The sequence below is a fragment of the Hydra vulgaris genome, chromosome 02 (assembly GCF_038396675.1).
Source record: "Hydra vulgaris chromosome 02, alternate assembly HydraT2T_AEP".
NCBI classification, from domain to species: Eukaryota; Metazoa; Cnidaria; class Hydrozoa; order Anthoathecata; family Hydridae; genus Hydra; species Hydra vulgaris.
Window position 1 is genome coordinate 11,352,262 of NC_088921.1, and position 72,089 is coordinate 11,424,350.

General features: G+C 27.0%; 1 protein-coding gene across 2 annotated transcripts; it reads left to right on the forward strand.

Annotated features, from left to right (window-relative positions):
* Positions 1-17,932: 17,932 nt before the first annotated feature.
* LOC136076738 (NACHT, LRR and PYD domains-containing protein 3-like) lies at positions 17,933-57,040 on the forward strand. 2 transcript variants are annotated; one of them, XM_065790139.1, is made up of 6 exons: positions 17,933-18,251; positions 24,056-24,363; positions 28,422-28,469; positions 28,643-28,690; positions 51,783-53,126; positions 56,407-57,040. In XM_065790139.1, the coding sequence occupies exons 1-6, from the start codon at positions 18,241-18,243 to the stop codon at positions 57,024-57,026; spliced, it is 2,379 nt and encodes a 792-aa protein (XP_065646211.1). In that variant the 5' UTR covers positions 17,933-18,240; the 3' UTR covers positions 57,027-57,040. The 2 variants fall into 2 exon arrangements, with proteins under 2 accessions (XP_065646211.1, XP_065646212.1); XM_065790140.1 differs by lacking the exon at positions 56,407-57,040 and adding an exon at positions 55,307-56,119.
* Positions 57,041-72,089: the final 15,049 nt, after the last annotated feature.

A 72,089-nucleotide genomic window follows, 5' to 3' on the forward strand; every position in this document is an offset into this window, starting at 1 on the left:
ATATAGATTAAAATTCATATTTAATTGAGACAGTATTTTCGATATAATATTTCAGTTTACTAAAAATGTTTTGTATTTCATGCTTTTATCTTTTAATTATTTTTATTTTTATTTTTTTTGTTACTTAAAAAAGTAAAAAATATTCATAAGATCTTTTTCTTCCACTTTATAAGCTAAAAGAAAAAAATAATAATAAATTTTGTTGTTTTTATTTCTCCTTTTATAGTGAAATTTCTCCGTATTTTGAAGCAAAAACAGCAAAAGTTTAAATCTTTTGGAAAAACCTCAAATGTCACTAACTTTTTAATCAATATTTAATTACGCATACTTAAATAATAATATTAGTTATACTTATTTAGTGCGCAAAATGTGGTTCTATGATTTGACATTTAAAAGATAGTCATATATATTAGTGGAACCATGAAATTCAGTTTAAATGCTCTCCTGAAAAAAAGATCATTTGTGACATTTGAGGTTTTCATTCCAAGGTCATCAATTTTACATAGATAATAATTTTACATAGATAATATTTTACATAGATAATAATTTTATATAGATAACATTTCATTTTAACTTTTGATTTTTTTACAATGGAAGTTTTTAATATAATTAATTCCCAACATCCAAATGCATTATAATTAATTTGATCATTTATGCAAATTATTTGTTTGCGGAATTTATGAAAATCCTCAAAAAACCTTACAGTTTTGCACAAAAACACATTATTAAAATTACAAAAATAAAATGCTTCCATGGTTACCAGGCCTCCATTCTGTCTTTATTGCATTTTTTATGATTGGCTATATGTTATGTAAAATATGTTATGTAGAATCGCTATTTTTTATTTATAAACTTTGGCATATATATAATTCTGACATATATAAAATTTGCCGAATGGTCACACACGAGCAGTAAACGCCTGAGGGAAGAAATGAAGTACACTAGAATAAAGGAGAAAAATAAAATGTTATATAAATACTAATATAAACTAAGATAAACAAAAAATATATCACCAAACATAAAATAAATAAAACAAAAAATACATTAAAAATAAAAAGTATGCAAACAATAATGAAAGGCCTCAGAATGGAAAAAAAACATTCATGCCAATGTGTAAACATAATTTGTGTAGTGATTAAGTAATAAACATTTTCTCAGAGTCGCGTCTATTATTACTGGCGTTTCGATGAGGATCAGCACTTATAACTAGTTTATCCCGTCAGACAAACGTCATCGCCACTTATGCTTTACCCCGCGACTTATGCCTATTCCATACTGCAGTAAAAAAGGATTCACTACAAATAGCCAAAACCCAACCATACCCAAATTTGTAAAACACTAATAATTTTTTGATGATATGATATAAAAAGTGTTGATCTACTGCACAATATAAATAGTTAAATAAATCACTTACCATACCACTGGTAGAAAAAACTAAGCACTATAAATTAAAATTCAAATAAAAACACCAGAAACAAAACTAAAACAACTAAAGTGTGCAAACAGAAAATACTATTAAATTTTCCCCTAAGACCATGCAATATGTCAACGATTTAAACCACAAAGGTACTTCCAGCACAAATAAACCAAAAACAATCAAATGGCAACATACCCTATTAAAAACTCTTTTAAAATAAAATAAAACATAGAAGAGTCTTCTAAAACTCTAACGCTGTCATAGATACTTCATTCGAATTTTGTTAACCAATCTAAAGTGTAAGAAAATGAAACAACCCGCGCATCTTAAAATCATAACTAAAAATCAAGTAATATTTGAAAGTAGAAAAAAACATATATTTATATCGACTGCAAAAATGTAAAGATTAAAACATGTAGTGAAGGATATAAGAAATTCTCCGAATAATAATAAAAGACGAAAATTGCGCCTGTGAAAATTAAAACAAAGCTGAGTAATGAATGTAAGATAATATAGCATAAAAGTTCCTTGATACTAGTAATAATATGAAAATCAGCGGATAAATCATATATTGAAAAATATTGCAAAAAGATTAACTAAATACTAAAATAAGACCAGATAAATTTAAGCCAAATGAGTGGTTAAAAAATTATTTTGGGTGATAAAGCAATAATAATAGTCGTGATATAAAAACGATGTACGAAGCGGGAAAAATATTGTTTAGAAGTAAAGTCTTCTCTACGGTCCAAATTTAAGGTAACTTTGAGACCATATCTAAATCGAAGTTTCCGAAATATGTTATGTAGAATCGCTATTTTTATTTTAGCTCAAATTATTTTTATAGCAAGTAAATATCATATTTTGATTCCTAGTTCTTAAAGCTGTATTTGGTGCTTTTCATCACATTAATAGTTAACAGTAACTCTTAAAACAAAATTGTACTGGTGCTTTTCATCACATTAATAATTGAACAATAACTCTTAAAACAAATCTGTACTGGTGCTTTTCACCACATTAATAGTTCAACAGTAACTCTTAAAACAAAAACTTTCGAAAATAAAAATGATTTAAATAAAAATTTTAGTAAAAAATAAGACTTTTAAGAGCTAGCAAGTAAAAAATTTTTAGAAATAAAAATTATTAAAAAGGACTTTATTAAATTAGAAATAAATTATAAAAAAAAGCTATTTTACCCTTAAAACTGTAAATTTTATTAATTTATTAAATTAAAATCATTTATTTTATTTACATTATCAACAAATCGAAGTTGAATGATTAATTTTTTTGGTTTAAAATAAATTAGTATAACAGATATATTGTTTTTATTTATATTAAATTTTATTTTACAAAGTTTATACTTTTAATGATTTCTGGTAAATAATTGCAATAAACATTATTCTTTGTTATGGAATATGTTCGTAACTGTACAAACATGTTCTATTGTTTGTACAGTTTAGAACGTTGGTTTACAAGAGATATAGTGGTATGCAAGAGGTATAGTGGTATACAAGAGATGTAGTGGTATATAAAAAAAAGATGTAGTGGTTTATAAGAGATGCAGTGGTTTACAAGAGGTGTAGTGGTTTACAAGAGATGTAGTGGTTCACAAGGTGACTTTGTTATTTAAAGTACCCTTCATTGCAACTTGGGTTTGATAAGCAGGAATGATGCAACCTTTATTAAATAATACGCTTACTGTTTATTGAATAATACACATATTAAATACACCTCACACACACACACAAAATTTGAATGAAATTGGAGGTCAAAAGTGAAGTGGAGGCGGAAGCATATAAAAGAATAGTTAGAGGGTTCAAACTTGAATTTGTGACTAGTAATTGAATTGGTAATTGAAACTGGTGACAATTAAATTTGTTTGTAAGTATAGTTTGTGACATATGGAGTCACATACCATACTTACAGTGGTAATATTTTTTTTTTTTTTGTATTTTTGCATTTTTTGATATGTGATATACAAATTCACACACAAAAAAACAATAACATTACCACTTAATTGTTTTATCCTTTTCAAATATTTGTGATCTTAAAAGTATCTTTTCATAAGTTTAATATTTCTTTTTGCAAAATTTACCAGATCTATTTGCTCTTTGTGAATTTAGTTTGAATTGGATTTGTTTCATCTTTGTGACTAAGAAAGGATTGGTTTTTTTTTGGAATGACTCTATAATTCCATACTATACTTACAAACAAGTTCAATTATTTTTCACAAGTTCCAAAAACCTATTGAATTATTTGTCACAAATTCCAATTACCACTTGAATTATTTGTAACAAGTTCAAAAGACCTATTGAATCATTTGTCACGAATTCCAATTACTGATTGAATTATTAGTCACAAGTTCCAAAAACCTATTGAATTATTTATATTGAGCTCAAGTTTGAATCCTGTGACTATTCTTTTATATGCTTTTGCCTCCACTTCACTTTTGACCTCCAATTTCATTCAATTCACCTCTTTGGTAAATGATGTTTTCATTATTTCTTTTCATTATTGTTTTCCTTCTTCCTAAGACTGCACTCTTTTTGATGTTGTTTCTTACCAAATGGACCAAGCCCTTTTTTTCCTTTGTCATTATTGTTGTACTGTTGTACCAATGACCTTGTTATCTCTAAAGCTCATAACTTTTTACATTCTTAATCTCTTCCTCAATTAGTCAACTTTGTGACTTGTTTTCCAGGCAACCCTAATCACTCAGCGTTACTCCTTAGCCCTTCTTATAAAAGTGATCATTTTAGTTTTGGTTACTATGGATACCTAAGTTTGCATACCAACAACCTATATTTGGTAGTTGCAGATTTATTAAGTGTAATATATACACTATATTTAGTGTGTGCATTAATATGAGATTCACACTTATTATAAAGGTGAAATATTTTATATTTGGTTGCTATGGATTCCTAAATTTGTATAACATTAACCTATTTTTAGTAGTTGCACACATTTTATGTGTGCTATACTCACTATCATTAGCTTGTGCATTAATATGAGATTCGCACTTCTTATGAAGTTGAAATATTTTATATTTGGTTGCTATGGATACCTAATTTTGCTTAGCAACAACCTATTTTACTAGTTGCAGATTTTTTATGAGTTCTATATACACTAAATTTGGCATGAGTACCAATATGAAGCTGCAAAATTGATAATTTATTTTATTTATTTGTTATGGGTAATTATATTGCTTTACAACCAGATACTTTTATTAGTTACAGAGAGTTCGATAAAATTTTATTCTAAAATTCATGTAATTTTTAGAATAAATTTTTATCGAACTTTCAACCATCTTTTTTAAAAAACAGTTAAGTATTAAAGTAATTAGTTTTAGGTAATTATTTAGGTGATAAATTATAAAAACAAAAAATAGTGCAAGAAAACATTGACTATTCAAAGTACATCTACAGTTTATAAAACATGCATGCTAGGCCTATTCTAGTATTAATTTATTACAGCTTAGAATAGCATTAAAATTTATAGCTGTGGCTAAGAATTACCTTTTAAATGTTAAATTATTTAAATAAAATGTCTATAGCAACCAATCAAAAATATCACCTTCATAAGTCAATTTCATTTCAAAAAGTCTGAATTTCATGGTAATACACACGCTTATTATTAAGACAATTCTAATTACTCCTTGATTTGTGTCTTGTCTTTGAACCTAGTTTGTGTTCAGTTTCTTCTTGTTCTCCTTAGGGTGTTTTAAACCATGCTATGATCTCACTAATACTTGATAGTTCCAACATAATGGTAGTTCATGTTCTCCTTTAGGTCTATTATTTTTAGATTACTATATTTTTAATTTTACCTTATAAGCTAGATTCCAGAGACTTTTCAAAAATGTAATATCTAATTTTATGAAAATTTAAAATTAACAATGACATTAATAAAGGCTAGCATTTTGCATCTTGTGTATGGGTCTGATCTTATTGATTCTCCCAAAGTAAAACTATTTGCAAACAACTTTTTCTTTAACCTATCTATTGAATCTAATACTCTTCCATGTCATCTTAAAAAACTGGTTGATACACTATTAGAAAAATTTTGAAACTACTTCAAAATTAATTTTGCTTCTGCTAAAGTTATTTTCTACTTGAAATTTTTTACATCTTTTTCAAATTCCTGTCAGATAGATCTGTTGTGATTGAGTTGAAAGGTTGCAGTATTGAAAAGTAATACGTAATTGTAAAACATATAAAGTTATCTGGAACAATTAAGGTTACTGAAATATAGGGTTAATGAAATAAATTCAGCTAAGGCACAGTAACACCTTACTTTTAACTTATTTCCTTTCTTGTAATATTTTTTAGCTACAAACATTGTTTGTAAATCCATTTGCACTTTGTTGTGCACTTGTAATATTATTTAGTAAAAATTAAAAAAAGTTTTATAATACAATGTTAACAATTGAGTTACAAGGTTGAAGTACAAATCTGTTAAAATAAATAATGCAAAAATTTTTAAATGTTGTGCAATTGTAAGAACTTGCACAGAAGTTACATGAAAAGTCTTTTATTTAATCAAAGTATTTTATTTACTATATTAAGTTTCAAAATCATCGCATTTCAAAAGTTTTTTTCATTCATGTCATAATTTTACATTCCAATTTACTTTTGTTGTCATTTTTAGCCCATCAAACCCTGACCCGTTTTGCTTCTATCACATTTGTACAGCGTATCTTTTGTGTGATAAAAACATAACATCATGTAAACGCATATTTTATACCCATTTTATTTTTATCATTTTAAGATTTTACTTTTTTATTTATTATTATTTATTTTTGTTGTATACTTTATTTATTTTGCTTCTATTGTTATTATTTTTTTAAACATCTTCACTTCCAACAAGGCTGCAAGCTTAGTGTTGGAAGTTACTGGAAGAGAAAAGATGAAGTTTATAAAGGATTAACAATTAGCAGTCAACTTAAAAGATTGCAAATTATATGAAACAGAAAAATATATAAAAGTTGCAAATTGAAAAGAAAAACGACTAGGAAAATAAGAATTTTAACTGCACTTAGGAACAGACACAGTAAAAGGATGAGATTCAATAGCATGACAAGTTACACAAGAATGAATTTAAGTAGATGCCACAAGAGACGCTAGCTCTTAAGAGCAGCTCTTGTTATAGCTCTCCTATAAACACTAGTTTATACGAAATATAAAGAAAAGCAACATCATGATGATGTAAAAATGGTTGAATCTTGGCTGCAAGAGCAGGTCCTTCTATGTTTAAAATGTGTTTTTACACCTTATTTAAAAGAGAAAAGGTATCATTTTAAGATTCGCTCCAGCTATAGCAACAGTTTTTTATCTCCCTGATTGGTATAATTTAGGGATTTAAAGTTTTTTCTCATTTTCTCTTCAACTTTTCCTTAACTCTAATTTTCGATTTAATAGGTGCTTACAGTCATGTTGGAAACGATATTTTTAAAAAGTTACATCAAAGATTTGACAATATATAAGATATACATATATAAATATATCTTTTTATTTTTTTAATTTTTTATTATCTTATGTATTATGTACTTTTATTTAACTTTTTCTTAATCAGTTTATTCTAGCATTTTTACATTATCTTGTTCGATGACAAATATAAAATATTATAATTGCAAAAAGTTGATGTTGTCTGTTGGGAAAACTTTGGATCTTTTTTGTTTTGCATATTTGTGAAATTTAGCGTTGCGTAATTTATAGACAATATTTTAGCAGAGTTGATAAAAGGTTTTTTTTTCAAAATTTTTTAATGTTTGAAATGTAAACAGTATGAACATACATCTGTTTGCGTTTTTGTTTTAAGTTTATTAGTTGTGTTTAGAAACATAGTTAACTTTTTTTTGAAAACATTATTTAAAGAATTTTTTTATAAAACTATTAGTTAATTTTAGTGCCAAGTGCTCCCACAAAGTTTTGTGTTCTTTTTTCTACCACATAAAAATTGAAACTTAGCTAAGATGAACCTTTGGAAAAAATGGTGTAATTATAGGGTATACCATTATAACTTTCCATTCTCTGTTGAAGCTATGATGGCATTTTTTTCTTTTTATGCTAAATTTTTTTTTTTTTGTTGATAAATAAGAATAATAATATAACTATATTGAAAAAATAATCTATTCTTTAAATAATAAATAATTTCTCATGATTTTGCATTTAGTAAGTGACCGAGGTTGATATTTGATTAGGGCCGATAATGATGGTCATCATGATGGTGATGATCTTGATAAATCATCATCATCATCATGAGAAAAAATACAGGTTGTTGATCGTGATAATCATTATCATCATGATCAACAACACGTGTTGTTTCTAATCTACCTCTTGTGTTGTTTCTTATCTAAAACAACAATCTTAATGAAATCTAAAGTAGTTGACGACTCAACTTTATACTCTTATCTTATCAAATAATCTTCACTTTTTTGTCGCTAAGGATAAGCAGCTGATTTTAAATCTGTTCTCTTTTATAAATCCAGTTTTTTTCCTTGCACATCAAAAAAATCTTATAACTCTTACCCATCTTCATATTTTCCTTTTTTATACAACTTACAACTTTTTAAGTCTTCAGTTATACGTTTTCTAGTATTTTAACTTATTCTCTATTTTAGAGTAACTCAACTTATTAGTGGTTGCTTGCAATCTTGTTGAAAATAAATTAGAGTTTAAAAATATATAAATGTATCCCAGCATTAAATTATAATAAATTAAGTACAATAAATTTTTTTTCTGGCCATGGCTGGAGCTGGGACAGGGTTTGCAAAAAGTCTCATTTTTAGTTAGAGCTGTGCACCTTTCAACAAATGCAACCTTTCAACAATGAACAAAAAACTTTGCATCTAGAAAAATGCTTGGCATCTAGAGTTATCTGAATAAATTTTCTTTGTGATTTTAGACCTTGTTTATAAAAGAAAGTGCGTTGTTAGAAGTACTTGTCTTTATGACACCAGCATTACGCACTAGGATGGATAAAAGATTTATAGATGTAGAGAATGGGATCAGAAGTACTAAAATGACAAACAAAGCAAATGATGAACTAATTATATAAATATTATTATGGTCGCTGCTCTTTGAGCAGAGCGTCATTATAGTATTTGTAAAAAAGAGAAAGAAATGCATCTTTACGACAATGGGAGAGAGGCACACGCTCGGCAGATAGATCATTTCTAACTGCATCTACAATGCACTTTTGAACCTTGTCTAGAAGAGAAAGAGGATTATTAGAAAAACTAGCCAAAATATGACAGCAGAGATTTGTAGAGGTAAAGAATGGAATCAAGAGTAAGGAAATAACAAGCACGATAAAGAAAAGCAATTTTAGCAGATGCTACATTAGCAATCGATTGTACATAGTTTTCATGAGAGGTCATTAGTGAACAACAATCCATGAAAATGTAAAGTAGAGGACTCAGTGAGAGAGTTGCCATTCATCAATATAGGAATATTGACAGTATTGCGATAATAGTTTGCAGTGAATAACTGAGTTTTGTTGAATATAAATGGAATTTTAAAACTCTCAAGCCACTGCAAGCCCTACTTTGTTACAGTAGTGAGATCAAATTCAATATCAACTGCCTGTTCTTAGTGATTGAAAAGAGAAGACTTTTTGTCAAGACAGAAGTATAAAGTTGATCAGCAAATATAGGCACTTTAGATATAAGGTTGTCAGGACAGACAGTGCCAGTGTAGATAATCTAGATAAGATACAAAACAAGAGCAAGGATAGAGGTTTGACCTTTAAAGTTACTGGAAATGAAGAAGAGTTCATGTTGGTCATTAAGGATTACTTTAATAAAGCGGTTAGAAAGAAATGATTTAATAATCTCAAAAACTTTCCCAGATACTTCACATGAAGCCAGCTTATGGAGTCCTTCATGCCAAACTTTATTGAAAGCTTTAGATATATTAAGAGCAATGGGCTATTGCCTTGCATTACTGCCTTCATCTAATGTGCAATAGAATCTTTCAATCATTGCAGTTAGCAAGTCAGCCATAGAGGGAGAAAATTGAAAACCGTATTGATTGTCTGACAATAAGCTATCTGACTCAAGATGGGATGTTAAAAATTTGTTGATCAATGACTCAAAGACCTTGCCAATAACAGATAGAAGACTGATCGGACTGTAGTTAGAGAGGTTATGATGTTGTCCAGAGTTTTTAAAAATTTTATGTTACTGATTGATTAGTTAAAAACCTTGCTTTTTAACTTATTTCTAAAGATCGTGTAGACTAATTTCTACTTTTTGACAACATTTAAATAGAATTAAAAATATTTATATATTAGACTGTTTCATTTTGGGGTCATGAAAAAATTTAAAGTACCATGACGTCTTACCTGCTGCGCAGACCCTTATTTTATTGATAGAATTTTTTTTTTTTAACTTTGACCATTTTTAGGGGTTGCTTAAGTGCCCCAACTGCCTGAATTTAGACTTTTTTAAGCCTATTTTTGGCATATTTGAACAAGTTATAAAACCTAAAATAATTAAATTTTTTTTCTTTCCGGAGTTTCTTCTAAGTTAGAAGAAACAAATAAAAATGCGTGGTGTTTTTATTTATCTGAAATATTTCATGCAAATCTATTTATAAAATTGCAAATTTATGCAATTTTTTCCGATTTTTACGCAACATAGTAACTATGTTAAGTTATTTGGAAAAAACACCAGGTATGTTGCATAAAACGTCTAGCAATTTCATTTTAAAAATTTTTTAATAATAGTTTATTTTTTACAAATATTATGTTTTATTTTTATATTGTTTTTTTTTGTTTTTCTTGGAGGTATTGCTCTTTCCTACATACTTCATTTTGTAATTGTGCAAGAATAAAAGTGAATCTTGTCTTTTTTCTTCCTTTCAGGCAATATCAATGTTGTCCTTTATGAGTTTAACAGTTCTTTCAGAGCAATCATTAACAACTGCAAGATTAAAAGCAGTATCTTTAAATTTTAGGTAGAAATTGTTACAAGTCCAATATTCTGGCGGGGTTTTCATCCATTGACAGTCACTTTTACTCTGCCCTATCATAAGGAATAAAAGCCACGAGTTATCTGTGATCAATTCAACTAAGCTTGGCGGCTTCGGTCCACTGAAGTCTAAAGAATTGAGGACCACTATGTTAGCTTTTATTCGGGCTAACGAATATTTATCTAAGCTACGAAATTCAAAGCTGTATAGTTTTTGAGCAATTTCACCCCTTTCTTCACAGTTTTCATCAGCTAAGGCTAGAACAATAAGGTAAGGGTCCAGAAACCATGTGTGCCGTTTGATTGATTCAATGACTGATTCTGCCCAAATCAGATTGTACTCCTTAAACATATTCATTTGCAAAAGAGCTCTCATATCCTGAATAAACAAAAAATTGTTAAACAATCATACTTGTTAACTTGGTACCAACCTGACGAGAAGCCACAACAGGTAGTTCAGCTTTGAGAAACTAGGTAGTATAGAAAACAGCCACAAAAGTTGCCACTTCAGTAATTTCATTTTCCAGTCAATTTGTCAGACTGGGTATTGCATCCATCATAATCTGGAGCTTTAGTTAGTAGATATCTATAAAAATATACATTTTTATTTTTTTGAAAAGCTAAATATTTGATCATGTATAACAAATTCATTTTTTTTTTGCTATAAAGCTATAATTTTTTAACTATGGACTTTTTCCTATCATAAACCTACAACTCCATATGCCATAAAACGGGGACGATGGATTGTTCCGGGTGTACGAAGCTTGTACTTTTCATCAGAAAGCGCCATAAGTGTAAGCTCTGTCAGCTCAATGTAGTCCTTCCTTGTAGCCCCATCCTAAAAGTTAAATTAAATCAGAAGTATATTGGTATAATGCAATAAACAAAAGTATGCATATTTTTGTTTTATAAAGAATTAAATAAGAAAAATTATATATTACTACTTCATAGATATATTACTACTTCATAGTACATATTGTATACATAACTACATATTAAAATATCTAGTCATCGGGCTACTATTTTTAGAGACCCATGGGTGATAATATTTCTGCAGAACGTAATAGTTTCATGCTTTTGATGACCAAGCCATGTTTTATCTGGAATAGCCAATCTTCTCAACACCTTTATATTTAAAATGTCAAAAAAAAATCAAAGATCTCAAAATTGAAAAAATACTAGGGTACAATAATATTTTACAAAAATGTTAACCAATTTTGTAAAACCCTACCCGGTTCTCTACATCAAGATCATTCCATGCTAATTTTAATATTTTAAACAGCATATTATTTGGTCCAGAAGTAACACTACTTGGATAATTTTACCACAAATGTGTTACGTGTAGCTCGTTTACATGATGTCAGCATGCAAATGATAAAATTGCTCGCTGAAAAACTTCATTTACCAGTAAAGATACAGCTCCATTTTTGTTTCCATTGTTGATTCTGGTTGTATCAAATGTAACAGCTTGTATGTTGTTTGTAAGGTTAAAGAAATTCAAGATCTGAAATTCAAAAAAATGCGATCTCTGATCGCATTTTTTTGAATTTCACCAGTTCCAGAAGAAATTGCTGGAATTCCCAACAGGTGCGTTTTCATGTTACCCTTTATTAATATTGCTATTCGATCTTTTTCCAATTTTTTTCCATCAGTATATTCATGACATACTTTTCCATCAAAATGGAGTTGAACTAAATGTACTTATTATTATTTCTGAAGTTTCTCAAATGGTCATTGATCCTCTTTGATTCATCATAAATGACTTTATCTGCTGCTCTTAATGCTGTAGTGGTCGAACATTTAAATTCATCTATATTTCCACCTTTAGCAATTATACATTTTAGCAATTATACTATTAACCATGGCAGTATGCTGCCTGTGACTTATTCCTTCCCCAACAGCAGTATCATCAGTTCTCTTGAGAATATCTTTTGAAAGTAGAACAATATCTGCTTTTTTGACTTTCTTCTTTAACTCTGGATCTGGATATGGGAAATCATCATTATCTTCATTTTATTGGATCCATTTGAACTGAATTCACTCTCTGACATGGTTTCATTCAAACTTGATCTCATTTCAAACTTGGATAAACTCCTGTTAACAGAGAAAATATACCTTGTGTCTAATCCACCTGTTTTTGTTTTTCTATCTCCTAATTAGTCTAATAAAAAAGCAATATCTTCAGTCTTGTCTCGACAACTTCTTTTCTTATCAGCTTTAATGATTGCAACCAGAGTATTGAGCTCAGGTGCAATCCAAAAGATCCTTTTCATCTGAGTTAAAAATTTCCTCATTTTTTCAATTTCTGATAAAGTTTGTCTTGATTTGTTTTTTTTAAACAGTTTCCAGGTTTGGATCAGCTTCTCCATCTTTTTATTAAAAAATGTGATTTGTAGATTCTGAATATTTTAAAACACATCTATTTCTGTTAATTAATTTATTTAACAGCAGACATTTGTTATATTAATTGTTATCCTCTGATAAATAATAATATGCAAATAAAAGAAAAACATATACAGTGTGGTACCTACCTATTTGTTTGTAATTGCATAATCTGAAATCCACCCTGCAACCAAGGTACAAATAACTTTGAAAGAGTGCAGCATAAAGAGTTTTTATTATGGCATCTGATTTCAAAGTGTTTTGTCAAAGGACAGTGGATAGTTCTACTTTCTTTTTGTTTTGGATGCTTCTCCTTTAAGTGCAAGAAGTATTGCAAAACCGCTTGCTCTGTAGAAAATTTGTCTTTTAGTAAGGATGACCTGGATTTCCCAACCAAAAAATTTTCATTTTTCTTACTTTTTCCTGACATGAATAAAATTGTAGTAAATAGCTCTAATAAGCATATGAAGCAAGTATATCATGAAAGTTATCAATAATTAGTTCCCGCTTTTTTAAATGAAAATTATATATCGTCTTCGCTAAAAAGTAATTTGCATAACGTGTTTAAGCAAGTACGCAAAAGTATTAAAGTAAACGCGAGGCGTAAAAATTGGTATAAATTCGCATAATTATGCAATTTTTTAGTTAATTTTATACAAAATATTTTAGCAAATTAAATTACCATGCATTTTTATTTTTTTTTTACTAACTTAAAAAAAACTCTGAAAAGAAAAAAAATAGAATTATTTTGAGTTTTAGAACTCGCTTAAATGTGTTGAAAATAAGCTTTAAAAAGGGTAAAAAAGTCTAAAAATTAGACAATTGGGGCACTTGAGCAACCCCTAAAAGTGGTTAAAACTAAAAAAAAAAAAAATCTAATAAAATAGGAGTCTTCGCAGCAGATAAAACTCCATGGTACTTTAAATCATTTCATGACATCAAAATGAAGCAGTCTAATATATATATATATATATATATATATATATATATATATATATATATATATATATATATATATATATATATATATATATATATATATATATATATATATATATATATATATATACAATCAGGGTTGCTACAGGTCATGGAAATCATGGATATATCACGGAATTTTATTTGGTCATGGTTTAGGAACTTTTTAAAATAATCTTCATTTTATTCTACTTGTGATATTTTTAAGATATTTGTGAAAAGAATTCGCATTTTGAAAAAAATTCTTCTTTTTTGGATTGGTTAGAACAGGCAACCAGACTTAAATCTGATCTTCCTTTTGTAACAGCTTGAGGCTTGCAGTGGTTTAAGGATTTTAACCCCTAAAAAAATCAGCAATTAACTTTTTCTCTCAGATCGTATTTGCTTTGGTATTTGATATTTATTCACTTTGGGATTTGTTATACATACTCATATAAGACTTTGTATTGTATTTGATTTTAAAATTTCTTAAAGATTTGTATTTGCATTTGATTTCAATGTATTTGGTTACAGTGTTTTTCCCCAAAAAAATAAAAAACCCACCGTAAACGAGGTGAAAACCACCGTAAACGAGGTTGACCGGTGTTAAATAAGTTGAAATTTAGTTTTTCAAGGACATTTAATAAAGAGTTGTTTTCATTTCTCTATTTAGCATACCATTTCATCAAAATTGTATTAAAAATAAATCTATGTATTTTTTTTTAAATTTAAAAATGCCAACTAGATATATTTGTATTTTTGAATTATTATTTGGAAATCTGAAATTAAAGTATTTGTATTTGACTCCAACCCTGTCTGCTATTATTATTTTGGTGTTAATTGTTGATATCTTCATTCCCAGATTTTCAATTTTGAAATCTGCAAAGTCATTGTCATATAATTGCAAAATTTTCAAAATGGCGACTTTTTTTACAACTCTTTATTAAATTTTCTACCGCTAAAATAGGGAAAGTTATTTTTTTCGTTATTGTTGTTGTTATGCTTGTTATTTCGTTATGCGTCGTGTATTAATAAAAAATGATATATTGCAATGCTAACTTTATTGATTTCTCTATCTAGTTCTAACCAGGTTTAGATTTTCTATCTACCGGTTAAAATTCTCGATCTACTTTTTTAACTCGGATTAAATTCGTACTTGTTACTAAAGAGTTAACATCTTAACTCTTTAGTAACAAGTTCGAGTCGTCAAAAATCCAAAATCCCTTTCAACCTCCCCCCCCCCCTTCCCCTCTCCCCTAAAGCATGACGAAGTTTATGGAAGACCCCTAAGGTGAAAATACGTTGTTTAGTTGTTTTTTTTTCTAATCAAAATAACTGTAAGAACAAATTTTCTGGTAATTATTCATATCTTACGTCATATCTTACCTCGAGTTTGTAAAAGAATGATAATCTTATGTTTCAATTGGAAATTGTAATCATTTAACTTAACTTTTTATTAGTTAATAAATCCTTATTAGTTATTATATTTTATGCCGGATTTACTATTAGTTTATAAACCCGACATATTATGTCGGATTTATTATTTCATAAATTCGACATATTATGTCGAATTTATTAATGACTTGTTAAAATTTTGTTATTAAAAAAGTACTGGAAATGAGATAATAAAAAATAAAATTTTGACATTGTTTTTTTATTGTAGCTACGTCATCGTCTATTTTAAAAAGAAGAATCTCTCTCAAAGAGTATTTTAAATCGAACGAAGTCAACGAAGTGTTAGTATGTGACTATATGCAACTTGTAAAGGTTAAAAATTTAAACCTAAAATTATTAGTAAAAATAAGAAGACAAAAGTGCAAAATAAAAATGTATGCAAATAATGTTTACAGTTATTTATATAAAGTTTATGTTTTCACAAAAGTTTTTTTCGCAAGATGGTATATTGCAAACTTAAAATGTTTTAAAGATGGAGATGAAATTCCGGAAAAAAAGCAGAGTGAAATAAAGAGGTTCGTTCCAAAAAGTTCATAAACCTTATTCGCGATAGACGCAATCCAGCTAAATCAGGAAGATCAGTTGCAAAATAATTTAAAACCAACTCAAAATCCATCAGAAATTTGATTTAAACAAACTTAATGATGAAAGCTAATAACAAAAGAGTTATCTCTGGGCTAACGACACGGGTTTCGAAGCGGAGGGGCACAATCGTCTTTTTCTTTATAAAAAAAAAAGATCCCACATTATGTAAGAGCTTTTCCGAAATGCATAAGGGATTATGTTTTTCGGTGCATTTTCCAAGGACAAAAAACTCGCACTAAACTTTTTAATTTATATAATAATTTATTGATAAAGAAGTTGATTCTTTGCAAGATCATCGTAGATAGCAGTCGTGTTTTTTAAACCGTTGAAAAAAAAAAAGGGAAATAAAGAAAAATGTAGAAGTTTTTGTGTTTGCATTTTCGTTTTGTAGTTTTTGCTTTCATTTTGTAGTTTTTGTGTTTTGCTTTTTCCTTATTTAATATTATTTGTGCTGTTGTTACTAATTATTTTTATTGTTTTTCGCTGTTTTTCAATTTTACTAATTTTTCTACACCTTTTTTTTTCGCACAAGTAACAAAATATTGTTTTTATTATTAATCTAATTTTGTAGAAGTTTTTGTGTTTGCATTTTCATTTTGTAGTTTTTGTTTTTGCCTTTTCGTATGCGTAAAGTTTGTTTTTATTTGTGCTGTTTTGCTAATTGCTTTTATTTTTCTTTGTTTTTGTTATTAACTGAGTTTTTTCATATTTTTTGTCTTATTATTTAATTTATTATAGATTTATCGTTATTATTATTATCTTTAAATCAATTTAATTTACAAATGCTTTTTTTTTTGTTTTTTGTTTGTTTGTTTATTTTATTTAGGTGTCACTCCAATAACTAGTTTTCAACTATATGAGTGACACCTTACCTAGTTTTGTAAAACTATATAAACCATGAATTTTTTCAATATTTGGTTGAATAAATAGATTAAAAAGAAGTTAAATTTAACTTGGAGATTTTTATGGCAAAAGTAAAACCTCATACGATTAGAATGTTTGGCGTTTATTTACTTTCCAACAGGATTTAGCCTCCAAAATAATGCAAAAACTGTTGAAAAGAAAAATTTCCCTTGATTCATTCCTGTGTCAGAATGGCCTGCCTACAGACCGGATTCGAGCCTAATGGTTTTTTTAAATTTAAAGGAGGAAAAAAAAAGGATATTCTTTTATGTTAATTTTTTGTAATTTTTTTTATACAATCATATTTACAATATGATTGTATAAAAAACTTTTTTGTGATTTTAGAGCTTCACAACTTAATTTTGCCCCAGGGTCCCGAGCCAGCTTTAAGCGGCCCTGTATGAAAATCAAAAGCATCGAGTAAACAAAAAAATTAATGAAATACATAACCGATCGTTTAACTACGTATAATTGTTTTCCCTTATTATTTTATGTAGTTATTAAGGAGCTTTTATAAGTCCGTACAGCCTTATTACAGATCACCGGAAAAAGCCAAAACAATGCTAATATGCGATGAATTCGATAAAACTTTATAAGAGTAAACAAAAAATAAGTAATAGTTATAATTAGAGATGTTATACTTCCTAAAATAGCCATTCGCTATGTACACTGCCGCCGGCAAATAATAAAATTATCTAAGCAAGTTCTGTAAGGATATTTTTTCGCATTTGTTGACGAACACTTGTAAGAGTTTGCTGTCCAATTTAAGCGAACGATTTGATTTAAAAACTAATATCATTTGCAATTAGAGTTAATCTTTCTCACATCTTCATATGTACGCATTTTTTCCTAGAAATTAATTTGATCGTTTTCATTTACATTCCTTTTTCTTTCGAAGTAGAGCTGAATCATCTAGTAATCTGAATCATAATAATTCATTAATGTCTTATGTTAGTACTGGGCCAACGACAAAGGACAACGAAAAAGGAGAGGGGGGGCGGTACAATCGTCAATTCTTAAAAAATGTCTTTTTTATCTTAATTTTTTTAAAAAAAAATAAAAAATAAAATAATCCTTTAGAAAAAAAGTGGGCTGGGTAAGGCCCAGCGCCCCCCTGTCTTCCGGTGTCGTCGGCCCTGTAGTATACCCACGATACACACTTCAATTAACCAGGTCGGAACCCTCAACATAGGAAAGTGTCATCAAATATTCGGCAGCTTCGCCAGAGCGTCTGGCCGATTATTATGTATTTTGGCAAAACCACTATTTTCACTTTAGACGATTTAGTCGATGTTGATAACAACACTATTTAAAACGTGATTTGACATGTTTAGCTATAAACTTATGTATACGCAACTCATACGCAATTGTGTATGCAATATTTATTATACTGGTATAAATCTTGCGTGAAGCAGGAAAAGCCTCACCCGAATGTTTCTTTGGGATGACCCACATGTTTGAAATGCAACCAAAAGTTAGTAATGCACCATTGCCTCGAACGTATAATACAAGTTATAAACATTCTGTTAACGCAAATAAAAAAAAGAAGGGGTGTTGAATGAGTGTTATATGAATGATGCGAATGTAAGTTTATTGTTATTGATGTTTAGCCATGCATATTTATGTTGCATGCATGATGTTTAGCCATGCATATTATTGTTTAGCCATGCATATTTATAATATCTTATATATAATAATATATAATAATAAAATATAATATTTTAATTAATTTTCAAATAAAAATATTATTTAACATTTTTATTTGTCTCAAACAGCTTTAAATTTATAATAGATTTTTTTTTTTTTTATAACCTTTATCCGACTTGATATCTCTCAAATTTTGGCTTTCAGAATAATAAAAAACTTTTAAATAGTTTTTATTATCTTAGTAACTTGATCAAAATATATCATGTTGAAATTAACAAAAATATAGTTTTTTATGTAACCTTAAACAGATAAAGAAGAAATACATAAACATATCATTTTCAAATTTAAATAAATAAATGATAAATAAAAATAAAAAAATGTTAGCTTTATCAATTCCAAACTTATCTAAACATTTTTCAATAATCTATTTAGTGTGGTCCGCAGTTTGTTTTCCTTTTGTATCAAGGACAATCCTTTTGTATCAATTTCCTTTTGTATCAATTGACAACAATAATTTGATTGTCTATAGAGTATAGGGCATTAATACCAAGGTATTGACGTATATATCTTGTTGTCCAATTAACCTTTAAATAGATCAATAGTTTTGATATTACATTTTTAATTTCTTTGCAATGTTTTATGGCAAGGTTGCAAATTTAAATTCTCATATTATCTCTGTTAAGTGTAAATCCGAACTGTAAAACCATTTTTCCACAAAATTTATGTATGGATTCACGATTAAATGCCTGGATAAAAACATTTCAGAATAAATTGACAAACAATTTTGATAAGACTTTTTTTTTTTATTATTTAAGATTAATTGCGACAAATAAATTTTAAAAATGTTTTACAAAATTAAACCAAATAGCAAAGTACAAAAAAAAAAAAAAAGTAAAACAAAAAGTCTTGGAAAATGAATAGAGAAAATGTAATTTTGGTAAATCTTAACCTGAATGCTATAGACGGTGTTTGTAATAAACACGCTGCAAATTTTGGAATAATTTATATGCCGCAGAGCTAGCCATATGCAGCGCAATTCAGTTATTCAAGCTTTCACTGGTTTAAAGTTACATAGCTGTTGGCTAAACAATTTTAAACTTGTAGAAGCTAATAACGGTTTAAAATTTTCAATTCCCAAAGTCCTGGACTCCCAAAAATTATTAGGACAGGCAGAACTTCAAACTCCGGGTAAAAACAGGGACTCCTGGACTTTGGACTCCCACTTTGTATCCCTGCATATAGCTGAATTAAAAAGACCTGGTATCTTCTTTTACCAGCATAGATAGTTTAGTACAATTAACAATATCTTTTTCAAAAAAAATTTTTACTGTTCTTGAGTCGATATTTTATCATGTTATAAAACCTATTCAATTGATGCGTTCTGTTTGTAACTTTAACATAGCTGTTCTCCTGTAACAGCATAGGTGTTTGGCATAGGTGTACTTCTTTTAGCATTTTAACTTATCTGCTGTATTTTTCCTAATTCTGTACAATTTAGAAGATTATCGTCAACTTTATGATTCTTTTATTTCTTATATACTAAGTGACTGGTCTCTGTATACTTTAACAGGAAGAATGTTTCCTCCTGTTGCAAGTTTTATACTTGTACTATCACCAATAATAGATATTTTTTTAGCTTACAAGAAACAACACTGTCAGAAGTATTTTGAATGATTGATGTAAATAAGACATAGGAGTTTCAGCAGTTGTTTTTTTGTTGCAAGGTTAACAAATACCGTTGCCAACATTTTGACAGCATTCTAAGCAGGATGAATTTCTTTTTTTAAATGCAATTATCTCAAATTATCATCTATAATCATCAGATAGGTAAATTTAGAAAGATTAAGTGAAAAACTGATTTTAGTTGTTTTAGTACTGCTTTTAGTACTTTTTTAACCTTAGCTCAAACAGCTCAATAGCAATTGTCATTTTTTAAAATTATTTTCAACTTGATGACAATCATTTATTCAGAAAGTCTCCAAATCTTTACTGAATGCTTTATCTTTCTGTTTCAAAATATAAGTTAGTCTTGCAGCTTCAGCAAATTCCAGGCAGATAAAATTTTAGACTTAAGGTTCAAACTGAGTTCACATAGTCTTTGATCAGATAAATCAATAAACTAATTTTCCTCAAAAATAGATATTTTTTTGCCTTAATTAACATAACCAAAACAGATCTGACTCTGAATGAAATCTTTTCTGAATGAAATCTTACTTTTTGCTGACTCATTTTGAACCAAAATGTTTTTGTTTAGTATTTTCTGTGAAAAAAGTGCTAAGAAAAAGTGTTTGTGCCACTCTACAATTGCAAAATTTAAAAGTTTTCAATACACAATGCATTATCATTGTAAAACTCTTTGTAAAAAGATGGCTGGAAAGGGGAAGAATCTTTTTCATAAATGGTATTTCCTAAACTAATGCTGAGTACAGCACTGATAGCATTTATATAAATGATTAACACATGCAAGCCTTATACAACTTTTTGATGTATTTCACTTGTTATGCTAAAGTTTATCACAAAGTTTCTAATATAACCAAATGCTTTATACAATCGAACAGAAATAATTTTATCAAATGTGATATTTAGAATGTAATTATGTAAAATTAGAGAATAATTAGGAAGTAAATCTGTTTCTCCAAAAAAATCAAGTTGGCTGCAAGGTTTCATGAGAAAAAACAATGTAGTGATTTTTCTTGCAAAATTTTTATCTAAGATGGCAAAACAAAAAGCCAAAATATGTATATAAATGTATATATATTTTCATTCACCTTTACAAAAAAATATAAAGCTTAAAATGAAGAAGCTTGGAAAGGTTTAATCATTGTTACTTGATTACATCTAGGAGAATTCTTTTCTTGTTTGTATTTCTTTATATTTTTCCTAATCGAAAATGTACATATAAATACAGAAAAATGTAAAGTATATTGAAATATACACATTTTAGCTGTCTAGTCCCATATAACACAGGTCTGTATAAGTCAATTCTACCATTTCTATACTTATTTCTTACTTTAATATTTTTTAGTAGGCGTTAAAAAAACTATGCATATTGTCTACCTTTTAAAGTTATGAATAAAAAAATAATTTATAATATAGTTAAATTTTAAATATTTTATACTCTTCTGTAGTTGTTTCACAAACCACTATTTATTAGTGGTTCAGATATAAGTATACGAAGCAGTTATTCTAAATAATATTTAAAATACCGGCTTGATATGTGTTGATTAATTAAAATTGGTATTAAAAATTTAAAAAAATTTTAAAATCAGACTTGAACATATGTGAAATAATGAATTTGACATGACCTTTCACACCTACCATATCTATACTTATTCTTTATATAGTCTTTTTATATAGCCTTTTTATTTCAATAACTTTTAGTAAGTGGTTGAAAATAAAAATCAGTCAAATCTTTGTTTTGAGTAAACAATTCTTGTTCAACACTATATAACTTCTTATTGTAAAATTGTAGACCTCTATAAAAAAGCGGGTATGAACTTAATTTTTTTCTTTATTAAGTTTGTTAAGTTTTTATTAAATTTTTTTCCAGACCATGCCGAGCTTAATAGGACCTTCGCTCCATTATTTAACTTTAGAAGAAAAAAAGTTTGAATGTAAAAACGTTAACCTATAAGAAAAAAAGTTTTCTCTTTAATGTGTATTAAACGTGCAAACTTAGTTACCTAAGCACATGAATAACATAAACATCTCTATTGTGACATATGCACACAAAATTTCTACTGCTCAACATAGTTGCAGCGAATTAATAAAACTTCAATCGAAATCATCTATAAAAATCTTATCTTTGAGAAACTTAGGTTTTAAATGAAATGAAATTAATGAAATTTATTTTTGTTTAATACAATTTCTTCTTTTACTGTTTTAAACTTTTTTTTTAGGTTTTTTTTTTTTTTTATGCAGAATTTAAAATTTAAAATTCAATTTTTATTAAATTTTGTGTTGAACAATATTGAATTTAATCTAGGTGAAAGTACTTTAGTAGTAAAGTCTAGTTTGTCAACTATTTATACCACAATGAATAATGGCAAAACACTAAACGCTGTTGTATCCAATATGCTTAAGAAAAGAATTTCATCTCAATCCTGCTACGTTTGTCTTGCAAATTCTCAGGAGATTAATTTGAAACTGTTTGGAAAAAAAACAAAAATTTAAGCAAGCAAGTTTTGAAACTCGGAATTTGCAGTCTTTATTTATGGATGCGCTGCATCCATAATAAAGACTGCAAATTACGAGTTGGTTTTTAATACTGTTTGTAAACTCTTAGCAGTAAAGCAAGGAAGAAATATTCACAAAAGAGTAAAGAACTTATCGAAAAAAAAAAAAAAATTCCAGCATTTATTCAAAATACTATTGCAAATAAGGGTTTATTTTGTCAGGAAAGAAAGTGGCACAACCAATACTGAAAATGTTGCTCACAAATTTTTTAATAATCCGATTGTGGCAAAGGGGAATTTTAAACTAGGATATCAGAATGATTAAGTTGTTTCGAGATTTACTTATTGATATGAGTAGCACAACTTGAAGACCAGATATAAATGAACTATTCTAGGGAATATAAAAAAAAGACCTTTATTTATGTTGAATAATATAAAGAATTATATTATTTAACATAAATTCTCAATAGGCGTATAACAATTTAAATAAATTTTAAAAGAATGCTTTTAGTCCGCACTAAGATTTTTGGAATTTTCCCTATAAAATCTAACTGCTTATCTTGCAGCCAGATATTTTACAGAAGTATCTTGATTGTTTAAATTAATAACCAATTGAAAGTAGTTTCTTGATTAAGCACCCTAACAACAATAACTACTCTTTGATGTTTATAGAGATTTTAAGGTTCTCTACTGTTTGTTTGTTATAGTATATTATATTTTTATAAATGTTTTGTATTTAACATCAATAGAACTGTAAAAATGTTTTATTTTATATTATGCTTATTATTTGTATTATAAAAATGTTTATTGTTTATAAATGTTTATTAATCATATTATAAAAATGTTTTATTTTATTTTAGAAAATTGTAAAAGATTTAAAAATAAACAAATGTGCAAGCGTTTGCACTTGAGCGCTTGCATTGTTATTCGGAAGTGCAGTGACAAGTGCAGCAGATTAGTGTGCCTTAGTGAACTTTGGCCACTAAGGCACACTAATCTTCTGCGCTTCTCACTAGTTTTTAAAACTATTAAATAAACAAACAACTGAATAATTTTATAAAACAGCAAATAAATGCTATAGTCAATATTAAGGAGATATTGCTGCAATCCAATTTTTAAATTGAAGTAAATCTTTATAAAAATAAATCTATAATATATATATAAAAACATTTGTATAAAAATATCTGTGGAATCAAAAATATTTTATCTTGTTTTTTAAAAAATTGAAAAAGGTAAGAAAAAAAAAACTTTAGAAGGAATAGGATTTGAACCACAGCATTTCACGTCAGAACGCTGTGAGCTAACCACTTCAGTCACTATAGTGTATTGTTCGATAAATGTTTTAACACTATTTAATAAACAAAAGACTTTATAAAATGGCAAATAAATGCTATAATTCGAAATTAAGATGTTGCTGCAATGCAGTTAATTAATATACATGTATATATATATATATATATATATATATATATATATATATATATATATATATATATATATATATATATATATATACACACACATACATACATACATACATATAAGCATGTATTTCTTTTTTTTTAGAAACATCAAAATGGCACAAAATAATGTATATGCAAAGAAATATGAAAACATTCTTTATAGCCAAGTGTTCATGTGTAGTTTTAGTGATTGGGTTGGAGTAAGTTGGAAAACTCTTGGGCGTATGTTAAATATTGAAGAACATTATTTAAGTATGATTGATGAAGATAATCCTAAAACAGGCGCAAAGGCGTATTCAATGTTAACTACATGGATGCAAATGAGTGATAATCCAACATTTGAGGAGTTAAAGACAGCTTTAAGAAACATGAAGAGAATAGATTTAATAAGAAAAATTGACAAATTTACAAGTAATTATTTTTCAACAAATAATAATAAACTAATTGATATTTTTTTTGTGTGTGCAAAATTTTTACATTTTTTACAGTAAAAACTCTTATTCAATGATAAGGATGCTGTTGAAGACTATTTAATTCCATGCTATGTTCTTTGACAGTCGGATTGCAAAATGTATTCCAATAAAACTAAACTAAGTTGGTTACAATATTATGGACTTAAGAGCACCATCTAAACTTCTTGAAAACTTTTCGAAAATCTCAACAGTGTTATACTAGTGTTTTGTAAATTATTAAAATGTGATCATGTGTTTTAAAATACTCTGAAGTATAGTTTTACAGTGATAACTGTTTCAAACTTACTAAAATATAAAAAACTATAAAACTCAAAGAACCATTGTCATCACTAAGTTCTCTAAACCTATCATTCACTAATATTTGTGGTCTTTGAATTAACTTTTCGTCGCAAAACCTCTTGCAAAGTTCAGACTAATTTTAATCAGCTGTTTCATCTTTGAAGTAATTTTTGTTTGCAAAATCTCTTGCAAAGTTCAGACTAATTTTAATCAGCTGTTTCATCTTGTGAACTTATTGTTGATGGTTATTTTCCTTTAATTTGTAAAGACTTTAATAGTCACATGCTTGGTCTAGGCATTTACATTTGCAAGAATTCACCCATTTGCTGGGAAACTAGGTTTGAATTTACAGACTATTCTTTTATGTGCCTTCGTTTAGTACTACTTCCCTCTACCACCGTTCTTGTTGTTCTATACCGCTCTCTTTCATCTTATTATTTTGGTATTGTTTCTGATCAAGTTAATCAAGTCCTTTCTCTTTATTCTTAAGCCAATATCATTGTTTTTGGTGACTTTAATACTAATCACACTGAATGGCTTTGTTCTAGTGTCAGTGACTATGCAGAATTCCCTTATCATCATACCTCTTACAACTACCCTTAAGTCTAAGGGTAGTTGTCTAAGGCCGCTATTCTCAGGTCACAAAATCTTGTATTTTATCTCAAATGTTATGCTCCAGAAACTTCTGGAGAATCTTTAACAGTGTCTTTAATATAGGCAAATCTGTTATTCCACCTCTCTTGCATGGTTCATATTTTGTAATCTTACCTAAAGACAAAGCTGAATTATTTGCTAAGAACTTTTCATTAATCTCATCTCTTGATTCTACTAATCACATTTCCTAACTGATATAGCCAACAAACATGTTGATCCATTGCTTGGCATTTGTATCTCTCCAGCTTCTGTATCTAAAGACTCTTCTACAGCTTGTGGTCAATACATTGTATTTGCTATAGTCTTGCAGAAGTGTTCTTTAGAGCTGTCATCTATACTTTTAAAACTATTTAACAAGTGCTTATCAGAGTCATGTTTTCGAGCCTGTTGGAAAATGACGTCTGTTTTCTTTATTTTTGAAAATTCTGGAGAGCGATCAAACTCGTCTAACTACCTTCCCATAAGTCTTCTTCTTATCATTAGCACTGTTTTTAAGTTTTTAATTAACAAACATTTAATCTCTCATCTTGATTTTAATAAATAATATCATCAATATGGATTTTGATCTTCTTGTTCTTCTGCTGATTTGTTAATACTAATAACTTACAGGTTTTATCCTGCATTAGATAGATGTGGAGAGGCTAAGGCAATTGCTCTCGACATTTGCAAAGTCTTCAATAAAGTTTGGCATGCTGGTTTTATCCATAAACTCTCTTTTTATGGTGTATCAAGTAACTTTAAGGTTATTAAAACCTTTTGTACCAATTATAGTATAAAAGTTGTTCTCAATAGACAGCACACTTATTCATTTCCTTTAACTTCAAGGGGATCCTCAAGGTTCTATCCTTAGCCCTATACTTTTTTTAATTTACACCTAAGGTGGTATATTATGCTGAAGATTTTACCATTTATTCTAGTCTTGATAAGAAGCCAATACTCTCTGATTGCTTTAAGGGAGCATTTGAGCTTGAAAAGGATCTCACTTCTGCTATAGCACAGGGGTCTCAGTGGCTGGTGAACTTTAATTCAGATAAGTTTAAACTGAATTTTTTTTGGTTTATCTTTTTCATAACAATCTAGATCATCCTATATTTATGAACAGATGAATGAATAAATATTTATAAATGGATGAATATTTATGAACCATATGCTAAAGTTGTATCTCTTTATCATGATGACCACTTTCTTTCTCTGGATTTTATTCTTTATTTCTATAAATCTCCTATCCATCCTTGTATTAAATACTGTTGCCATATCTGGAGCAGATTTTCAAATGATCTGTATGTTAGTCTCATTTTTTACTATTTCTATAATAATAATTGATAATTGTTTTATTGATAAAAAGTTGTCATTCATTCTGGATTGAATTTTCACCACGAATAATTCAGCAACAGAAAGTTTTTGCTCAGACCTAATACTTGTTAGAGAGATAATCTCCAGTGCCTTGAACAAAGATTCATTATTGGCGATTCTCTTTTTAGTTCCTTCATAGAACAATGCTTTGAATTTATGGTTTGAAATGTGACACTGTTTTTTGCTCGAATGCTGATTTGCATCCTTGAGTCAGAGTTATTAACAAGGCCAAAAGTAGCACGACCAAGGCCACATGTTGCAAGGCTAAGACCAAAGCCAGGAGATTTAATGTCAAGGCCAAGATTAGGAGTTTCAAAGCCAAGGCCTACTCAATCATTACCAAAGACTTAAGTTTTTGTCTAACGTTAAGGCCACTTATTAGAAAAACTGCAAGTAACAATTACTGTGACAATAAATCACATGTTGTAAAAATAAACCAAGGTTGTCTTCAAAATTATACCAAGTCAACAAGAAAATATACTTGTAGATATGTATGAAGCCGAAAACAAAAATACATAAAAATAAAGAATGAAAACTTTAGATTCTTTAATTTTATGTATTTTTTTTGAAAGCCAAGGCCAAAACAAGGCCAACAGTTGCAAGGCCATTTTACTTCTCAAGAAAACAACATACTATAAATGTTTCTTTTTTAAAAACATACTATTAATGTTACTCTGTTTTTTGATGCCTGTGCTTTCAGAAATTTGTTTCTGTTTCTTTTGCAAAACCGAGTTTTCAATTCTTTACAATATAGTATCCAATTCTTTCTGAAAATTATTGTTTGAAAAAGAATACCTGATATTCATTTGTTAATGGTAGATCAGTTTTACTTTTACTTGGTAGTATTAGGTAAAAGTTAAAAATGATTGCAAGGAAGTTTCTGTATTGTCATTTTTCTAAATTTAGATCTGCTACAGTCATATCTATTTTTGTAAATATTGTATTGTAGGCAATGACATTCAACTCTCAGTTTAAGGTTGAAATCAGGATTGGCGTCACTACCTGTGACATGATGCTGAATGTTGGTATTAGTTTGATTTTTATCAGGTTGTTTACTTTGAGACAGTATCTTACATTTGAAAAATAAGCATTTAATAAAATCAGATTTTATCATTTTTATTTTTATCAAGAACATTTAGCTTCCTCCTTTGCATTTAGGTTATGTAGGTTTCAATTTTGTTCAAAGCAACAAGTTAATTTTTATGTAATATTAGTTAGTATAACTTTAAAAAACCTGATCAAATCTTATAAACATCAATGTTATAAATAATAATATAAAGTAAATAATATTAATGTTAGTTTGGAGTAAACTAACATTAATATTATTTACTAATGAATAAATAAAAAGTTTTGACTTGTTGAAAAAGTTTCACTACACCATTAGCGGTACTACAAAATATTGTTAAAAAAAATAGCGTAGCTTTTTTGAAGTGGGTTTGGCAATAAAGTTTTAATTTTCTTTTAATGAAAGTTGTTATTGCTTATAATACGTAAATATCTACTTGTAATAGAAGATTGTTATTGCTTGTAATAGAAGATTGTTATTGTTTATAATAGAAGATTGTTATTGCTTGTTATAGAAGATTGTTATTGCTTGTAATAGAAGATTGTTTAGAACATTGTTTGTTGCTTTTATTCTTTTGTAAGTTTTGTGTTCTTTCGTGCTCACAAAAATTATTTTTTTTGAAACTTTTAAATTGAATCATTTAGAAACTCCAGGTTCACCAGAAATAACTTCAAGATTTTCTGCCAACAAAGGTAATTATGTTACTTTTAATTACTTTACATTTAGTTTATTCCAAAATTTGTATGATTTGTAGCCATAAGGTTTTTTTCGTATGATTTGTATGATTTGTAGCCATAAGTTTTTATTTGTATGATTTATAGCCATTTGGTTATTTTTTTTGAAACTTTTAAATTAAATCATTTAGAAACTCCAAGTTCACCTGAAATAACTTCAAGATTTTCTGCCAACAAAGGTAATTATGTTTCTTTCAATTACTTTACATTTAGTTTATTCCAAAATTTGTATGATTTGTAGCCATAAGGTTTTAATATTCTTTTGCTTGCTTAAAAAGTAAAGATAAAGCTTAAAATGTAAAAAGGTAAAAAAAGTGACTGATATTAGTTATTTTGGTGGTTTTTTGTTGTAAGTAAAAATTGTATTACAGTTTTGTAATACCAGAAGTTATCCTTGATTTTTTTTAAAATTGAAAATTTGTACCAAGACCCAACCATATCACTAGTAATAATTACTCAGTATGTTTATTTGTACAGTGATCTTGTTTGAGTTTCTGGAGTTTGTGTTTTGGAGCTATAGTTTTAAGAGAAGGGGTTGTATCAACAAAAAAATATATATATTTAAAAATTTATATGGAGAGAATTTGTTTTAAAAATACATATCTATATAAAATAAACTTGTTAAAAGTTCATAAAAAAAAAGAAAATACATAATAAGTATAACTGAAGTTATCCTTGGTTTTCAAAGTACTAAGAAAGATTTCAAACTTTTTGAGAGCAAAAAAATCTGCAATCAGAGGAAATTTTTCAATCGAGACATTAGACCAGATCTCAGCTATAGTTTTGTCAACAAACTAAAAATTATAACATACTTGCATTGTATTTTGTGTTAAAAAATATCTGTTTTTAATAACGTGTTTGCTGCATTATTTTTTTAACGATTAAGTTTTCATAAATAGCTTAAATTTTCTCTTTTATATTTTGTCTGCGTTGGTTATGAAAAAAACATTTGCATTCCATTAAGCGCTTCAGTTTATGTCACAACTAGAGACTTTTAACAACATGAAAGTTGTAACTAAACAATGGATCCAGCTTGGGTTTTAAAAAAAGTTTTATTAAAAGTTGTATTAAAAACAGAATTTTTGTTGTTAAAATTATGTGCAGACATTTATTGTTTTAAGTAAAGATGTTTAGTTTGTGTATAGTGTACTAACACATTCAAATTTTTAATTTGCAAAATGTAAATTTTCAAAAGTTTTTGGCGTTTTTTCTTAACATTTTTGTTGTTTACAAAGTTAACACTTACATTTTTTACCTTAACTCCAACAGGGTTAGAGTAAATGAAAAACTCTAGCTAATGAACATTATAACAAAAAATTTTCGTTTAATTTGTTAAAAATTGGAAAAATAGGAAAATGTTTTGTGGCCTTGATTTTCATGAAATTGATAGAAAATAATGTAGTTTTTGTTTTTGCATTTGAATTCTAGTTGATTTGTTAATAAATTTTTGAGAAATGTTAAGAAAAAAAAATTTGTGCATGGCTATACTTGTAACAGAGTTAACAAAAACAAAGTTCAAGTTTCATTTTTTTTTTAATTCTATGAAATGAGAAGGAAGAGCATAGATTTTTGACCAAAATCTTTTTTAACTGGTACCCTCGATTGTGGTTCAAAGTCAATAGACATGCGAGTTTTGCAAGCCATGACTGCAATGAAAAGAAAAGATCTGAAAATCTGCGCCTTTTATTTAAAATACTGTTGCAGAAGCACCTGCAAGCTGAGAAAATCTCAGTTTTCCTGTGCTAGCTTCAGCATTAATTAATGGGTTGGCAGTAAAAAACTTTTAGTAAAGTTAGCAATTTGACATAATTAAGGAACTAATAGATAATAATTACGTAGAACTGCAATAGACTTGTAAGACATGTTTTTACTGTGTTTTAATTATGGTCATAATGTTTCAATAGGTTTTAATGATAGGTCTCTGGATGCTTCCACCTAATAAATTCTAAAAGCACAGAGCTTGCATATAATTGAACTTAACTCAGTTTACTGGTGCTTTAGAACCTTGCTAATTTTTAATATATATTAATGGTCTATCTAAAGCTACTAACGTAATGAAAAATATGTTTGCTGATGATTCTAAATTATTTCTTTCTCATAAAAACGTCATAACACTTTTTTACAATATGAACATTGAACTAGTCAAAATTTCTGAATGATTTAAAGTTAGTAAATTGTTATTAAATATTGATAAGATTTAATGGATTCTTTTTTATCCTTACAGTAAAAAACATCTGCTGCCTTGTAACATGTCTTTTCTATATATAGATAATATAATTATTAAAAGAGCTTTAGTGGCAAGATTTTTAGGTGTCTATATTGATGAAGATCTAATATGGAAAAGCAACATTGCTAACATGTGCAGTAAAATTTCAAAGAGCCTAAGTATTTTATACAAAACAAAAATATTCTTAACAAACATACCTAATTTCAATTATGTTACTCTTTAATTCATTGTCATATTAACTATGTAAACATTGCATGGGGTAGTACTAATAAAAGTAAGCTTGAACTTCTCTATCGGCAGCAGAGGCATGTTACACACTTTTTAAGTGCACAAATTTTTTGGTCCATTTTACTCATCCAAAGTCTCTTTTATATGAAATGAAAGCTCTCAATATATTCAAGCTAAATCTTTTCAACATTTGTTTTATGTACAAATGTAAAAATAACTTAATGTTAACGAATCAGTTAAGCTAAAAGTCTATATATTAAAAAAGTTAAAGCTAATTAAAACTAAAAATTAAAAAAAAAAAAGTTTTAATAAACAGTACTTATAATAAGTTTATTTGTTATATTGAAGCTCTGAATTGAAACTTTAGGAAGTGTGCTCACAAGCAACAAAAGAAAAAATGTTACATCACGAGTTTCACAACATACTTTTTAAAATAAATGTCAGTATATAAGTTATTTATGTATTATTTTCTATAAGTATATATATACTTATACTAATATATATTGTATTAGTATAAGTCTATAATTTATTAAGTATACAATTTATTAAGTATATAATTTAGTCTAAATATTATATATATTAAATATTATATATATAGTATATTAAGTATTAAATATAACTAAATATACTAAATATTATATATATAATATATTAAGTCTAAATTTATTAAGTATATAATCAAGTCTATAAAATATTATTCACTTGATAATAATTAAATGGTGCATTCAGTTTAAATTAGAAAGCAGTTATTTATTTTGTACAAAAAATTGAATGAAAGTTATGAAGTCATTACTGCTACTGATAGAAGGGGATGTTTAGTATTTTCAAAACGTTTCATCCCAATGAGAATAGAAAATTTTAATTAAAAAATTAAAACTTGATTGAATTTTAAAAAATCAAAAGTTTTAATCTACAAGATTTTGTAAAAACATAAGATTCTTTTGCTTTATTGTTTTGATTTTTCACACATCTTTTGTAAATAAAAGAAATATTCTTAATCTTTTTATTTTTTATTTTTAACTATTATTTATCTTTAATTTAAATTTAAAACGTTTCTGTTGTTTAAAATGTCGGCAATCATGCTTTTTCATTTAACTCCAAAAGGTAGTCATCTTTTAGTTTAAATAGTAATCTTTTATTTTAAATGGCGATAGTTCATTGTTTTTATTTAATATCAAACTTGCAGTAACATATTTTCCAGTAGATAGACAAATACATTAACTAAAAAACCTAAGTTTTTTTGTCTGATTTCCAGGACTTCACATTAAGAAAATTCAAACAAAAAATTGTCCACTCTTTATCTTGTACGCGCCGGTACGCTTTTGAGTGACCCCCTCCCCATACTTGCATATGTAATTTATAGATGACTCCATGGTAACCCATTTCCAATTCTGAATATATCTCTCTTAAGGACTTAATGCCGAGCACGCATAATTGAGCTCGTTGATAACGTATTATAGTAATACGAGCGCAAAATATATCGCTGGACTATTTTATTCATCACATGCACTGATATATATATATATATATATATATATATATATATATATAGAACCCTTAGATGTTGTCCGAAAGTTTTTTCGATATTTTGTTGACAAAAAGTAAAAATTAAAATGCAAGACCGGAATTTTTTTTTTTTAATAATGATAGACTGCCTGCCCCAACCAAACCCTCAGTCGATGTAGCAGCACTCCCTTGCGGGTCAGGCTATTTGTCAGTCGATGTAGCAGCACTCCCTTGCGAGTCAGGCTATTTGTCAGTCGATGTAGCAGCACTCCCTTGCGAGTCAGGCTATTTGTCAGTCGATGTAGCAGCACTCTCTTGCGAGTCAGGCTATAAGATAGTCGATGTAGCAACACTCCGCGCATGATTTACAGTAAAAAAAATTAAAAAAAAAACATTTTATTAAAAAAAAGTTAAAAAAAAAACATTTTATTAAAAAAAATAAAAATAAAAACATTTTATTAAAAAAAATAAAAATAAAAACATTGTTTATATTGTTAAAAACATTCAAAATGTTATAAAAACATTCAGAATGTTTTTAAAAACATTCTGGTCAATTAAATTTGCGTTTTTGTGGTTTTTTTAAAAAACGATTAATTTGTAATTAAATTAATGGTTTTTACTTTCGTCCAACACGGAAATGTTGGACGAAAGTCAAAAGTAATTAAAAGTGACGTATGTGTTGGCGTATGAATCACTTTTTTCCTTCCGCTCTTCCTAAAGCCAACAATCTATAGTACTATATATATATATATATATATATATATATATATATATATATATATATATATATATATATATATATATATATATATATATATACATACATGCATACATACATACATACATACATACATACATACATACATACATACATACACACATACGTACATACACTACCGTTCATAATTATTCTATTGGCATTAACTTTTTTTAAAAATGCTGCTTTTTATTTAAAAAATTTTTTGCTTATTTTTGCACTACTAAGTAAGCATGAGAACATACAAAAAATATGCAATGAACCTTCAGATGGTGCGTCTTGGATGCATTCTAAGCTGATTCTAGATAAGACGCTCAAAGACGTCCTTTCCGGACATTCTAAAGACGTCATAAAAAGACTTAGATAAGACTTTCCGTTCAAGTGCAGTTATACAAAACTGATCCAGTAAATATGTCTTAAATGTTTAAAATACATTCTGTCTTTTGAACGTTTAAAAGACAAACTTTCTAGACCAGATTTTGAACAATAATAACCCTCGGAGTTTTCATCAGTTTTATTTTTTTTTTATAAGTTATTACTATTTTGAAAAAAAAGCACAATTATGTTTTCACAGGCAACCACTGCTCCTATGATGGTTAGGTTATGGGCTGGTTAGGATCAAGGGTAACTTGATGATTTCATTTAACCCTAGAGTCTTTCCTCAGAAAAGCTAGAAATTTAATTTATTATTCAAAATATGATTTTTTTTAACTATAATGTCTTAGTTTTTAATTTCTGCTTTGCGACTAAATAACAATTTTTTATTTTTAAAAAGTTAGGGAGTAAAAAATTACCATTTTATTTATTTATTTTACCAGTAATTTGTATTTGTTAACAACAAGTTTACATTCAAAATGTATGTATTCTGCTAGTTTTTGATGCAGCCTTAGAATTTGTCCACAATTTTTAGTAAAAGAAAAAAAAAATAGTATCGGACAAAATGGCAAAAAATATTGCGATAAAAATGAGCTATTTATATTTTCAAGAAAAAGTAAAATTAAAATAATGAACAATATTTATTAATATTTTAAAATAAAATTGACAGTTAAGTTCTACTCAAGCATAAACTTAAATTTTCTTATCTATATAAACTTATATATATATATATATTTATATTTACATACATTTATATACAATATTATACAATATTTATATATATATATATATATATTCTATCAGTTAATTATTTCACGAAGAGTGTCTGTAAAAATATCATCTTTGCTATCAATATCACTATCTGTGTCATCTGTATCGCTTGTTTCAATTATTTGATCAAAGTCTACTAAACTTTTTTGAACTTCTTGATCAGATGCAGTAGTTCGACATTTTCTACGCTTTTGCATATATTTTGCGAGAGAACTCTCAATACTTTTGTTATAATCTTCAAGCGACCAAAGACTATGGTTTCCAAGAATTACAACACAATCAGCATGTGCTTCGTGACTCAAAGAGAGTCTTATCTGATAAAATATTTGTGACAGTGCTAAATGTCCTTTCAACTTGTGAATTCGATCCAGATATACTCATAATTAATCAAACAAGGCAACATACATTTTTAAATTGAATAAAATATTTTTGAAAAATAATTTTCCACAAACTGCGCACAGGGTGATAGTCAAATTCAGTTTTAACTAGCCACTTTACTTTTTTCCAGTCTCTTCTGCGGCATCTCTTTGAAAATCAACACTTATTAATGGCGTTTTAAAATAATTGCTAAAAAGGTTGATTTCCAGCATTCCCGATTCTGGGTCTTCATATATCCAATGTATTGTATCAATAAATTTCATACTTCGAAAAAGTATAAATTCTCTTGAGTAGTCTTGAAATCTACTTGACAATTACAAAGAAAGTTATGAAAAAATCGTTTTTTTAATTTGACGAACTTCCATAATTGATTCATCATAAACAAAACTATTCGTTTCTAATACTACATTGACATACATACGTTTTTTAACGTGCCTTTGTTTATCGCCAGCCTTAGCAAATTAACCTTCTACATCATTTTTATCAGTGACCATGTAACGGTTTATAAAACTCAATAAATTCATCATCTTTTCCTATCGCTTGAATTTTGTCTTCTATCTCCAATAGAGTTCGATTTAACTGTTGGAATTTTATAAGCCAATAACTCATTAGTTTCAAATGTTTTTGCGACTGGAACTATAACATCTATGCTGTCTAGGTACAAACCAACTTTGCAAAGGAAAGAATGGCACTTAAATGATTTTAATAACCCCTTGACTTTTGCAACAGTTTGAATATTTTTCTGCTCGCTTGCATAATTTTGGTAAGCCATAATAAAAGCTGGCCATGTTTTTAACAGGCTACAACTCCTTTCCTCCTATGTCCAACAAACCTTGTTCCTGAAATTTTTGGTAAATTGTAGTGTGTTATACCAAGGCATATTGAGGCTGCTTCAACTTCGCTTTTAATTTATCAGAGTTCCTTAATAGATAGTAGTTAGCAATATAAAAGTTGTCAATTTTTGTAAAATCAGGGATTTCTTTAAATGCTTCTTTTACTGCCAATTCAACCCTATGAATAATGCAATGGATTTTTATCAACCATGGGTGACTCTGCTGCAATTGTGTCAGTACACCGTTATGTATACCAAAATTTACACTTGCACCATCTGCAGTTGCACATATCACTTTTTAGTAAAATGTTCAGATCTTATTTTAAATAATGGTGCATCTGATTCAAACATGCTGTTTATACCATTAGTTACTGAGTTTGAGTACTGCCACCAAAAAGTGACATGTCCAGCAACTCTGTGACCATGTAGATCGGTATACTACTTCTTTAGTGACTACCGTCACTAAGAATAGAAAAAAAGTTGCACCATTAAAGGTTTCCAACACATTTTTCACGTACGGAGTCAGCACAACATTTAATCATTTCTCTTCCAGCATAACTATTCTCATTTCGTTTAATAAAGCTTGCACCAGTTAATTTTGCACACTTCACCTTAAATAAAAATGTTAAGCGCATCCATTAAAAAAATAGAACTTGTAAGCATATACAGGTAGAAAAATAAAGCAAATATGGTAGATTAGGGTAACATGAGCACCTTCGTTATTATGAGCATAACCAAAAACTTCTAAGATGTAAGCAGTGAAGCTAAAGTTCCTTTATAATTTTTGAATCAACTTTATATGGGACTGTGACAATAATATGGTTAAAACAAGAATTAGTATAATTTGCTTAAAATTATATGTAGTAAATAGCAGCTCTCGTCTAATTAAAAAGCTATTCAATATTTTGTTAGAATATTATCATTACACATTACGCAAAATATCATCATTCGTTATTAAACATTTAGTTTTATAATAAACATTTAGTTTTGACTTTATTTAATAAAAAAACATTTTTGTGTAATACAAACGTGCTCAAATAACCCAGTGTTTTTAATTAAAATTACCTAGTTTAAAGTCCTAAAATTGCAGGTTTTGATTGCTTTTTGAATAAAATGAAAACATAGCAAAAAATTTTAATATTTTAACAATACAATATATCTTTAAGTAAAATTCAAAAAATTTGTAATTTTATCGTTTTCAAGGTTTGAGTTAATAAAGTTGAAAAAATAACAGACTATTTTTATTCTTTTTTTTTTTTTTTTTTTGTTTTTTTTTGCATAAAAAAAAGTAGTTTTGTTTCAATAAAAAATGACTTAAAATTTTTTAATGATTTATATAATAAATTTTGTTAATAACGCTTCATTATATTCCACAAATTAGTTCAATTTGTTATGTTGTTATTTCTTATACTTAATAAATATTATTTTTTAAACTTAATTTAAAGTGCTCATATTATAAAGTGGTCTGGGTAATATGGACACTTAGGCTACTTTTTTAAAACCTCTGTGTTTTTAAGAAAAATATTTTGGGTGTCTTAATATCTAAATAGATCATAAGTAGTGACCCCTAAAAATTGTTTATTTAAAAAATTTTGGATTAAGCATAATTAATTTAGAAAAAATTCTGATTTTGGCTTAAGGTGCTAATAATACCCTATTCTACCCTAACAGTTAAATAAAATATTATAATGGCAAAAATGTTATTTCACTCATATGTCAGAAAAGTTTTAAATCTTACCAGAACAGAAAAATGTGAATGAGGCATTGTAGGATGGCACCCCATTTCATAGGCAATTTTTACCAGATTGCGGTAGCAATTTATCATGAGTATTTCTTTCCATGACGATGGATCTAAGTAAAAGCTTTTTGACAAATTCTTAAAATCCACCTGTTGATAAATATAAAAATGATTTTTAAACAGAGTTCAACCTCTATCAATTTGATTACCAACTATTATCAATTTATTTTATTTTTTTGCTTGCAAAGACATTTTTTCATGGTACAAAAAAATTAGCGGGAAGCGAATCTTTTTTTATTAACAAAACGCTCATTTCTATTTCACTTAAAATATTTTTAAGTGCTTACTCCATTATCAACAATAATGAATATGGCAGTAATACGATTACTAGTTATGTTTTTGAAAAGAAAATAAGTTAATAACACCGCCAAATTTGCTTAACAGCAAAACGTAAATGCTAAATTACTTCAATAAAAAAAAATTGACATTTCTAATTACTTCAATATATAACAGCTGGAACAATTTATAATCAAATAGTTGTTTAAATCAAATAGTTGTTTACTTTAGTAAGTTACTAAAAGTAAAAAACTATTTGTTAAGTTACGTTAGTACTTACTAACGTACTTGAGCATATAAATTTCGAATTTCGAATCTTTTCATTTCTATATATTGTAAAAGTTGTCAAGTTTGGTAACCTAACTTTAAAACATTTTTATTTCTGACATAAAGAAGTATTTTTAATATCCACACCCTGAAATATAAAAATAGTTGTAGTGTTTATTTAATTTGTAAGAGTTGAATAATTAGAAAAAATAAATAAAAAATAGCATTTAACATTTTATATAGAACCAGTACATCTAGTTTGATAGAACTTATAAGTTTGGTCTAAGGAGCGGCTAATATCTGTTAAAATAGCCTAAATTTGTCTTTCAATTAAATCTCGGTCTTAAAAAAATGACTTCTTCGGCCCTTAGAAAGATTACATTATGCAATTGTTATTGTTAAATATAAATTTTTTTTTCAAAAAAATATTTTGCTTGCGTTTTATTATTTAAAACATTATTTACACACAAATTTTCAATAAAATAAAACAATTTAAAATAAATTAAAAACATTTTTTTTATGTCATTTTTGTCAATTAGTAACGTGTTACTAAGCGATGAAAAGTACCATCTACAAAGACTATAGGAACTGCGCATAATTTACAAGTGTGTGAAACATTTTAAAATTAAAGTATTATTTAAGAAAAAAGAAATAACAGTTAATAATCAAAAATAAAGTTCAGAAGCAAATAAAAAAATTAAACATACAAATTGTATCAGAAGGTCGCAAATAAACAATATCATTTTTTATGGATTCATATTCACTAAGTTACAACAAATATTATTAAAAAAAAAAATTGTAAAAATTAAATTACTTTTAATTTTTACAATTTTTTAAGGGGCGCCAAATGAAAAGAAGGTACCTTAAAAAAAAAAAAGATCCTTCATCTATAATATAGAAAAATTTTAATAAATAAGGGCGCCAATCAGGGTTGCTGTCCCAGAGCGTGACCGCTCTCGGCAGCCTGCTATTAACTTATATGCTTTTAAATTGAAATGGCTTGAAAATAGCAGAAGTTATTAAAATAAAACATCAACAATTTTAATTAAACCCTTACATTTTTGGCTCCTTCTTTATTATTGTCAAAATCTTCATTTTCCAATTGTATAGCATATTGGTGAGTCCTACTTGATATATGTCTACTAGTGCTATCTTTTTTAATATTACTCGTTCCATTTATAAATCGTAAGGCAGCTGCTCTTACTGCTCCATTAGTTCTTTATAAAATAGTACTTCGATGAAGAGCACTCAATTTACATATGATTTTCACTGCATAAGTAGTTTCTTTTTCTGTAATGGTTTCAATTTGAAAATCCTTGACAAACTCCCATCTATTAAAAGTCTTCAAAGTAACTCTCTTACTTTTCAAAGTACTATCCGTATTCTAATTTTAAAAATTTGGTAAAGAATAGGAAAAGTAAACTTTTTATATATCCTAGTTTGTCGTCATTTATATAGAAATATAAATAGTCATTAGTGAAGAATAACAACTGACATTAAAATGTGCCTTGTTATAAATTTCATGGAGTCTGCAATGTGTGCCTTCATTAGGAAATTTCCTTATTGACGCGTTAAAAGTGTTAAGTAGAAATTATACTCTATTCTTGATTTAACTAAGTTTATGTTTTCAAAATCATATGTAAATTGCCTTGTTTTTTGTTACTAATAACAATAACCGATTTTATTAATGATTTTTTATAAAATTTGTCATAACTTATCAAAGTATATAGTATGCTATATATTTTGATAAAAAAAGCTTAATAAAGCTAAAGTTTTTTCATTAGAAAATAACGCACATATCCAACATAATTTTCATTCAAACTTTTTTACATAACTGTCAAAGTGGTTTTTTTGTAAATTTAATTACTTCTTTTATCTTACCACTTATTAGAGCAATTTAAAAGTTAAAAAAATATCAAAGTTGCTTCATGTAAATTGCTCTAGGCATACATATTTGGTACGTAAATTTCCGGCTACTTAACGCTTTTGAACAAACGCTGTATATATATATATATATATATATATATATATATATATATATATATATATATATATATATTTTTTTTAGCATGGTAGTCGAAAATTTTCTTCCATAAACTGTAGTTTTAAAAAGAGCACTTATAAACCAGACCAAAAAAAGTTTAAAAACTTTAATAAATTTTTTTTTTATTAAATGGTGTTTGCCCAAACCAAACCCTCAGTCGATGTACCGGCACTTCCTTGCAGCAGCAGGCTATAAAATTGTCAATATAGCAGCACTCCCTTGTAGCAGCAGGTTAAAAGATAGTCGATGTAGCAACACTCCCTTGTAGCAGCAGGTTATAAGATAGTCGAATTAGCAGCTCTCCGCGCATGTTTTTCAAATGTGTTTTAATAAGACAAAAAACAAAAACACTATTGGTTGAAAAAAATTTCAAGTAATTATTATTGCGGTTTTTTAAAAAACGATAAAACTTAATGTACTTCCACATTAATTTAATTGTTTTAACTTTTCGACTGCAATAAAATGTAGCTTAATTGTCAAAGTCGCAAAATTGTTGTTAAAAGAGGATTTTTCACCATAAAATTTCTTTCGACTATGAGATGAATATGGATGTATATATATATATATATATATATATATATATATATATATATATATATATATATATATATATATATATATATATACATACTCATCTCGACTACGAGATGAGTATGAATGTGTATATATGTATCTATATATATACACACACAATTTTAAAATGTATTCTGAAAATTAGAGTGCTCAATGTTCTTAATATGGGTGTGTGTGTATAAATGTATATATATATATATATATATATATATATATATATATATATATATATATATATATATATATATATATATATATATATATATATATATATATATATATACACACACAATTTTAAAATGTATTCTGAAAAATAGAGTGTTCAATGTTCTTAATATGTGTGTGTGTGTGTGTGTGTATATATATATATATATATATATATATATATATATATATATATATATATATATATCCTTATCTCATAGTCGAAAGAGACTTTTAATGTAAAAAAAGGTCTCTTTTAACAACAATTTTGCGACTTTGACAATTCGACAAATAAGATACATTTTGTTGTCGTTGAAAAGTTAAAACAATTAAATTAATGCGGAAGCACATTAAGTTTTATTGTTTTTTAAAAAACCACACTAATAATGACTAAAAAGCTTTTTTTAAAACATGCGCGGAGTGTTGCTACATTGACTATCTTATAGCCTGCTGCTACAAGGGAGTGTTGCTACATCGACTATCTTATAGCCTAACTCACAACGCAGTGCTGCTACATCGACTAACAAATAGCCTGAGTCACAACAGAGTGCTGCTACATTAACTGAAAAATAGCCTGACTTGCAATGGAGTGCTGCGACATTGACTGAGGATTTGGTTGGGGCAGGCAGTCTATCAAATAACTAAAAAAAAAATATTTTTTTGTCTTTAAAATAAAAATAAACCTAAAACTGACATTTTATGGTAAAAACTAGTGATGTGCGAAATTCGAAACTTCGATTACGAATTCGAAACTGACTTTTAGTTTTGTTTCGAATCAAACTTTTTTTTTAGTTTCAAGCAATTCGAATTTTCGAAGTATAGTATCTTTGTTTCGAAGCGAACCCCAAATTAATCGAATTTTATCGTTTAAAAGTGAAAGAAAAAAGTTATACAGTTCTTCAATGGCGGATAGTAACGATGGTAATTGTCGAAGTATTGTCTGGGAATTTTTTAGTAGACAAAAAACGAATGGCAATAGAATTATAGGCATTTGCAAAATAGGAACATGCAAGTTACCTGTCCAGTATCCAACTGGAGCAACAACAGATCTTTATGCTCACTTACATGCTGCTCATCCGAAAGCGCATAAAGAGTGTGTAGCGAGAAATGAAGAGAATCGTAAAAGAAAACTTGCAGAACAAGAACTGAAAAATGAAAATAAGAAGCAAAGTAAAGTTGATGACCTTTTTATTAAGAAAGCACATTGGTCATCAAGTCATCCAAATGCCATCGCTATGACGAATTCGGTTGGTCGCATGCTTGCTCTAGACATGTTGCCATACGACTTTGTAGAAGGCGGAGGATTCAAAGAACTGATGAAATTAATGGAACCACAATATCTGGTGCCAAGCAGAACTACGTTTTCAAGATCAGTTGTACCTGAGTTTTATTGTTGTGTAAAACAGAAAACCGCTAATGAAATATATCGAGATTTTGAAGATATTCCTTCATGTTCATTCACGACTGACCTGTGGACTTCGAGGGCGTAAGATCCATTTATTTATTTCTGTCTGTCATATGTAAGCCCTGAATTTGAGCTAAAGACATTTGCATTAGAAAACAACCCATTTCCAGGAGAATATACCTGCGAAAGCATTCTTGAATCTTTAGGCAAGACTTTTGATAATTGGGAGCATCCTCGGGCTGTTCCAATTTATACGTTGCGTGATAATGGCAGTAATATGAAAAGCACCATGAATCTCTCACAATCATTTTATGATCTTTCTTGTTTTGATCACACTTTACAATTACCCATCAATGATGCCATGAGTGAAATTGATGGAATGCAGACTGTCCTTTCCAAAAGCCGTCGTATTGTGTCACATTATCACCATAGCTGCCAGGCTACACAGAATTTGCACAGAGAGCAGAGCAATTAGGAAAGGTAGAACGAGAACTGATAATCAATGTTGCTGCTAGGTGGAACTCGGATTACTTTATGCTGAAGAGATTATGCGAAGAAAAAGATGCTATATCTGCAGAGCTAGCAATAAGTGAAAAAATTGATAACTTGACTAATGCAGACTGGAAGCTTGCTGAAGGCTATCACACAATTCTTGCTCCATTTGAACAAGCAAGTAGAGAATTATGTGGCAAGAACTACCCAACGTTGTCTATGAAAATTCCGGCTTTGCATGGCTTGAATCAGCAATTGCAGCGATTCATCAATGATCCTTCACATAAGGGTTGTGGTGTACTTATTGCTCGAAAATTAAAGTTAAAACTAGATCGACGATTTCCGCAATTCATATCAGCTTTGCCTGATGCAGCATGTATATTTCTTGATCCACACTACAAATCCATTTTCTCTGAACAACAGCAGGCTACTGTTGTAAACAGTCTTCATCAGTACTCTAAGGAATTCTGATCTCGTGGCGGTACTGGTGTTGGTGGAGGTGGACATTGTGCCTTGCGCGATCATGACACAAACTTAGTTCAAGGTACAATTCAATTACGTTTTATGTTACGTGATTAACACAGATTAAAACTTGATGGTAATGGTAATGGCCTGCAGTTCAAATTTAACTTTCAGATTTACTGCATTGTGGTTTAATTTAATTACAAATGAATAATAAAACAATAATGCATAGGTTTTCATTTCTGTTTGCTATTTTTGTTTTACATCTATTTATATTATATAATACTTTGTAGGAACATCTGCTAGTGCTGGTGCTCCCGCTCCTGCTTTTGGAAGTGCTGGTCCTGGTTCAGGTCCTGGTCGAACATCAGCTGCAGCCTCCAAGCCAAGTAGTTTATGGGATGACTTCGACAGCATGCTTACAACAGCAACTGCGAATAGGATGCTGCCAGTTGATGATGCAGCTTCTGTGCAAGAGGAGGTCAGAATGTATATGATTGAACCTCCTATTGGAAGGAACGCCAATGTACTTGATTGGTGGAAAGTTAATCATCACCGTCTGCCGAAACTCTCAAGAACAGCGAGGGCACTATTGGCTATTCCAGCAACTTCTGTAAATTCGGAGAGATTGAACTCAACGTCTGGTAACATTGTTACAAGAAAGCGATGTAATCTACTCTCTGAGCATGTGGCTGAACTAACTTTTATTCACGAAAATTTGTAGTATAGCACATAGCAGTAGCGTACCGAAGCGAGACTGCCCTGCCAGCCACAGTCAGTACAGTACACTGTAGATTAAGGTCTCGGACTTTCTGGAACAATTGCCTATGCATGTACTACTACTTTACATAACTGTATAGCATTTGCATTCATTATAGCATTGTACTTTTACTTGTATTGTATTATCTGTTAAACTATAACTGTAAATATAATACTAGTCCTAGTCTTTATTCTATGCACTGCATTGCAAGTACTTGACTTGATTTTTTTTAACTTGAATTATTACACATTGTAATTGTATTGTATGATACTAGTCTCATTTGATTTCATTCACTTTTATTTGACTCTAGAGTCTAGTCTGTGTTGCTTAGTATTTTGTTTACATTGTAAAACTGCAATATGATTGGTTAATTAATATAAAATGTATGTTTCATTTCTGTTCTGTGTTCTGTCACACACTATAAATTTTTACTATTTAAATACCAAATTTCAATATCAGTGCAGCGTACTTTCGAATCGAATTGAATTCGAACGAAAGTGGCTTAGTTTCGTTTCGAATCGTTTCAAACTTAAAATCTTAGTTTCGCACATCATTAGTAAAACTTAAAGATGATAATGAAAGAGTATATATATATATATATATATATATATATATATATATATATATATATATATATATATATATATATATATATATATATATATATATATATATATATATATATATATATATATATATATATATATATATATATATATATATATATATATCAGGCCTTGTTAAGAAGCGTTACGCAGCTCGCATTTTGCTTGCGAAAAGGCGATTTGCCTAAGCGTTCAGCAGTTTTGCGCTACACAAAAACTTATATCTTTTAGAATATTTTAATTATCTTTTGATTGTCGTTAACGTGACGTTTATTCAGAAGAAATAAAGTCGTAAGTAAAAGCATTTAACCGCAATTGTAAACTAATAGATTTTTTGTTAAAGAAACAGTTTGTTAAATAATTTTTTTGTTATTGTTAAAAATTAGTTAAAAAAAATTAAGTGTTTTAATAAGTTTTATCTTAAGGAATTAAATATATAAATTTCTTTTAAATATAAGATTTATTTTTAGTCATAATAGTTTAAAAAATGTACGATTTATTTTAATGTAAATATTTTATTAATAAGATATTTTGTTAATTCAATAACGTAAACTTTTAATGACGTTCGTTTAATTTATCAAAATAAATTACGATCACGAATATGTTATCGGTAACTGATAAACAACAAAAAAAAACTCTTTCTTGTTTAAAAACATTAAAATGAGTTCACATATTAAATAAGAAAAAATTTATTAACAGTTAATAAAATAACCAAAAACATTATTTTACGTTTCATGAAAAAAATATTTTTTTCAAAATAAAATTTAGTTCATGTTTGAAAAAAATAATAAAAATGATTTTTTAAATAAGAACTTAGATTTTATTTGTAACTTTTGTTATAGTGAGAAAAAAACAAACTGTTTGTATGATTTTTAACGCGTTTATAAAATAACTTTAATTACAATGCGGTACTTGAAAAGACGCGAGTGACGCAATATAACTTCTAACGATGCAAAATATATTTGATGAGTTGAGTTACTTAGAAATGCGTTACGCGTTTTCGCTACGCAGCGAAATCTCGTAACAAGGCCTGATATATATAGGTATATATATATATATATATATATATATATATATATATATATATATATATATATATATATATATATATATAGGTAGAATATATATATAAGAGGTTGAATTTATTACCAAAAAAAAAATTTTCGTGGAATTGACCACATAGTACATGTGTATATATATATATATATATATAAATATATATATGTATATATATATATATATATATATATATATATATATATATATATATATATATATATATATATATATTTATATATATAGGTAGAGCATGCACGAAGGTACTCATGCATCAACTACAGGTTTGGGTTGGGGCAGATGAAAAATTATATTTTTTAAATATAGAATTTGACTTATGTTATTCTTTTTGAATTCTTATTATTAAGCCATATGTCTTTTATTGTCTTAGAATATACTGTGCATTGACATATTGAATAAGTTATACTTTTGTTGTCATAGAATATACTATGACAATATTATTGTCTTTTATAACAATAAAAGTTGTAAAACAATTTTTGTCTTCTTTTTTATACAATGTATTTGTATACACAATTATCTTCGTGTATATGTGTAACAATGTATATTGTGATTGTATATACAATGACAATATAGATAGTATTCTTAATGTATATTTTACTATAAAAAAATCCTTATGAAAATTATAAATGTAAAAAAAACTTTTTTTTGGTAATAACTGTTGCAATACCAATAAAATTTGTAAAAATTATTGATTACTAATAGTATTTTTGTTCAGCAAAATTGTTTATTTAAGCTTTTTACAAATTTTGGGTAAAATTTTTTGTTTTTAGTTTATTTAGACTTTTTATTTTATCAAAAACTATAAAAACGGTTTTTGATATAATTATCTATATAAAAAAATAGTCTAAATTTTTTTAAAATTTATCTATTTTATATATACTAAAACTATATATAAATTAAATTGTTAAGAAAAATTTAAGAAATAGTCTATCAAGATCATAATAATTAAATTAATAACATACAATCTAATCTATTCCAAACAACTGTATGAAAGTTATTTTAATTTAGATTTCAATGTTATTTTTAGATTATATATAAAATGGCAAACGCATTTAACCACCATCAAATAAAATATCTATGAAAAGTTAACCATAAAACCAAATGTTCCCAACCGGTGCAAAAAAAAGCGTGACTTTAATTTTAGTTTACATATTTGTTTGATCTGTGTTTCTTTATAATAAGGCTTACTTCTGAATGTAGTTCAGATGTCTTATGAATATTCCACGCTGATCAAAAATAATGTTTTAGTTTCAAGAAGGTCTAGGATGTTCAGGATGTAAACTGAACATACATTATATGTACGTCCAGTGTTTGCTGGGTATTTGATAATTTAAAAGTATTTTGATTAAAATGCTTTGATAAAAATTATAAGAATAATAAAAAAGCTTAAGTGGGCAAAATTACAAAAAAAAAATGGACCATTAATAATTGCAAACATGGACCGATGTGTTAAAGTTTTAAATCTTTGGTTTCAATATAAGATTGCTTATCTGAAATAAAAAACCGTTGAATGTATGATAAAATAAAGTGAATTATCGACTGTAAAACATGGTGGATTTAATGTTAATGTGTGAGGCTGTTTTGGTTGGAATACCACTAGTGACAGTGTAAAAATAGAGAAATTACTAACAATAGTTTATTTGTACACCTAAAAAACCATGTTACACCTTCAGAAAGATAGGTTAATGGGAAGATATTTATATATTCAGAAGAAAATGACTTGAATTTAAAACATATTTTTCAAAAAAATATATTCGTTATTTGACTGAGTCCGAAAACAATCAAATTTTGAATAGAATGATTTGTCCTCCCTAATCACGAACTCGCTCTCCTTTTTATGTGAGGAATTAAAAGTAATGTCAAAAATTAATGTCTAATGATGCATAAGATGTGGAAAAAACTTATTATTTAGTGGCATACAATTGACTTTGACAAATTGGATTAGTTGTTATTGTTCAAGAATATGTATGTTGTTATTGTCGCTAAAGGTGATTAAAAAGCAAGTAAATTATAAACTAATCTAATGGGATCTAATATTGATTTTTTTGTAAATCTAATAAATACGAATATAACATATAATTCTGTTAGACTTTGCTTTAATTTTCTCTCCCAATAGTAAGTAAAGCTTAGATATCTTATTTCGAAAAGTACAACCATTCAAATAATTATGGATGTTAGTATATGTGTGTGTGTGTGTGTGTTCAGCAAGTATATATATATATATATATATATATATATATATATATATATATATATATATATATATATATATATGTATATATATATATATATATATATATATATATATATATATATATATATTTATCACGATTTAAAAAAACTTTTTGTGTTAAAAGTGTTTGAGAAGTTTATTAAAAAGGTTTTTAAAGACACAGCGGATTTAAGAGATGAAGTTGTGAAATACTGGATTGCAACATTGGAGGTTGAATGCAGCCTACTAGTTATAAATTATTTAACAATTTTTTGAGTTAAAAGAGTTTGCAATTCTACTTGCGATTGTAAAAATGGTTGAGACATTGGACACAATATATGTTTGGAGAATTATGCAGAATATTTATAGGAGTCGAACAACTCAACCATTTACTGAAAACACTACAACTAATAAGTACGAAAAAAATAAAATACTGCGAGGCATCAAAGGACCAAATGGGTTTAGTGCATTTTAACTTTTTTTCAAAGAATATGGTTTTAGGATAGATCATGCTACAATGCAAGCCAAAAGAATAATTAAATCAAAAATAGGAATTTTGATTACTATTATTTTTAATAATATATATTTGTTGTTGGGAGAAAATAAACTTGGGGTCAGCTAATCTGACCAATATCAGTTTAAATCCAATCAGTTAGTTCTTATAGACAGAAAGAAATGTTTTAACGATTTATTATGTTAAACTACATATATTTCAAAAATAGAGAACTTAAAGATCTCTTTTCAAAATGATATTAACTGTAACATCATATATAATCAATTATGTCATCAATATTTTATCTTGTTTCTTTAAATCAAAATCAAATAAAAGTTATTAATTAAAAGTCAAGCTTCTATTGTAAATTTAACGCATAACTTGATTAAAAAATATTTCTTTAATTAATTTCTATAATTAATGCTAGATGTTTTCTACTGGAATACAAGAATTTTAGGTGTAAGGTAAAGTGGGGTAACATTCACACATCTTTATAAAATATTTTTGTTAGTTGTGACAAACTAAATTTGTTATGCAATATTTTTATGTGTTTAACAATGATAATGCTGCCATAAACTGATGAAGAATTTAATCAGTTATCTAATATTTTTGATAGATAATAATTTTGTTTTTTAGGTTCAACTGTTAATGTTACCCCTATATGGGTAAAATTTACAGTAGTATGTTAATTACTTTAAATGTTAGAGTTCCATCATGAGGGGTAACATTATGATTGGAATATTGACAAACAAAATAGACAAAACATTTTTAATATATAGTAGTAAAATTGTAATGATAATGTAATGTTATATTATTTTTTGAAAGATATCTATTAGCTTCAGTTCTAATAGTGCCTACTTACTAATGTAAAAAAGTATGTTAGTTTATGTTTAAAATTTTTTCCTCTAAAAATTAAATTATTGAATTCTACATCACATTAATGACTCAATAACTGATTGTGGCGAAATCCTGCAGTGCTGTAATTTTTGTTGGACTTCTTCGTTACAAATTTTTAAGTGTTTGGTTTAATTTCAAAAACAACAAGGAAATTTTTACATTCGCAGGTTTGGATGTTTTGTTCTTACTAACACTAAGCAACATTGTTAGGTGTGGATTTTAACCTTTTACAAGTGTCGGTTTTTAGATCTATTGACATTTGATGTATTGGTACATTCCTTTTCTTTTTTTAAAGAATTACTCATTTAATTTAGAGTTTGTTTGATTCCATTTCATGTAACTGTGAAAGATTCATCAGATGTAAGACATTCTGCCAACTATTGCTTGGTTCTTGGCCCATGGGATGACTTAAGCATTTCTGTCAATGTTATCTCAAAACTGAAATATAGGTTTAAAAATAAAAATGCTACAAAAAAATTTAAAATCCTTAGTATTTTGAAACAACATCATAGAAACACATGTAAAAAAATTATACCCTCCGTATTGCGTTGTTGTTTACACTTGCTATTATGTGGATAAGAATAGTTATATTTATTCATTTTACATCTTTTAAATGAACATTTGGTTTCAACATCTGTTAAATTAGTTTAAACAATACTTAACAAGTGACTGGTAAAAACATTTAATCTAATACATGTCAATGTTACCCACATGTCAAAGTACCTTACCTTATTCTATCTATAGTAAGCATATGGACAAAACATATATTTATACATATAGACTGTTTATAGTAAGTTATTTAAAAAATAAACATGTAGAAAATAAATTGTGATTTAAAACTTTGCTTGAAAATTTTTTTTCTTCTCAAAACATGTAAAATGTGACTAAGCTTCTTTATGAAAAATCTTCAATAGCAATAATAACATTAAGAAGTTTATGTTTACTTTAATAATAATATTTTAATAATTTGATGACAATAATAAATTTAAGAGTATATTTTAATAAAAGTATCAAGAAGGTAGAATAAATTATTTTTCAGAATATTATTGTCAATGACCCAACAAGAAAATTGCTAAATACCAAACTGTATGAATACCAATCTCTATGTCGATGATACAAAAATGCTTTTATAACTATTCTCAAAACTATACCCTACTTAATTCAAATTACTTAAATCAGGTCTTAACTTTACCTTAACTTCTGCAATATAACATATCACAGTGTGTAGTTGTGCATTATGGCCATAACAACAAAGAGTTTTTCATATTATAAAAACAGTTGAAAGAGTCAGATACAGAATGAGAAGTGTTCTTTAGTACAAATCTAAAGTATAAAAATCAAGTTTTTATTTCTTCTAACAAAACAGGTCAAATCTTTTGTTGAATTAAGAAAGACTTGGACTGCTTTATATAACTTTTATTTCTTACTACAGTTTGCAATTTCAATTTCTATCTCAATTTAGTATTTACTTAACAGTCATTAGCTGATTAGTCATTCCTTTCTGGAAATTGCTGGATTGATGTTCAAATTGTCAATATGTGATCAGATTAAAATTTAATTTTAAAAATTTACCACAAAGTTATGCAAATTTAAAAACATTCTTTTTTATAGGCTTAAAGCAGATATGTACTTTTAAAGTTAAGGAATCTCATATCCAACTTTGAGAATGAGATTCCTTAACCTTTCCTTTAAATAAATTAACCATACCTTTAAATAAATATGTTAGATAAGAAGATAATAAATAAACTTAAATGAGAATTTTTTCAGAAATAATAATTTTATTAATGTTTAATTAGTTTGTTAGAATTAATAACTTTTTTTTTCTATTAGTTCCTTCAAATTCACCAGATACTGATAGCAAGTTTTGTGTTAAAAAATATAATTATTGTTTAAAATTAACAATGATTATGAGAAAGGGAAACCTCTTTATGTTGGCTATTTTTCTTTAAAGTTCTCTAAAATTTCAACATTTAAACATATGGTTGGTGTAATAATAAATAAAATTGCAACATGCAAACATATGGTTGGTGTAATAATAAATAAAATCACAACATTCAAACATATGGTTGGTGTAATAATAAATAAAATCACAATATTTATAAAGATGGTTGGTGTAATAGTAAATAAAATCATAACATTCAAACATATAGTTGGTGTAATAATGAATAAAATCACAAGATTCAAACATATGGTTAGTGTAATAATGAGTGGTAAGAGGTATATGGATGAAAAATTATTTTAAAAAGAAATCGAAAACACACCATTATTTTTTACTTAATTAATTTACTAAAATAATTGTCACAAAATGTACTAACTCACTCAGACACAACAATGTAAAATTGTTTTTTTATCATATTTTTTTTTTAATGTTTTAATAAAAAAAGAGCAATCATTGGCTTAATCTTAAATGGCCTTTCAATCACAAAATGTAATAAGAAACTCATTACTCAAAAAAACAAAACGAAAATCTAAATAATAACTTGGTTAAGAATTCAAATATATTGTAAATTCAAATTTTAGAAATAAAAAGTTAAATTTGTAATTTATAGTTTCTGAATACGAATCTATGATAATTGTGCATACTAAAATATTTAAGATGATGATGATGTGATGATGAATTATTTATATTTAGATACATCAGAGATATGCACAGCGCTGAAAAATTATTATCGTGAAAATTATGGAAAAGTAAATGAAATTCAACCACCATTAAAAGCACCTGCAAATGTTGATCTAATGGATAACTTTGTTGATCTATGTATCGTTGATGCAGTTAATACTCAAATGGATGTTGTTTTTAGTTTTGAACGAAAAAAATTTCTTGAAAGGCAAACAAACTATATACCCATTTCATATAGTGAAATTTTTATGAAAGAAAAATCTGCAGTATTAATATCTGGAATAGCTGGTATTGGAAAAACATGGTTGCTTCAAAAATGTTTGCTTGATTGGTCAAGCGATTTAATTTGGAGAAATGTTGAACTTGTGTTTTATTTGGAATGCAGAAGGCTTAATCAATATCCAAATATTTCAAATATTAGTGAATTACTTAATGTTTTTTACAAAGATATTATAAATGATTTCAAAATTAGTAATCATCCTGCACTGTTTATAATTGATGGATTAGATGAGTTTAAATTTCTAAATGAATTGATAAATCGCAGTTTAAGTTGTAACAATCCAATCGTTAATGCTTTAACAGAAATTCAAAAATACAAATATGTAGTTGCTGGTAGAGTTTATGCAATTGATCAATACCAAAGTATATCTACAGAGCATCGAAATAAGTTAACCATTCAAATAATGGGGTTTAACCAAAAAGGAATACATAATTATATAGAAAAAAAAGTTAGTGATGAAAAAAAAGATGTTGTGAAAGAAACTTTAAACAGCTCTCCAATTGCAAAAGCCATGGCATCTGTTCCGTTTTATTTATGTTCCATGTGTAAAATTATTTGTGATTCAAAAGAAATAAATAAAATTTCTTTCTTAACAATGACAAATTTATATGCAAGTATTTTTTTATACTTTTTTCAAAATCACATCATAAAAATGAATAAATTGATCAATGAGATAATTAAAGAGGATTCCAATAAAAAATATATTTTAAATATTTGTAAAATTGCATATAAGTTGTTTGTTGAAAATAAAGTAATTTTTTCAGAAGAAGAAATTCAAACTTTTATCATTGATTTTGATAACAATGAAAGTAATCTTTTTGGATTTATAGAAAAGATCGAAACAAATCTGGGATGTTATTATCAATTTGCACACTTAACAATAATGGAGTTTTGTGCATCTGTATATGCATATAATTGTTTAAGTATTGAAGAGATTATAGCCACTAAAAAGCTGGACAGTTGTTTATCGATGATTTTTGGATTATCTAATAAATGCCAAAATAGTTTATTAAAATTTCTTGTTAACTTGAATCCTTCGAAAAATTGCTTTGAAAAACTTTTGTATTCTAATTTAGGTAAGTTCTAATACGCATTAATATGGATCATTGTATAGAAACATAAAGCTGCTTAATAAGATATGATAAATATATAAATTTTTACCTTATGTTTCTGAAAAAAAAGATATTTCTGTCACTGCAATTTATTTTGGGGGTAAGTACAGTAATTCTGTCATTTCTAAATTTTTCTTGTTTTATGTTATCATGTATATAATTTATATTTAATTATTTTTATACTACTACAAAAACTTGATTAACGTCAAGTAAATTGTTTTTAAAACAAAAGAAAAACAAAAACTGATTTTAAAATAAATATTGAGTTATTTATCAAATTTATCATTTTGCAATTTAATGCAAATTACTTGCAAAATTTATTTTTGTAAATTTATTTGACATTTTAGGATGATTGTTTTAAAAGCTTTTTAACTTTATGATAAGTGTTTTTCACTAAACTAAAAATGTGCTATAATTGTCATCAATTATTATAGTTAACAATAATCAAAGATAATCAACAAAAAAATATATATCAATTTGAAAGCAGATTGCATATTAATAATATTAAAACATTTTTTAATAGCGATTTTAAGTTTTAATCAGAGTTAAAGCAGTTTATAGCAAGCAATATTTTTTACCAGTTTATAGCAAGCAATGTTTTTTAAATTTTCAAGTCTTGTTTTATAGGAAAATATATTGTTTTTTAATTTGTTATGTGAGTTATTTTTTAATTCATTTCGTTTCTTAATAGGTATTATCTTGGTAAACTAATAATAATATACAAGTTTATTTTTTTTTAGTAGTCCACTTAGTATTTCACTTTTCTTCAAGTGATTTAAACTACGTTAATGATGTCAAAAAAAGATAATATAAACGAAAACCGCAATTATTTTTTTGTTCCAATGTTTATTTTTTCTATATAATATTTTATACAGAAACTTATTTGCTTATATTCTCTAGCACAGTTTAAATTAAAATTCAACACATTTTGAAGCTTTAAACTTGATTTATAGTCAATTTATAAAATGCGATCAAAAAAATCTCGAAAATTTACTATTGTTCGCAATTCACTGGATTCTCATTTTATAAAAAATGTTGCGATAGTTACGATAGCTTGAACTATTAGCAATACGGTTGTTTACAATTTAATTATAATTTTGTTCGAATTTTCTGTTGTTTTTTTTTTTGAAGGTCGATGATCGAGTTTTTAATATTTAAAATCTCACAATTTGGTTTTTTGTCTTAAAACGTTTTAAGGAATCATTTTGTCACCATCGTTTATTGAAATTAACACTGATAGCTAAACTTTTTAAACTAAGTTGTAATTTTACTTCAGTTTTAATTGTCGTAATCAGTTTTTTAATTTAAAAATTCTTGTTTCGAAAAAAAATTCAAATTGTTACATAACCATTACTTAAAACAATTTTTTGTATAGATATAAATCATATTATTTTTTGATATATTAAATTATTTTATAAATATACTAGAATAAACAAAACGTTAGATATCACGTTGGATACAACTTTGATTTTACTTTACAGCTTTTTTCATTAATTATAAATATCAAAATCAAGCTTGCCCTACTAATTTTTCAACAATTTGAGATCTTAATCGATTGTAATTTTAATTTACTTTCTTTTCAATCTATTTAATTACTATATATTCCCACGATTTCGCACTTTTTTTTTAATGTTAATTAACAGTCGGTTCATATTTTAATCGTCCAATATTTACCCCAATAATAATATAATTCCTGTAATTATAAATATATAATTTTTTTTGTTTTTTGTTCTGCTTACAACGTATGTTTAATTTAGCTTAAAAAGAATACAGAGAAATATCAAATATATAAAGTAAAAAAATATATTTATAAAATGATTGTGTGAAATAAAGATTTTAACGACTTTTAATATTTGTTTTTTAAATGTTTCTAAAACAAAAGTTTTCCCATTTTATTAGCAAAAAACATTATTTTAGTAGAAACCAAAAGATTTGTTGTTCGTTTTTTTTTTCATTATTTAACATTATATTGATTTAAAAATTTTTAAGTGATTAATTGTTCACTTCTATTTAGTATACCATTTTATCTGCATTGCCTTGAAAAGTTATTTGTATTTTTTTAGCTTGATATATGATTATTTGGGTTTGGTTTGGAAAATGCCATTTATATATACTTTTATTTGAATTTTTATTTGAAAATCTAGAATTAACGTATTTGATCAAATGTATTTGATGCCAACTCTGGTAGCTATTGTTTAACAACCCTGGTAGCGATTCTTTAACAACCCTGCTTTAACAACCCTGGTAGTTATGCTTCAACAACCCTGGTAGCTATGCTTCAACAACCCTGGTAGCTATGCTTTAACAACCCTGATAGCGATGCTTTAACAACCCTGGTTGCGATGCTTTAACAACCCTGGTAGCAAATGTTTTGCGATGCTTTAACAGCCCTAGTAGCAAATTTTTTTAAACTATGATTCTGACTATTATTTTTCAATAAGTTTTATTATCTTTTGTTATTCATGAACTGTTCTTATTTCTTTTTATAAATATTTCTTATTTCTCTGTGAAATTGTATTGTTTATTCTAATTAAAATGCGTCACGTAATATATTTTATATTATAAAATGTACAAGTTATAAACGGATTATATTTTATATTATAAAACATAATTTCTCTGTGATTCTATACTATTAAACATGAATTCTCTGTTAGTTGATTTTTTTTTTTTTATTCTCAAATCAACGTCGAAATCGATTATTTAAACTCCTCACTCTTTGAGTTTTTTATAGTTTGTTTACATAACTTATTTCAAAAAAAGATAAACGAAGGAGATTTTCGATTTTATATTTCTAAATTTAATTTTTTGTTTTTTTTTACTAATTCGATTTACAAACTTTTATTTAAAATCTGTGTTTGAATGAAGAACGATTTTCTTGTGTATTATTAAAACAACTGTACGATGTTATTTTTGTAAATTTAAAAAAATTTCTACGTTTGTTTGAAATGAATAACAAAGTGCTTTTTTTTTGTTTATTTAAATTGATTTGTTATATATTATTTTAAGCATGTTACATTTATAATAAAATATATCTATTTTGTTTTAAAAATGTGATAAATAAAAATTATTTTTAAATAAAATGTTTAATATGTGTATGATAAAATGTCATTATAATATATAACTTTGATTATAATTTAATATTAATTAATGTAATAATATATTGAATATTATAATATATAGAATTTTATAATTTCGATTATTATTCTAACTTTTATTTGTTATTCTATATTTGTTTTTTCTTCAGATCGTCTACTGAAATTATATCGTCTAAGTGTTTCGAAAAACAATTATCAACTTGAAGCTTATCACGAGAATTTATTCATTGAATGTTTTTATGAAAGTCAATCATCATTTACTGATGAAATAAAGTTTATCGTCGATCAACATGAGTGGTGGAGGATTTCGATTCACGATGGAAAAACTTCTTACAAAACTTCTTGTGAAAATTATTTCGTAAATCATTACATTAAATCTGGAAGAAAGTTATCGGAGTTAAAAGTTAGTAAAAATATTTTAAGTGATGAAGAAAAAAATCTTGTAATTCAATGTTCAGCAAATGTTCGCAATGTCAATTTTCATCGTCCAATTAAATTCGAAGGATGGGAACCGAAAGATCATATTGAAGTGTTGTGGATAATCATCTCACGCGATTTAATAACGAAAAAAGATTTTGAAGAAAATTTTCTTCCGTGGATTAAACTTTGTGAAGAATTAGGTCTTTCACTTCACGACGACATCGATTTCATTGGAGAGATTTATGAATGGATTTATTGTTTGAATGTCAAGAAGTTGACTATCAGATACCGTGGAAAAGTTTATAACCTCGATGAATTAAAAAACTTTATAACACAGAAAAATGTTTAATATCTTAAGAAAAATATAAACAATAATTATAAAGTAATAAATGAAATATTTAATTTATTATTTTATAATTAAATATGTTTTAAAATATACGAATTGTTTTTAATAATACGAATTATTTTTAATAGTATTTTAGTTTTATATTTTTAACATGTTTAAAAGATTGAATTAAAAAAATATAAATAATTTTATTTTAAAATATTAGTAATGGTAAAATCATCAATTATTTTATATATTATAATTATTATTATTATTATTATTATTATTATTATTATTATTATTATTATGCTGCATAGTTGTTAAAAGGTAACAAATAACGTTGTTCACTTAATTGTAAATTAATAAATAAGTATTAATTTTAAAATGTTAACACCTTCAGGAGCAGATCTAGGCTATTGATGTGAAGCAATTGATAAAGTCAGGTCAGTATTTCTTTCTCTTTTTATTTGTTACATAAATTTCTTTTTTCATGCGAAAAAGAAAAATAATTAAACAAGAGGTTACAAGTTGTTAAAATACGGCGCTTCGAAAATTTATTTAAAGTTGTAGCTGAGCCAAATTGACTGTTACGGAAATCTTTCGTTTCGAAAAATGAAGTGCTTTATTGATAAACCTGAGTTTTTAATGGGTTTTGTCTCACAAGCCCATAAATTTTTGAAAGAATGTCAAACATTTTGCAGCGTATACTTAAATTGAACTGGAAGTTAAACAAAATGGCATATCAACTGTAGCAAAGGTCAGTTTGCCATCTTTTAAAACGACTTCATAAATAAAACCTGTAAATGTTATCAAATTTTTTTTTCTTTGGTGATTTCTTTGCCTATTGCTTCAACCAACGAGAATGTAATAAATTACTTTTTTTTAAAGAAGTTTTTATCATAGTTAAATAAATTTTATTTGCCAAAAATGTTTTTATCCTATTCCAGTGACTCAGTCAAAAGTGGTGATAACATCGTGTGTTTTCAATTTAGAATATTTTGTATTGTGAATATCAGATAAATTTTTTTGTTTTTTATTGATTTACTTGTCAAATTTTAACATAAACTCAAAATAGAATTAACTTAAATATTTTTTGCTACTAAAGGGATATATAATACTTAGCTAAAATATATCAAAATCTGGTAATTTTAAATATTAGATTTTAGCCAAAAATGTTTTTCTTGCTGTCTGTGTAACATTGCAATAATATTAGACACCTTTTTATTGTAGTAGTCTATTTAAAATAACTATTGTAAACATACTTTGATTTTTTAATTTTTAATATTTATGGCTATTTTGATAATTTTGGCCAATATGCTGTTAATAAACTAATTTTTATTAATAATAAACTAATAAACCTTTATTATTATCTTTATATATTTAACATTCAAAAATGTCACGAAGATATTTGAGAACTCATCCTGACACAATATTGTACTAAATCCGACTTCAAGAGGCATTAGCGATAACTAATTTTTTAGGTTATTTAGGTGCTCCCAGAAGTCCTTGCGGTCTCATCACGGAGCACCGCAGGAAAGCATTTAAGATAATAAGATTATTATTTATTTCGTCATTTTACACATTTTACAATGTTATCTCTAAATTTAAACAAATATATATAATTGCAAGGTGACTGGGGCAAGTAGAAGTCAAAATGTCTTATCGTCAAGCCCCTTTGTGAAATACTGAAAAATACAATAATGTTTTACATCTTCCAATATTATATAAAAGAGTGAAATTAATAAGTTTGAAAAAAAGTTAAAATTTAAAGGTTAAAAATAAAATAAAAAAGAAAGACAGAAAAAAAAAATTGAAAAAAATTATTAAAAATTACAAATCAGTACATATTCGTATAAATATTCAATACAATATTAAAAAAAAAATTACAAATCGGTATATTTGTGTATACATATTCAATACAATATTAAAAATAAAATACATTAAAAATAAAAAATGATTTCAATTTTTTAAAAAAATAAAGAACGTAATGTTTAAATTTAGTTAATGTTTTTTTATAGTTCTTTTAAATGTATACAATTTTATTTTTTTCATATTTTCTTCAAGAACCGAATTCCACAAGCGTGGTCTTTGGCATATAGTCGAGAAGTCAGATTTTTTGAGTGGTGTTAGTGGGATGTAGTAATTACTCATTGAGTGTCGTGTTTCATATTTATGATTAATTCGAGTGAAACTTTTGAAAAAATATCAGGCATCTTTTTTAAGTAAAGAGGAATGATTGTTTGCCCAGGCAATATTACAATAGTTAATATGACTATGTATAATTGAAAAGTATAAACTTTTTAAAGTTTATTTAAAAGATGTTTTGTCTTGTACATAATCCCCAGAGTCTTCGGAACTTTGTTCTCAACTAGCTTTATTTGGCTTTTCCAATTTAATAATAATAATAATATATTCTTTTAAACACCCAATAATTACATAAATTGTAGGTAAAAAAAAAAAAAAAAGAAAATGCTATGTGTGTTTTTGTAATGTTCGTGGAATATTCTCTTCCATCAAAGTTCTAAATATAAGTCTTTGTTCCTTTAAATTCCATTATTGGAAAGATTGTTTTAAAATTGCGGCAATATTGGCATCCAACACTTTCTTTGGGCGTCCAGTTTTAATTTTATTGCCCTCGATCATACATTGCAGCATATTAATACCAAATTGCTTGCATATTAGCCATATCTCACCAACAAATAAACTTTGATTATTAATACACGGCCACCTAATAAATAAGTTTAATTTGTTATGAATAAGAATGTTCGATACAGAGTCTACTTTGAAAAAAGAATGGAGGTGATTTTTACTACGCTTAGAAATATTAAAAAATGATTTAAGACAAATCGTCCAACTTTATCAATATTCTGTAGAAACTTATGGTTGCAACCACCCAGTTCTAGTCCGTATAATAGCGTTGGAATAGCTAGACAATTAAATAAATAATTGTAGCAGGCTGGCAAAAGCGAATTCCGTTTCTTATAAGAGCTTTTGCAACAGATAAAAACTGCGTCATACGTTCATTTTTATTTGTTTTTTGGAGTGTTGCCGTCATATTTTTGTTCTTATTATCCCAAAGGAAACCAAAATGTTTTAAATTGCTTTGAAACTTAATAGGATCGTCGTTAACATAAATCACATTATTGATAATCGAGCTTAATCCAAATATTAAAAATATCTGTTTTTTCTGCATTTACTTTATTAAAGTAAATGCAGAAAAAACAGAGATAATAAATGATATTCCATACTTTTGGACGATGTTAATATGATTTTGAAGACCAGATATAGTTGAACTTTGCAAAAATATGTCATCCGCATACGCAAAGACACCAGTGTTTACCCCATTTATTGATGCTCCTACTTTGGATTCTGAGACAATTTTCTCTAAAAGATTTTCAGTATAAATATTGTAAAGATGAGGCGAAAGTATGGACCCTTGTCGAACTCCCTGAGACAACCTAAACTCTTCTGATGTGCATCCAAGATATGATACATTAGCAGTACCTGCCCAATATAACGATGAGATGGTATGAACTACCGATAGTGGGATTTTTTTTTGTAATTTAGTTTCTCAAATAGTAATTCCCAGTTACAACTACCAAAAGCTTTGTTGGCATCTAAACTGCATATATACAGGTGAATTGTTATGTTTTTAGTGTTTTATTGTTTCACTCAGAAGAAATTCTGCGTGAAAGGTAGAGCTATTTCTTTAAACCCAAATTGATGTGAATGACTCTCTGTGATATCTAAACATATGTGTACGATAAGATATTCTAGAAGTTTCGTAAAAATAGGTAGAATGCTGATTCCTCTGTAGTTATTTGGATTTTCCAGTGATGTTTTATAAGACTTAACTAATGGAATAATTGTAGCTGTTGATAAACATTGGGGAACCTTTCCATTTGTTAACATGTTGTTATAAAAAGAAGCGAGTAACATTAAAAGATTGTTACTGCCAGAGTTTTTAAGATGTTCAGCACTTATTTCAAAACAATCATAGGATTTAATATTTTTAAGATTTAAAATACATTTTTCAATACCAGCTGTTGAAATAAATTTTAAATTAGGCTCTTTACTTATATGTGGAATTTGTTGAGGATTAAATTCGTTATTTGTATATTGCGGCGTAATTAAGTATTTTTTGAAAATGATGGATAAATTCTTCAACGATTTTGTTTTTGTTTTGCAATTTATTAATTGTAAAGAGTCGAGTATTATTTTTATTTTTTATTTTGCCAATATTATCCCAAAATCTTTGAGGATTAGTATTGCGTAGGTATTCGATATTTTTAGTTTTTTCATAGATTTTTTTGTTATGTGCTGCTTTAACAGCTTTACGGAAGTTTTTTCGGGAATAGATATATCTTTTGTAGACTATGCATTCAACTGACTTGTTATAATTGGATTTTTGCCATTGCTTATAGTGAAAGGATAGATTATTTTTACATCTTTTAAGCTCTGGTGTCCACCAAGGTTTTGAATACTTACATGTCCCTTGTTGTCCAAATCACTGTTTAACTGCCAAGAGAGCAGCAATTTTGATTTTGAAACATGTGATTTTAATTTCTGCTTTTATTTTTTCATCTTAAAATGTGTAATTGCTAAATGCTATAAATAGATTATGAATATAAAAATCAATAAACTTTTTATTCTTCCATACAGGTTTTGGAACTAAATCATACTTTTCCATTATATTAATTATTTCGTTAGATAAGCTGCAACCTCTAAGGTTGATACTCGTGGATATCGGAAGGTGATCACAATTGTTAAACGCTGAAGGGGGGAATAACTTGACAATTTGTAAAACATAGTTCTGTATCTTTTAAAGATGCTATATGGTCAATGTAAGAAGAATTTAAAAGAGTTTTATGTTGATAGGTGTAGGTAGGAATGTTCATCGAAAATTATTCCGAATATTTTTATTGAAAAAACTATTTTTATTTTAATATTGCTAATTGTTAGTTCAGGTAATTTAAGTTGAAGGTTCTCGAATTTAGATGGTTTACCAAACAAAAAATACTTTGTTTTTTCAATATTTAATGAAAATTTATTTGCTATAAACCACTCATTAAGAGATATTAATTCTGTGTTTACAATACAAAAAATATTTTTTAAATTTGAGTCAAAAAAGAAAACATAAGTGTCATCAGCAAAAATAATATAATTAAGTATTTTTGATGTCAAATAAATACCATTAATATAAATTAAAAACAGCAGAGGTCCAAGTATTGATCCTTGGGGAACTCCGCAACTTATTGATTCAAATGTGGAACATTTTAAGTCATATGGTACTCCTTGTTTACGATTTTGTAAATAACATTGCAGCCACTATAAGTTGAAGTGAACTACTCCATAATTGCGTAGTTTATAAATAAGAATCTTGTGTTTGACAGTATCAAAAGTAGTAGTAGTTTCAGAAGTAGTAGTAGTTGCATTTATTTCGCCGTTAAGAATATATACAACGTACATATATAACAAAAGGAAATGGCTGGAGCAAGACGAAGGCATCAATTTGCCTTATCACCGAGCCCCATTACAATCGTATAATACAAGTCCGTAAAATATTAAAAAATCTTTACAAAACGTCAAGTATAAGAAGTTAAGAAACAAAAAAGTACTAAAAAATTAAAAGTAAACACACACACACATATATAGATACATATATATATATATATATATATATATATATATATATATATATATATATATATATATATATATATATATATATATATATATATATATATATATATATATATATATATATATATATATATATATATATATATATATATATATATATACAGTATTGGACAAAACATTTGCAACCAACATCGAACAATGCTAAAAAATGTAATTTTACATGTCTTAAAAACGAAACGAACTATACTACCACAGCAAACAGTTCAGGAGTCTGGAGTCATAGCATGCCATGACATGAGCAATCAGCTGACAGGTGACAGCACACAGGCAGAATTTCGTTGAAAAAAGCCATTTTGCAGCGGACAAAACAAGTGCAACTTTTTTGGTTTGTTTCATTTTCTTAAGTCCGTATCAACGTCACGGAAGTTTTTTAATAATTAAAGGAAGTATCCCGAAGTTTCAAGAAATTTCCATAAGCTTGCAGAAGCTTCCAGAAGTTTCCAGAAGAAGCATCTGGAAACATCCAGTAGCATCCAGAAATATCCAGAAACATTCAGAAGCATCCAGACGAATCCAGAAGCTTCCAGAAGAAGCATCAAGAATCTTCCAGAGCAGGTTCACACAGGTTCATTTTAATATATGAGACATGTAAATCGACATGTATTTCAGTCAGTATATGGAAGTCAATCAGTCAGTATTATCAAGACAGTTTATCGAAGTGAGTTTTATCTAAGTGTTTTATCGAAGAACATCAATACAACAAGTGTTTCATTACATCAATACAGTCCACATCCAACCAAGACGTTATGTTCCATACATTTACCTTGTATGATCACAAGGTAAATGTAACACAGTAAGCTTTGAGAAGCGTGATTATTTAATTTTCTTATTTTTATGACTTCAAGTGCAAAAATGGCTCCCGACAGTCTTGGATTGGAGCTAAGAAAGAAAATTATTGGCGATTACGTAAGTGGAAAAAGAATTTGTGATAAATATCGCTTAAAAAAATGGACCGTATCAAGACTAAGTTCTAAATATCGTTCTACGGGGAAGTTGGCAGCAGATAACAAAGGTGGAAGACCGCGTTCCACCACTTCTAGAGAGGATTCTATGATCGTCAGATCCGTCAAGAAAGGATCCCTGGATATCATCAGTTGAGATACAAAAGCAATTAGAGCTGCCTGTATCGGACCGAACAATAACACGACGTGCTGTTGAAGCCGGGTTGTTTTCTCAACACCCTTCAAAGAAACCGCTGATTTCACTAAAAAACCAGAAGAAAAGACTCCTGTTGGCTACATCTCATATTGACTGGAATGTGCAGAAATAGCGAACTGCCCTGTTCAGTGATGAATCGAAGTTTAACACCATAGGGAGCAATGGCATTTGCCGTGTACGTCGACCAGCCGGAAAACGCCTCGATTTACGTTACTGCCATAAGACCGTGAAGCATGGAGGAGGCAATGTAATGGTCTGGGGGTGTTTTGCTGCTAACGGTCTAGGTCCATTACATCGAAATGATGGAACAATGGACCGTTTCATTTATTAAAATATCCTGAAAGATGTTATGTTACCTCATGCAGAATGGAATATGCTAATAAAATGGGTTTTCCAGCAAGACAACAATCTGAAACACACTGCAAAAGTAGTCAAGTAGTGGTTTCAAGACAACCACCTATCGGTGATGGATTGGCCGCCTCAATCTCCGGATCTTAACCCTATCGAGAACCTGTGGGAGATTGTCAACCGCAGAATTAATCGTGAAGGTGTTCGTAATAAGGATCAACTGTTTGAACAAATCCAAAACGCCTGGGCAGCGATTCCACAAAGTTTCATTGATCACCTGATCAAATCTATGCCTCGAAGATGCAAGGCTGTAATTGACAACAAAGGATTCGCCACGAAATATTGATAGCGAAATACAGCTTGGTCAACATTTTTTCGAGTTGCACTTGTTTTGTCCAGAAGGAAATCAACTTTTTTTAATACTTTTGATTAATTTATTAATTTTCGTGTACAAATAATGAACTTTGTGATGAATGAAACTTGAAGAACTTGGTTTTTAAACAGTTACATAGTTATATCTCTAAATTGAAAAAATGCAGCACTTTTATATAAATAAACTAAATTAGCATTATTTGGTTGCACTCGTTTTGTCCGATACTGTATATATATATATATATATATATATATATATATATATATATATATATATATATATATATATATATATATATATATATATATATATATACATATATATATATATATATATATATATATATATATATATATATATATATATATGTATATATATATATATATATATATATATATATATAATATATATATATATATATATATATATTCATATATATATATATATATATATTCATATATATATATATATATAAATATATATATATATATATATATAAATATATATATAAATATATATATATATATATATATATATATATATATTTATATATATATATATTTATATATATATATATATATATATATATATATATATATATATGTATATTTATATATATATATATATATATATATATATATATATATATAAATAAATATATATATATAAATATATATATATATATTTATAGATATGTATATATATTTATATATATATATATATATATATATATATATATATATATATATATATATATATATATATATTCATATATATATATATATATATACATATATATAAATATATATATATATATATATATATATATATATATATATATATATATATATATATATATATATATATATATATACATGTTGCCTAGTATTGTCGTTGTTATAATAAAATCCACAACAACATAAAATACATAAAAGTGTCAAAAGTAAAATAAATATAAAATAGCTATAAAAAAGAAATAATAATAAACTAAAAATATAATCTTATATTATTATATTAACTTCTTTTTTGTATGTATGTATACACACATGTATATATACACGTGTATGTAAATATACTTTTTGAAAATATCTTTTTAGATTATTAGTCTAATTACCTAAATGCCATCGTGGTCTTTTACCATTTCGAATAGAAAGAGAAGGTGTCTTTGTTGGGGTTAAAACTATAACCAAAATCATCAACATAAATTTTTTTTTTAAATAAAAATGTTTATATCTTTGTTATACACAAAAGATTGTTTTATTAAAAGACATGTTTAGATTTAATGAAACAAAAAAAAAAAACTTTTTAAACTTTAAGACTATTTATTCTAAAGTGAACATTTTTAAAGAAGTGCGATAAAGACATTGATATTCTTTATAGCAATAGTTGATCTTATTATTATTTTTAGTTTTTTGGTAGTTAACTTGTTAAAGTTCTTAAAGTTAATGTATCATTATAAATTTATTCTAATAACTTCTAAAAAGGACTGGCAATATTTAGAATATTAGAATCCATATTTACTAAATGATGTTTTAAATTAGCTTTAAATTGCGAAAGTGTTTGCTTTTTATTATGAGCAATCTGTTTAAAACTTTTCCATAAAAAACGTCCCCGATACTGAATAGAATAAGAACATAACTTTAGATTAAATTTTGGAGTTACAAAATTGTTTCCGGAAAATCTGGTAGGTATTTTCCGGAAAATCTGGTAGGTATTTGGTGGTATTTATGGCTTATTTTACTAAAATATTGATTAAATATTGTTGGAGATAGTTCGTGTTTTATTTTATACATGAACTGTAAGACTAAATATTTATTAATTTTGTACACGTTTAATGATCCAACCTTACTTAGAAGTGGCTGGCAAGGCACATTTTTTGTTGCTCCAAATACAATTCGGCAAGCATGTTTTTGTTTTGAATAAACTTTTTTCAACTTTGTGTAATTTGTGCTTGCCCATACAATATTTCCGTCAGTTAAATAACTATGTATAAAAGAAAAATATAAACTTTTTAAAGACCTAATGTTTAAGAATGGTTTTGCTTTATACATTATTGCAATATTTCTTGAAAGTTTTCTTTCCAGAGAGCTTATATGAGTCTTCCAAGAGAAATTTTCATCTAAAATTACACCTAAGAAATTTACAAATGTTTGTCTAGTAATATTTATTTTAATTATTTTCAGATCAGGTAGTTTTAGGGGAAGATTATCCGTTTTATTTTGTTTATGAAATAGTATATACTTTTTTTTTGTTACGTTAAGCGTTAGTTTATAACGTATAAACCATTCGTTTACTTTGTGTAACTCTTCATTAACCACTGTAAAAAGCGTTTTAATATCCCTATGTAAATAAAACATTTTGGAGTCATTCGCAAATAAAATAAAATTTAATAAGTTTGATGTAAAAGATAAATCATTTATATAAAGTTAAAATAATTGCGGTCCTAAAATCGAGCCTTGAGGAACTCCGCATGTCAATTTTTATTTTTTGGACGTTTTACCTGTTTCATACAGTATAAACTGTTTTCTGCTTGATAGATATTCTTTAAACCAAAGTAAGTTATTGTTTTTTATTTCATAATGTTCAAGTTTTTTAATAAGAATGACATGATTGACGGTGCCAAAGGCTTTAGACAGATCAATAAAAACTCCTAATGCCAAACAATCATCATTGAAGGCATTTGTTACATGGGTTACTAGCTCGGTCAAAGCGTGATCGGTTGAGTGATTTTTTTAAAAACAAATTGCTTGTTGAACAACATGTTGTTTACCGTTAAGTAGCTGTAAAGCCTATTATACGTTATGCGTTCGAGTAACTTAGAAAAGCATGGTTGAACCAATTGGTCCATAATTTGAAGTTTTTGCGTCATCACCAGATTTAAAAATAGGTGAGTCTCGTGCAATTTTTAGTTTTTCTGGAACAGTACCTGATTTAATAGAAAGATCAAAATTGTGATATAGTGAGGATTCTATAATATTAAAAACTGACTTTGCAACATGCACGCTAATTTGATCAAAACCCACTAGCACAAGTGTTGTTTTTAAGACTATCTTGAGCAGATTGCAACTCATAAATATCTAGTTTAGATTCATCCATTACTTTATCATAGGTTTTTAAATATAAATCATATGAAGAAGAACTTGACAGAATTTTTACAGGTAAGTTAGGACCAATATTAAGAAAGAAGCTGTTCAAATTTTCAGCAATTATTGCTATATCGTATATAAATTTACCATTTACTAAAATTTTTTTTGGGCTGATTATTTTTTCATAATTTTTTGAATTGCCAATAATTTCTTTAATTACCTTCCACATTTTTTTAGTGTTGCCGTTAGTTTTTTCTAACAACTTTGAAAAAAAAAAAAAGTTTTTTGGAGTTTTTTTTAGCTTTTTCAAATATGTTTTTATGTTTATAGTTTGTTTCATTTTTATATGTTTTACTTTTTAAGAACTTTTTATACAACTTTTTTTTTTCTTCGAGGATTTTAGTAGGCCCTTGGACATGCAAGGACATAGGAGCGACTTGGTATTTATTACAATTTTTTTCTCAGGAAATGCATTTTCATACTGATTACAAAAATGATGAAGAAATGCCTTTGATAGATCTAGAAAAATTCCGAGTGTGTAACTTTTGTTTCAAAACCGTTTAAAATTTGGTTGGCAAGATCAATAACTGCATGTTCCGTGGAATTTTTTTAATTTATGGAATAATGTTGACTTTTTAAGACCATTATTCATTTAACTAGAACAATTCATTTAACTAGAAGTTCATGCCTCCTTCCTTACTAATGTCGCTTATTGGGCTAGAGCCGGCATTGAACCTCTGGTTTCTGAGCCAGAACAACTGGCTCAGAACCCAGAGGTTCAAAGAACCCAGAGGTTTTGATTTTTCAAGTTGAAAGAGATAATGATAATGTTAAAAACATCTGTGTCTCAGAGTAGAGTACTTATGAAATCTACTAAAACCAAAAACCAACACCTTGTTTAAGACTCATTTTATATCATCGAGTGTGAAGAAACTCGGTTCCCTATCGAAGTAAAAAATTGAAATTGCTGAATTGTTCGGAAACAATCCAAATGAGGTCTTCTCAATTGATGAGAGTGTGTATACTATAAATGATGACATGTTGTTTTCAGAGAGGGGACATTAATTGTATTCAAATTTTAGATAACTTCGATTTTTGGTAAACCTTATACACCAAATTTTTTTTTTATTGTAAATGTTTATGAGAAAAGAATTATGTTTTTAAAATTTTTTCATAAACTTTGATAAAGATAAAATTCGATCAACAAGTTTATTTAGTGATTTGCATTATTTTATTGAATAAGTTTATTGTCAAAATATTTTAATTAGATATATTTTAAAATTATATAAAGCGATATAAAGAAATCTAAACAAATTTTTAGAATAAAAAGATTAAAATGGCATTCAGTTTGAAAGTATTAAAAAATACCCTAAATGCAAGTGTAACTTTAAATACTTGAACTTTGTTTTTTAAATAAATAACTAAGAAATAAAAAAAATTGATAAAAATTTAAAAAAAGGTGATCATCAGAACACTCTTTATGCAAAAATATTTGTTATCTGGTTTGTAAAAATTTTGTTTAGAGTTAAAACAAGCGCAAAGCATTCAATGTTACCTATAGCAAAAGCATAAATTCTATTAAATTTCCACTCTCCGTTTATAAAGCTTTTTTCAAAAAAGTGGATAGCAACCATTAAAAGAAAAGGATAATATTTCAATTATAAAGTCTAATTTAAATAACACCGTTTGTTGGTTCGCTAATACTTTTTCTTTATTTAGTCTATAATAAAAATGGTGAAATTTGTTTATGTTTATGAAAAATGGTGAAATGTGCTTATATCTGTTCTACAAGCTATCATTTAAGAAGTCAAACGTTTTAAAAAAATTAATAGATTTCCCAGAGACAAAGAAAAAAACACGTTGGATAGAATGTTTACCTAACACGAGTTTTAAAACGTCTAGTAACACTTAATTATATGTTTTGGTTGACATCAAAACTTCAAAAAGGATAAACTAAAATAAAATTTTGCACAATTTTCCTCTCAGATAGGTTTTTAGTTAATTCTAAAATCGCAAGGAACTTTCTACTACTTTTTTTTTTCTACTGTGAAAATTTTTACTTGGAACTAGTACTCTCTGCTGTTTTTGGAAAACCAATGATATGAATTATTTTTCAAAAAATGTTTTTGATGCTATGATAACTTTTAATACAAGTTGTATGTTTGATGGTCCTAAATTTATTTTGAAAATTTTCATGTGATCAAATTAATTTAACTCAAGAATCAAACAGCAAAGCTAAGGCAATTATATGTGATACAAATCCAAATTAAAAAAATTCAGAAAATAGGCATAAAATATCAACGCATGTCAAAAATTAAACACGTGAAGAAATAGTCTAGCTGATTAAAACGCTGTTAAGAGAAACACTTTTGTTAAAAATTTGTTATGTTAGGAAAATTTGCTACAAAATTACTTGAAACAGAATTTAAAAGTTTAATAAAAGTATCTGGTGACTTATTTTTTAAGTGTTCATTGAAACCAAAGATGGCTCTTGTTTACATTACAGTTTGTATGGCTTCCATATTCAATACTTTTATGCTTTGCTGCATTGCTTTACTGAAAATGTGTGTCATCATAACTATATACCTTCCTATATTTTTTTTTTATTAAAAAACCACTGATGAAAACTTTCTAAACCAAAATATTGTTACAATTCAAAATTATCTTGATAATACCTCTCTCTATAAGGAAGCAATACTAGGATATATATCTGGATTTATTGTAAGAAGAATATTATCAAAGATAACATGTTTTGTGTGTGCAAACTCACTTTTTTCCCAAAACAATTTTGTGGAACATTCTTATGGAACATCAGTTCTTTCATTGATTAACATAAAAAATAGGGGTGGGCTTATTGCTCTAAGAAATGATGTTATACAAACTATAATAGTATGCGAGAGTATTTTCAAAATTTATGTCTGCGGTGACAACTTTAAAAAACCAAAAATGAATGTGGAACGAAACCTTAAACTGAAAATGATTTATGCAGTTAATAAAATTATTAGTGAAAAACATTTTTTTAAAGACCTAAATGAACACAATGCTGAGCATGAAGCTGTCATTGAAGACATGCATTCCACACTGATAAAAACGTTAGCAAATGACTTTTTTAAAATCAGACTGCAAAGATATGGCCAATTATATACAGAAAAAGTAAAAAAAAAATCAATGATTGGTCTACGTCAAATTCAGTTTATATATATATATATATATATATATATATATATATATATATATATATATATATATATATATATATGTATATATATATATATATATATATATATATATATATCTGTGTGTGTGTGTGTGAAAATATTATAAATAAAAATATTAAATTTAATTTTAATCACTGTTACTTTTTTTGATTTGTTATTTATATTGAAAGACTCGTATTTCAAAGGAAAGATATTCTTTATATACCTGAATACCTATGGAGCTTTTTTTGTATTGAAAACCTTACTAGATTATAACATAACATTGAACTAAATTTATTTAAGTATTGACGGTAAATCAATTATAGAAAAAACTAATAATGATTTTTATGATAACAAGAAGTTTTTAACCATAAATAAAATTCTAACATTTCTAGAAGGAACCTCTAAGTTGTGTCACACAGAGCTTAGTTAATAGTCAAAACAGTTTTATAAAATGTTTCATTACAATTTTTACCTTGCAGTTATGTTATAATACCTCCTAGCATTACTGCAGAGGGTATTTAATGACTAACAGGTGCATAAAATGTTAATAGATTATAGATTAAAATCCAACTAAATCTAAGATTTGAGTTAAATGTTAAATTTTAAAATCAAAAAAACATAAAATAAGTATGATTTTGAAATGTTTAACAAAAAAAAAGCATATTTTACTTAATTATTAAATTTTAAATCAAAATAACATCAAATTTTTCAGATATCTGTGTATCGATTTTTTATTGATTACTTTAAATTAAACAATCTTAAACTTCGTATTTGTTTTGTTTTGATAAATAGCGTAAAGATTTTGCCCCCCATAATGGCCGATTTTTGCTTCACTTTTTCTTATGCCGATTTACGGCAGTTAGACATCTAGTTATTTTTAATATATCATTGGTCTAAACCGAAATCATATAAAAAAGTTTTAAGATTAACCTAAAAAACAACGATCAAAGCATGCTCAAAAATGCAATGGAAAAAAACATCATTAATTTGATGCGTTAATGACCTGGTTTCGTTACCTGGTTTCTACTGATGTAAATGACACATTTCATCAATTAAAAAAAAAAAACGCTCAAAATGTGCACAAAAAAAAAAAACTTTACAATCTGATCATGAGCCATTCCATAAAAAAAAAAAAAATCTCAGGTGTATCTAGGTGAATACTTAAACAAAAAGTGCATTGTTTATAAAAATTACATTAAAATGAAATACTTAAAACGCT

Excerpts from the sequence above, each read along its gene's own strand:
- LOC136076738 (XM_065790139.1), top strand. Across the intron at positions 28,470-28,642 it reads AAGATTTTCTGCCAACAAAG|AAACTCCAAGTTCACCTGAA; the intron begins GTAATTATGTTA and ends TAAATCATTTAG. Across the intron at positions 53,127-56,406 it reads ACTTTTGTATTCTAATTTAG|ATCGTCTACTGAAATTATAT; the intron begins GTAAGTTCTAAT and ends TTTTTTCTTCAG.